Source organism: Primulina tabacum, chromosome 3 (genome assembly GCF_025594145.1).
Source record: "Primulina tabacum isolate GXHZ01 chromosome 3, ASM2559414v2, whole genome shotgun sequence".
Classification (NCBI taxonomy): domain Eukaryota; kingdom Viridiplantae; phylum Streptophyta; class Magnoliopsida; order Lamiales; family Gesneriaceae; genus Primulina; species Primulina tabacum.
The window spans coordinates 1051446-1123534 of NC_134552.1; the positions used below are offsets into that span (position 1 = coordinate 1051446).

Sequence of the window (72089 nt, forward strand, 5' to 3'; positions counted from 1 at the left end):
TTCAGTTGTTTCACCCAGTACTGTGGCAGTGGTCTGATCAGACGTACATTATTAAGTCCGGTCGCCAGTTACCGGCCCGGTCGCTAGTTACCGGTCAGTTCAGTTCAGGGACCACATGTGTAGACCATAATCTCACCAGAAAAATTACTACAGGCTATTTCAGTACAGGGCTCCAAGGAGCAAACATTTTCACTATGATTTTCAGTTCAGTTATGCACGTATTATAATTAATCATGACACGACGTTTTTACGATATGCCTCATGACATGATATTTTTCACTTGCATGCAAGCTTACTATTTATTTACTTGTTATTTACGATATATGCATGTTGAGTCTTTAGACTCACTAGACTTGATTGTTGTAGGTACTGATGATGCCGGGGCCGAGGGCGGGGACCAGTGAGCTAGCTTGGGTCGGCAGTAGTGGAACCCGAGGACCTCATTTTAGCATTTACCATTTTTATGCTCAAACAGTTTATCCGTTGCTGGATTATTCTTAAATTGTTCTTTTGCAAACAAATAATTTCTTCCGCTGCTATTTTTAACATTTAAACTTTATTTAACGGTCTATTTTATGAATGAGGCATTTTACTTTACAAAGAAAATTTTTAATTTTTTCGCAAATTTTCAAACACGAATTTTCGGACCGTTATAATCATAATCATCATATATTAATGTGCTATGTGTACTACTGATGGCAATCCCCCAAGTGTGCACCCTAGAAGAAAATGGAAAAAGCTACCTAGAAGAGTCCCTTGAAGATCGTTCTTCTAGTGTGGGAGCTATCACTTCTAAGTCAAAATAGAGATGGAAAAAGCTACTAGAAGAGTCCTGTGACGACTGTTCTTTTATTGTGGGAGCTACCATGTCTAAACCATTTTTTGGGGGGAGTATTGACTCATAAACAGTGGTGTGACACTGTGGTGTTGCCAACACAGCACAATTTATTTATATTGCCTGACATTCCGATAATTCATCATATTGGAGGCATATTTAGGACATGCATATTAATTTTTGTTTCGTGAAGTAATCATGTACAGTGACATATCAGCATTTGACCTATAACAGTTGATGAAAACACTAATCACTCAAATATTTGAATTTAAGTGATTACTTGTGTCAGTGGGTTATAACCGACGTGTGTTTTATGGATAATCCTCTACAAATGTTGTAACACAAGATTGAATCAATGTGACCGTTCGACTTACGATAAAATCGTGATTGGAGTTTCGGGTGTTTTCCAGAAATGTTACCGTTGGAGCTGGGAGAATTTGTTACGGGACTGCGACGATTACGTTTTTTTTACCGTTATATTTGTATTTAGGTTGAAAACATTTACTCTGAAATTACTTTATCATTCCACATCTTACTCTCAAATCTGTCACGAAAACGAACCCTCTGTGCAAATTCTTCACACTGATTTTTTTTTTTTAATTCAATCATTCTTCGACAGATACAAATGGTTGATAATCAGTTTGATCCCATGGATATCCACAATGAAATGACTGCGAGTCATGGTGTTACTCCCTCTGCAACAACACCACCAGCAACATCACCAACAAAAAACCCTATCAAGAATCCATTACAGTTGGTGGTTGCTGATCCAGAGCCCGTTCCACTAGAAGAAATTGCTACTGGTGAGCCAGGGAATCCATTGGATATCGACAATCCACCGGATTTCGAGGCGTATCGGAGGGCATTTCCCCCACAACCTCAAACTATACGGAGGCGTTCAAAGCGGCAAGCAGGGTATAGCCCTTATTTTTCTCCTGCGAAGAAACCACGAGTCTCTTTCTTCTTCACTAATTTTCTCGATCCCGATTTCTCCTCGGGAGATGACTCCAACGATGAGGACTTTGAGCTGGTTGCACGACCACGATCTGCTGTTGCTACAAAGCCGTCCACTTCCACTTCTAATTCTGCAGCTCCACCTGAGCACACTCCAGATTCACCACAAGAGGTAGGTTTCTCTTCCGAAGATGAACAGTCCCTCGCTGACTTCATTACCTGGCCTGAGAGAATCGAAGGGCAGACATGAATCGCTACATGAGTCTGATGAAAATCAACCTGAGTCATAAGAGAACTCTCCATCTGAATCTGAGTTTAAATCAGAAGGACTTGATGACAACTCTGAGGAGGAAGCTGAAACTGATGCGGATGCAGATGCGGATGCGGAGGGTATTGAGCCAGATGTTGTCAACACGTAAGACAACATCGATTCTGAAGATTTTGATTTGACAACCTCCTTCTCCACGAAGTTTTACTCTGAGTCAGCTGTGGCCCAACGGTCACTCTATGCCCAGAATTCATCGAAGAGCGTAATATTGATATTGAAGCTTACGAGAAGTACAACATGACTGCATTCCTACACACTCGAGGATTAAGTGTGACAGTCAATTCTGTAATGCCCTACGCGAGGAGGCTATTTCTCGAATTTTACTGAAATCTGGTTTCCAGCATTGGTGATGGGAGCTCTGCCAAGTTTGGGCGAGTATTTGTGCGCGACGCCATCTTTGATTTCTCGCCCTACACTATCAATGAATTTACAACACTCCATCGGAAGGCGATGAGGATGATCTCCCTGATATTGACTCCATCAAATCCGTCTTCACAGAGGGTCTAATCACTCAGTTTCCTAGCCGCCCCAAGCGTCTTGCTGCAGCAAACCTCACCTCTTTCTACTCTGTGCTTCACAAGACTGGAATTCGAAATTGGACTCCTTCCACCAACACAACTGTGGTGACAAGACCACAAGCCATCACCTTGTTTGCAATTGGTACTGGTCGGCCATTCGATTTTGAAAAACTGGTGTTCAACACCATTTTGCAATTTGCTGAAGGTGGTTTGAAGTCAACGAAGCTTCCATTTTCGTCCCTAATTTTTGGGATACTGGAGTCACAAGGGTTCATCAAGGATGATGATGAGACCCTATCAGACGTAAGTGAAACTTTAAAGATCGCTCCAGCATATTTTAAAGGAAACAGGAAAGTGGGCCTCCCTTGGTCAGCAACCAGCGTTGCCTCTGGTGTTGGCAACACGATGTCTCCCTCCACTCCTTAAGGTTATGTCATGCTATCTACCTCTGATCTCCAGGCACAAATTGAATTTGGGCTACAACAAATTCAAAGGGCCAAGGACGTCGTTGACTATTACGAAAACCTAATACCTTATTATCGACTACTTCTTGAAGTCGGCGTGCATTTCGGTCAAAAAGGGGAGATGCGTCGCCAAAAATGCCAAAAGACGATGATGTTGACTCTAATGAACCTGGTGCAACATTCGGTGGAGCTTTGCTAAAAATACTTGAAGCACACACTCAAGAGCCTCTCAAAATCTTTTTAGAGATCATCTTGTGTTGTATTATATTCATTGTAATCTCAATATTTATTCTATCATTTGAGGTAGTTTTGTAATTGACATAGTCTTTATGTTCAGAATTATGTATAAAACTTTTGAATCAGTTGATAATAAGAGTAACAATAGGTAGTATTTAAGTCTTACTGAAGTGAGTGTTCTGTAAATATCAAAATCTTTTAGTAAATACGTTCTGGTAACATAAGAAGAAGAGACATATAAAGTTTTCATGAAATAATTATTATGTTTTACCTTACTACATTACAGTTTTTTATTGTTCACAAAGTCTTGGTAGATTCATTCTGTATTGTAAAACAATTATCTGCTGAACTTTGAAAGGTCGATATCAGGCTTCTGTTACTAACAACAATAGAAGGTCACTTAAATCCAGAAGCGAAGAAAATTGTGAGGTGTTTATTCACCCCTCCTCTAAAGAGCCTCCACCGATCCTAACAGATACCGAAAGTTTCAGTACGGTAACAATATGAAATTTGAAAAATTTTGGTATATATCAAAATTTTTCAAAAATGTTGAAACAAGATATATAAATTAAAAAATATATAATATTTTTAAATAATAAAGTTATAATTTTTTTAAAAATATATACAATCTATTTTGGTATATCCAGACTTGTATCATGTTTATACAATCTATTTTTAAAAAAAACATATATACAATCTATTTTTCTAAAATCACATCAATAAAAGTTAGAAATTATATTTATTTATGGCCGCTAGTTCTTTTTTTTTTTTTTTAGGGACTGTAGCTTGGTATTATCAAGTCACGGTTTGTAATTGGTTTGTAGAATAAGAATAATATTATAATTAATTTGTGGAGAAATATTATATAGAAATACATTTGCTGAGATAAATATTTCCAATACAAGAAAAAAATAATATAAATACACGCAAGCAAGCTCGGGATTGCTGGTATCTACAGATATATATGTAGATGAGATAGAGGAAACGTAGAGAGAATATTTTTGCATGCGGACGTCTCGGGGAAACTTCTCGGCGGCTTGGTTTTTGGACGAAACCAAGACGCCACTAGGATTTTGGCTCTTCCAAAATATACACATCTTGGGGCCACAAAGGTTATCCTTCAGTGCATATTATGACAACTGAAGTGGTCCGTATTTTGTATCCAATATTTCTAATTATACATTGTTTGATTTGTGTGATAGCTAGAATAATAGAAAATGTATAATAGAAAGATTCATAACTGGATTTATTGTCTTCAGCCACAAGAACATTCTGATTTGTTTTCTTTGTGAATTACCTCTATCGTCCTTCTTTAGCTTGGGACAGTCTGTGATATCTCTTTTCCAATATGGTAAAAATTAAAGATTTAAAATGAGTTTATGATGGGCTACAATTGACTTTTATAGCAATTTGAGTTAATCATTTTTGTAAAGCGAGGAAGAATACAAAGTATTTGTTATAGGAGCCCACTGTACAGTCACGCGGACCCGGGCTCGGGGCGTGACAGAATGGTATCAGAGTCGGTCACCGGCAATGAACACCGAGAAATAAGTGTTATTCGGGGTAAAGTGCTACGTTCATGGGAGCCACCTCTTGAACATGCGGAGCAAAGTGCTACATGACGAGATCCACCTCTTGAACCTGTATGAACCACCTCTAGATTCTCGGCGCTGGTGGATCGAGGGGTCAGGCCGCGACGAGGACGTCACGTTCTGAAGGAGTGGTTATTGTGATACCTCTTGTCTCATATGGTAAAAATTAAAGATTTAAAATGAGTTTATAATATGTTACAATGAACTTCTATAGCAACTTGAGTTAATCATTTTCGTAAAACGTGTACGAATACGAAGTAGTTGTTATAGAGGCTCATTGTGCAATCATGCAGGCGCGACTCCAGGCTCGGGGCGTGACACAGTCGGCTATGAAATGCCCAAATTTCCCACAGTTGAAACATGAATTATCCTCATTGGTGAAATTTTTATTGTAATGATTGTGTATCCTTGAACTTTGATAGTTACATTATTCCTTAAGAAAGGCCTAAATTTCTTTACAAACAGTGACATTGCATCACTGCTCAACTGGCTTTTCTTTCAAGGCACTTTGTTCAGTAGTTGCAGTAGCTAGAGCCTTTGTCAATTTGGTTGAAGATTCAATATCAGTTCTTATTTCAAATTCGAATTCATACGCTTTGAGATTTGCAAACAGATCCTGGAGTTCAAGCTTGTTAAGGTCCTTTGATTCTCGCATAAACAATCTCATTCTCTAGCGAGTGCCCTCATAACTTTCAAGATTATTTCTCTATTTTCATATTCCTTGTCAATAGCAGTCAGTTCAATATTAATATTGTTCACTCTTTCATCGAAGTCCGATATAGATTCTCCAACATTCATCTTGATATTGTCAAATTTTCGGATTGCCATAGACAGTTTGTTTTCTTTTGTTTGATAAGTTTCTTCGCCAAATTGTATCAGTTTATTCTGAATATCTTTGGCAGTGAGACACATTTTGATCTTGCTAAAGGTTTTTTTTATCAAATGTCTTGTACAATATGTCCCTGACAACATTGTCCAGATTTGCATTCTTCTTGTCATCACCAGTCCATCCATTCTCGGTTTTTCAATCATTTGAGGAGTACCATCAGAAATGTCAATGACATTGTTAGCTTTCAAGATCCTAATTGGTATGTCTGTGATGACATGCCACTTATCATCATCTTGTGTAGCTATATGAGCATTCAGCCTGATCTTTCAATCATCAAAATCTTCTTTATAGAACATTGAGATTTTGTTGAATGATGTCTGATAAGGCCAAATCTTGAAAAGATTTTAGGGATTTGATTTAATAATATTTGCCCTTATCTAATATTTCTTATCCCTAATTATGTGCTTAATTGAATAATAATTGTAGATTTGAATAAAAGAGGAAAATGATTAAATTTGGAATAAAAGATGAATTTACAAGACTTCAAAGAAAAAAATATCAAAAGACAGGAAATAAAATATTTTTACTCTTTGATGATATTGAAATCTTGAAAAATCTATGTGAATCTTGATAAATATCTTATCACTTTCTTTATTTGACATGGGCTTAGAATGAAAGGAAGAAGGAGGCCCATTAAGAGTGAAGGCAGAAGCGTACAAAAGAAGGAGAGCAGAACGTAACAGAGGGAGAAAAAAAAAAGAAGCGTACAGGGAGCAGCCGGAAGAACAGAACGTACAGGAAGAAAGAAGCGCAGAAGACCGCGGAAGAGAGGAGAACAGAAGCTACTGTGAAGTAGTATCACCGCGGAAGAAGAACATAAGGGAGGAAGAGTGAAGGGCAGAAGCAAGAGGAATTCCGCACACACGCTACAAATCATTGAGAATTCTTTTCATTCTTTCTTAACTATGTTATCTTCATTGAATTTAAACACTGCTTTTGAATTTTATTTTAAGTTTATGGAGTAGATTTTTATAGACTAAGGCCATGATAGGGCCGAGACATATTATTTTTTGATGTTTTGAGTTTTATTCAATTAGATTATTTATTTTATTCATTGATTGATGTCGTTTATCACTTGTTCTTTTAATCTGCCCAATTAAATTTAATATTTGTTGGTTAATCTAAAACCGGAAGGCGATAGATTAATATTTGTTTCACACATCAATCAACACATGGTTAAATTGACTAGAAATAGTATTCGATTTCAGTGTGCGACTTTAGGCTGAAAAACTGGAATTTCACAGCGATCTAATGCGGTTGAATCTAATTAAATTCAGTTAGGAATAATTGGACTATTAGATTTAATTAGGTTTATTAATTCGAGGAATCGTTTAATAAATAATTTTGGGAATTTCGTCATGAATTAAATAATTAATTTATTGAATATGAATTTGACACGTAGATTATAAATTGTCTCGGTACCGTTGTGCGCCTTAGTCGTTTTTAAATAATTTGAATTTTCATCTAGTTTAATAATTTGGATTTTTTTTCTTTAGTTAATTTATTTAAATTGTTTAATTTAGTTTTGATTAATCTATATCTTCCATCATTTGAACTTTATTTAGCCTAAATTAGGAAAAATAATTCATATTCTAGTAATTAAACATCGATCTCTGTGGGTACGATACCTGGACTCATCTCCAAATACTATTACTTGACCTAGTCCGCTTGCTAGATTTATTCCCAACCGAAACCGTCGGTCAAGTTTTTGGCGCCGTTGCCGGGGATTGAATTGTTTAATATTAGGATTTATTATTTTCTTGAGATTAGGTTTTTATTTTATTTTGTCGATTCTACGCATATTAGTACGTTTGAAGTTTGTTTCTTATTTTCAGAAATTATCTATTGTGCATGAGCCGTGCTAGAGGAGACATAGAATTAGAGCCATTTGATCTAGAGATTAAGAATACCTTTCGACGGAGACGTAGAGCACAAAGGGAGAAATCCTCAGACTTTGACGTGAAAGAACAATTAAAACAAGAGGAGAAAGTTGAAACAGCAGGGATGGAAGTAATGGACAACGAGGAAGATGATCGCACTGTCTATGATCTTACTAGAAAAACTACTGGAGGTTATGGTTCTAGCATCACTCGCCCTACTGTGGAAGCAAATAATTTTGAGTTGAAGCCATCCATCATTCAAATGATACAATATCAAGTGAGATTTGGAGGATCGCAGACCGAGGATCCTAATGCACATTTGGAGGGATTTCTATCTATCTGTGACACAATCAAATTCAATGGAGTGAGCACGGATGCCATAAGATTGAGACTATTCCCCTTCTCTTTGCATGGTGAAGCAGCTGAATGGCTTAGAGATCTACCAGCTGGTTCTATTACTACATGGAATGGTTTTGTGGAAATGTTCATGAATCAATATTTTCCACCCACCAAGCTAGCACAACTGCGTATGGATATATCATCTTTTCGCCAGAAGGATGGGGAGACATTACATACAGCTTGGGGAAGATTTAGAAAGATGTTGAGGAGGTGTCCTCAACGTGGTTTCTCTTCATCTGAACAAGTTCAGATTTTCTATAACGGAGTAGATCCTTCCGTGCGTTCAATGCTAGATGCGGCAGGCAATGGTAGCTTATACAGGAAGACTCCACGAGTTGCACTTGAAATAATTTCAAATATGGCTGAAAATAGTGCGGGTTGGACAGATATTAAATGAGAAAAGAAGGCTGGAGTTCTTGAAATGGATGTGTTGAATGCACTTACTGCTAAGATTGATGGGTTGGCCCATCAATTCTCTCAGCTGAAATCAAATCAAGCAAATCAGGTCCAAGGAATATTCATCGAGGAACAACCCATCTTTGATGAAGAAGCAGTGAATTTTGTGGGGAATCAATGGAGACAGCAATCCAATCCATACAGTTCCACATACAATCCAGGATGGAAGAATCACCCTAATTTGTCTTGGAAGAATACGGAGAATTCCCTTAATCCAACACATATTCCTCCACTGCCCATTCCTCAACAAGTGAGACAACAAGGATTATTGGTACCTGCAGCACCTCCAGGATTCAAGCAAGAAGATCAAAGACCAATTTATGAGGATTTTATGATGAAACATGTTGTGGGAATGGAGACGAGACTGCAGAATCATGACGCTATCTTGCGAAGGTTGGATGCTCAAATGGGTCAAATAGCCAATCAATTAGCAAATCGACCCCTTGGAACACTACCAAGTGATACGGAGAAAAATCCGAAAGGAGTGAATGCAGTGAGTACAGTGATCAAGGCCGAGGAAGAGGAACCAAAGAGGCAGAATTCTACAGATATAGAGGCAAAGAATGATGGAGGAATGAAACCAAAAATGGAAGATGCTAAGGAACATAACACTCAGACTACATGGAAGACAGGTAAGAAAGGTAAGGAATTTGATTCTAATGATAATATTGATATTAATACACTTCCTTTTCCTCAAAGAGCAAGGCAACTACAATTGGATCAACAACTTTCAAAATTTCTTGAAGTTTTTAAGAAATTGCACATAAATATTCCTTTTGTAGAGGCTTTGGCTCAAATGCCTTCTTATGCTAAATTCTTGAAAGATATTTTGACTAAAAAGAGGAAACTTGTTGATTTTGAAACTGTTAAGCTTTCTGAGGAATGTTCAGCTATTTTGCAAAATAAATTACCTCCAAAGCTTAAGGATCCAGGTAGTTTCTCCATTCCTTGCACTATAGGTAATTCTAATTTTAACAAAGCATTGTGTGATCTTGGTGCTAGCATAAATCTTATGCCTTATTCCTGCTTTGAGAAATTGGGGATTGGAGAAGTTAAACCAACCACTATTTCCCTTCAACTTGCTGATATGATCTATTAAATATCCTAGAGGGGTTATAGAGGATGTTTTGGTTAAAGTTGATAAATTTATATTTCCAGTTGATTTTGTTGTGCTAGACATGGAGGAGGATCATGAGATCCCCCTTATTTTAGGCCGTCCTTTCTTAGCTACTGGAAGAGCTCTCATAGATGTTCAAAAAGGTGAGTTAGTTTTGAGGTTGAATGATGAGAAGGTGACTTTTAATGTTTTTCGTAGTATGAAATATCCTGGATCTTCTAATTGTTATAGAATAGATGCTATTGATGATATTGTTGAGTGTAGTGTGCACGATACTTTTATTGAAGACCCACTGGAAAAGCTTTTGGTTAGCCCAAAGTCCACGGAATCCAGCAAAGAAGAATTGGAGGAATGTATGAACTATTTGGAGGGATCAAAGCCTTTGCCAAGATCGTTGAATTCGAAGATTGGGGAGCTGGGGCATATTCCAAAATCACTTAAACCTTCCATAGAAGAAGGCCCATTCCTCGAACTCAAACCACTTCCTCCTCATTTAAAATATTTATTTTTGAAGGAAGAACATAAACTGCCAGTAATTGTTTCTTCTTCCTTGACAGGTGATGAGGAAGATAAGCTCTTGAGAGTGCTGAAGGATCACATATATGTCATTGGATGGAGCATAGCTGACCATCAAGGGAATAAATACATCCATGTGCATGCACATAATTTTAATGGAGAAGGAGCACTCTCCCACCACTCAACCTCAAAGGAGATTGAATCCAGCTATGCAAGAGGTCGTCAAAAAGGAGGTAATCAAACTCCTTGATGCAGGTATGATATTTCCTATATCCGATAGCAAATGGGTAAGTCCTGTGCATGTTGTTCCTAAGAAAGGGGGAATCACTGTTGTTGAAAATGAAAATAACGAATTAATCCCCACTAGAACTGTGACTGAGTGGCGTGTTTGTATTGATTATCGCAAATTGAATGATGCCACAAGAAAAGATCACCTCCCCTTACTTTTTGTTGATCAAATGTTAGAGCGTTTGGCAGGTCATGCTTTCTATTGTTTTTTAGATGGTTATTCTGGATATATGCAAATCCCCATAGACCCCGAAGATCAAGATAAGACCACTTTTACTTGTCCCTATGGTACATTTGCTTATAAAAGAATGCCATTTGCTTTGTGTAATGCTCCTGCTACTTTTCAACGTTGTATTATGTCGATTTTTCATGATATGGTTGAAAAGTATATTGAGGTCTTCATGGATGACTTTTCTATTTTTGGTTCTTCTTTCGACTCCTGTTTGGTTAATTTGTCAAAAGTGCTAAAGAGATGTGAAGAAACAAATCTTGTACTTAACTGGGAGAAATGTCACTTTATGGTAAGGGAAGGAATTGTCCTTGGTCACAAAATTTCTGAAAAAGGTATTGAAGTGGATAGAGCTAAGGTAGAGATAATAGAAAAGCTTCCTCCTCCTACTAATGTCAAAGGAATTCGTAGCTTTATTGGGCATGCAGGTTTTTATAGGCGATTTATCAATGATTTCTCGAGTATTACTAAGCATTTAACTAATTTGCTAATGAAAGATGTTCCTTTTGTTTTTTCTGAGGATTGTTTACAAGCTTTTCAGGTATTAAAGCAAAAGTTGACCACCACGCCGATCATTGTCGCACCAGATTGGAATCTACCTTTTGAACTCATGTGTGACGCAAGTGATATTGCTTTAGGGGCTGTTTTGGGGCAAAAGAGATACAAATGCTTGCATGTAATCTACTATGCAAGCATGACACTTTCAGGAGCTCAATTAAACTATGCTACTACAGAAAAAGAGTTGCTGGCTGTTGTGTTTGCTTTGGACAAGTTTCAACCATACCTTGTAGGGAGTAAAGTGATTGTCCACACGGATCATTCAGCTTTAAAATATCTCTTAAACAAGAAGGATGCCAAGCCAAGATTGATAAGATGGATCCTTCTACTGCAAGAATTTGACATAGAGATCGTGGATCGAAAGGGGACTGAAAACCAAGTTGCTGATCATCTATCGAGATTGGAGAAGTCCGAGGAAGGTAAGTATGTAATTAGAGATGAATTCCCTGACGAGAAACTTTATGTCATCTCTAATTTACCATGGTATGCTGATTTTGTCAATTATTTATCATGCAAATTTATTCTTCTCATCTAACATATCACCAGAAAAAGAAGTTCTTTTCAGATTTAAAATATTATCTTTGGGAAGATCCTCTTTTGTTTAGAATTTGTGCAGATGACATTATTCGTAGGTGTATTCCAGCGGAAGAAGTAAGTTCTATACTTGCTCATTGTCATAGTGGTCCAACTGGAGGACATTTTGGGGCAAGTAAAACGGCCACAAAAATCCTTCAAGATGGATTCTACTGGCCCACACTGTTCAAGGATGCACACACTTATGTTTTGAATTGCAATGAATGCCAACGTGTTGGTAATATTTCAAGGAGACATGAAATGCCATTGAATAATATTTTAGTCTGTGAATTGTTTGATGTGTGGGAAATTGATTTCATGGGGCCATTTCCAGATTCTTAGGAAATAAATATATTTTGGTGGCTGTGGATTACGTATCCAAGTGGGTGGAAGCAAGTGCTTGTAGAACCAATGACTCTAAGGTTGTGATCCAATTTTTAAAGAAAAATATTTTTGCAAGATTTGGCACACCTAGAGCCATTATTAGCGATGGGGGAAAACACTTTTGTAATCGTTATTTTGAGTCTCTGTTAACTAAGTATGGGGTCACGCACAAGGTGGCAACACCTTATCATCCTCAAACTAGTGGTCAAGTAGAAGTGTCAAATAGTGAGATTAAGAAAATTCTTGAGAAGACCGTTGGATCTTCGAGGAAAGAATGGGCTAGTAAATTGGATGATGCATTATAGGCATATAGAACAGCATTCAAAACCCCTATAGGAACTTTCCCTTTTCGTTTGGTCTATGGAAAAGCTTGTCACCTTCCTGTTGAACTAGAGCATGGGGCATTATGGGCTACCAAATTTTTGAACTTTGATGTGCAAGCTACAGGTTATCATCGTCTTCTACAACTCAATGAGCTGGAGGAATTTCGTCTTGATGCATATGAGAATGCAAAAATCTACAAGGAAAAGACAAAGAAGTGGCAAGATGCAAGGATTGTGCACAGGGAATTTGAGTCTGGACAAAAAGTTCTTCTTTATAACTCTCTTTTGAAACTCATGCCAGGTAAACTTCGCTCCAAATAGTCCGGGCCTTTTACTGTCACTGAAGTTTTTCCCTTTGGTGTTGTAGAAATCCGTGGAGATTCTGGAAATCCCTTTAAGGTGAATGGACATCGACTGAAAATTTTTCATGAATGAATTGTGGAGCAAGAGGAGCCGAGTACTCCTTTGCACGATCCAACCTAATCTATAAAGGGAGTTGTCTAGCTATAGACAAGAAATTTAGCGTTTGTTGGGAGGCAACCCAGTGATTTATTTTATTTCGTTCATTTTATTTTTTTTTATTTTATTTTTTTTTACTTTTTCATTCTATTAGGTTAATTCTCTGTGATTTTGGTGTGTGTAGGGAATATTGGAATGAAGGAATATGATTTAGATTCTGGAAAAGCTAAACTGTTAAAATAAAAGATTTCCAGCACTGAGGAATTCTACCATCCCCATGAAACAGTCCATTGAATTTAAAGCAACACTGTCAGGGAAGTGTTCTCTTGCTATTCTGCATCCAACTTTTATATTCTTTTTGAATGGCATGACACTAAGGACAATGTAAATCTAAAGTGTGTGTGTGTGTGTGTGTGTGTGTGTGTGGGGGGGGGGGGGGGGGGGGGGGGATTTGATTTGTGTTTGTTTCACGTCACCACACTTAGCATGTGCTTCAATGTTAAATCCTCGAGCATGAAATTTTTTCTGGTTATTCTTTGAGAAACTGCACTTGTGATTACATGACACACTAATTGACTTTCTAGATTTTTTATCACTCGAGAGATTGAATCACACCTAGAATTGATTGAGATGAGCTGTAGTTGTAGCCGAAGGATTTGAGCACAAACTAGTTTTGTATCATGTTTTGAGACATCATCTATGCACTTTAGGTCATACTTATATGAATTAATCGTGAATTGGTAAAAGGTGAGCTCATGAAAAAAAAAATCGAAAAAAAAGAGAAAGAAAAGAAACAATCTAGAACTTGTCTGATTATCTTTCGAGGCGAAAATACGGAGGAGAATGACTTAGGGATGATTTAGGCGATCTTTGGACCGTTTGAGCCTTTCGAGCCTACCCAATGCATCATTCATATCCCTAGTATTACCTTTTGAGCCTAATAAATCGAATGGAGTGTGTCAAAGACATACAATTAGCCACCATTCGTATTCCTTCAAAATCCCACATCAACTACCCAATTTTAGCTCATACACTATTCCTCTACCTTAATTTTGAGAGAAATAAACTCTTTAGCGCTTTAAAATTTTCAATAACTCTCATGTGCTGATTAATAAGAAAAATTGTAGGAGTTTGAAAAAATCATGAAGAATGAGAAAGGGATTGATGAAAAGATATATATAATTATAAAAAAAGGAGGATTGAACGTTGTGTGATGTGGTGATTGAAAAAACCTTAAAGGGAATGTTGTTGAAGATCGAAAAAAATATGGGGGAATATGAATGAAAGTACAAGGAAGTTGAAAAAGTTAGGTGGATGAATGATGAAATTCCATAAGGGAAGGAAGATAAGAGATGAAGGAGGGCGCTGTATGATTAAATTTTTTGTTTTCTCTTATTTTTGAATCTCCCTACCTTTATTGTAGCCGTGAGCCGTGGCCTAACGTTATAAGCTTAAAAAGACCTATTGATCGGGTCATATTCTTCCAACATTTAGGGGAGAAAGATATGAAATATAAGCTTATGGAGAGTTTCTTTATATGAAAAAAAATCAGAAAATATGAGCACTCCTTGAACTAAAACACCTTTGAGGAACATGAGTTTTGACTTCCACACTACACACGTCTCATTATCTTGATCTTTTCTAGTGAATGCTTGAGTTTTAAAGTTGCAACGAAAGTGAATTTTACGATTTTCGAAGTGTGATCTTTTGATTGAGTGTGACGAAATTTGGTAGGTTGAAAAGTGTTGATTGTGTCATTTTGTGTGGTGAATCATTGAATATTCCTTCATAATATTTTTATTCTTTTGATTTGCTCGAGGACGAACAAAGGCTAAGTGTGTGGAGATTGATAAGGCCAAATCTTGAAAAGATTTTAGGGATTTGATTTAATAATATTTGCCCTTATCTAATATTTTTTATCCCTAATTATATGCTTAATTGAATAATAATTGTAGATTTGAATAAAAGAGGAAAATGATTAAATTTGGAATAAAAGATGAATTTACAAGACTTCAAAGAAAAAAATATCAAAAGAAAGGAAATAAAATATTTTTATTCCTTCATGATATTGAAATCTTGAAAAATCTATGTGAATCTTGATAAATATCTTATCACTTTCTTTATTTGACATGAGCTTAGAATGAAAGGAAGAAGGAGGCCCATTAAGAGTGAAGGCAGAAGCGTACAAAAGAAGGAGAGCAGAACGTAACAGAGGGAGGAAAAAAAAAAGAAACGTACAGGGAGCAGCCGGAAGAACAGAACGTACAGGAAGAAAGAAGCGCAGAAGACCGCGGAAGAGAGGAGAACAGAAGCTACTGTGAAGTAGTATCACCGCGGAAGAAGAACATAAGGGAGAAAGAGTGAAGGGCAGAAGCAAGAGGAATTCCGCACACACGCTACAAATCATTGAGAATTCTTTTCATTCTTTCTTAACTATGTTATTTTCATTGAATTTAAACACTGCTTTTGAATTTTATTTTAAGTTTATGGTGTAGATTTTTATAGACTGAGGCCATGATAGGGCCGAGACATATTATAATTTTTTGATGTTTTGAGTTTTATTCAATTAGATTATTTATTTTATTCATTGATTGATGTCGTTTATACACGTGTTCTTTTAATATGGCCAATTAAATTGAATATTTGTTGGTTAATCTAAAACTGGAAGGCGATAGATTAATATTTGCTTCACATATCAATCAACACATGGTTAAATTGACTAGAAATAGTACTCGATTTCAGTGTGCGACTTTAGGTTGAAAAAATGGAATTTCACAGCGATCTAATGCAGGTTTAATCTAATTAAATTCAGTTAGGAATAATTGGACTGTTAGATTTAATTAGGTTTATTAATTCGAGGAATCGTTTAATAAATAATTTTGGAAATTTCGTCATGAATTAATAATTAATTTATTGAATATGAATTTGACACGTAGATTATAAATTGTCTCGGTACCGTTGTGCGCCTTAGTCGTTTTTAAATAATTTGAATTTTCGTCTAGTTTAATAATTTGGATTTTTTTTGCTTTAGTTAACTTATTTAAATTGTTTAATTTAGTTTTGATTAATCTATCTCTCCCATCATTTGAACTTTATTTAGCCTAAATTAGGAAAAATAATTCATATTCTAGTAATTAAACATCGATCTCTGTGGGTACGATACCTGTACTCATCTCCAAATACTATTACTTGACCTAGTCCGCTTGCTAGATTTATTCCCAACCGAAATCGTCGGTCAATGTCATTTTAAATATTGTGTTCAGAAACAAGAATAAACTCGCTCTGCTACTAATTGTTAGGGTCGTAAATAAATTTAGACGTTGGTTAAAAAATTTATCTCAACAAATATTTCGGTTAAGTTAGCAATATTGAAATTTTATTCTTGTCAGTTAGGTTCTCAGTTAGTCAATCAGACTGAACTGTGTAGAAGTAGACTGACTGAAACTGTTCGAACAAAGGCTTATCAAGAAAATCAGTTGGGTTTTACTGAATAGTATTTACGATAGAAAAACTGAGAAGTAAATATGCACGAAGTTATTTCTGGATGTTCAGAGACTTCAATACTCCTATGTCACTCATTCTTTCTCATAGAATGATCGCACTAAAAGAATTTCGTAATTACAAGCAATTTTAAATCACCTACTTCAGTAGGACTTAACACTGCCTAACTAAAAATCTTACTAAACTTCATTCTAAAATTATTTGAGTGGTAAGACTTAATACTCTCAGTTACACATATTTAACTGGTAAATTCTAAACACAAATTTAATCATAAAAATGATCGTATAATAACTTATCAACATGTGCTGAATTTTCAGTTTGCCTGATAGAAAGCTTGTTCAGAGAAGATTAGTTTGTTTTAAAAAATTCAGATATAGATACTGTAATTGTGTAACCTTCTGATCTTGTCCAATCGATATATTGGTAGCTTAATCTGCAACGATAATCTTTTCAAAATGATATATTCATTTCCAAATACAGATGTTGTTGTCTCGTCATTTCTGACATATTCTGGTAGTTTGACATTCTGTTAAGATTCAACGATTGTTGGTACGGAAAACTTTATCCGCTATTTCAGCTCGGTTCTGATCCTTTATCATTGATTATATTGATTCTTCGGGGAATATTTGGATTTGTATTGACTGATCGTCTTAGATAGACTGTTAGTTGGGCTACGTAAGTATTATTTTTATGCTTTATCTATCTTGACTCTATAATCAGTTAATCTCCTTAGAAAACTTAATATTATGAATATTTGGTTTTCCTTCTTGAATTCAGTTAGGTTATGCTCAATAATTATTCATTGGATCAGCGGTTTTGTTAAATCAATGAAACTTAAATGTTCTGACTGATACTCACAAACAAAATTCTCAAATGTCATGAACAAGAAATTATGCCACTAAAAATTAACGAGATTTTTTTTTGCTCCGAGGATTATGAAATACAGCTGAATGATTGAAATTAAATCTAGGAAATATAAATGAAATTACAATAATAAAAATTAAGTCAATTGAAAGGAATGCTAAAATAAGAAAACATAAATTTGAGAATGCAGATTCTGTTTGAAATTTTGTTGGATGATTGATGAATGATTTCCATCATTTCTTTCTACATTTCACATTTGGATCATATTTTTGGCATGAACACATTTATATTATAATAATCATATTTAATGAAATGTAAAATTGATTTGGCCGTTCGGCGAAACCCTTCAACTTTTAAAGAGTTTTGTACATAAATAGTGTGTTTTCATTTATTAATATTTTAATTTATTTATTTATTGTTCTTTTTCCTCTATTAATTCCGCAAGTTGATATATACACTATATTTTTTTGTTATTTACATTATATTTATGAATAAATTTTAACACATATTATATTCATGAATGAAATGTAAATAACACAAAATAAAATGTAAATATTAACTCTCATTAATTCTCATAAAATTTATGCATTGAGAGCTTTCCTAGCAGGAAATTCACATGTCACGATGGTGGAGAATGTCTAATGTTATTTTTTTAAAAAAAATTGAACTCAAATCAAGTTTCTAAATTGACAAAATTTCAATTGTGACAAGTTAATGGAACAAAACAAAAAACGTGACAACTTAAAAACATAAATTAACTATTTTTCCTAAAAGGTTTTGGGTCGACTCGTAATTAATGACAGATTTTGAACGAGGGTAGAAGCTCAAGTTTGTTGGTAGTCAAACATCGGCTCGGCCTAGGGGTGTTCATCGGTCGGTTCGGTTCGGTTTTCGTTTTTTATTTCGGTTTTCAGTATTACAAATATATAATGCGCTATCCGAACCATTTTTCTTCGGTTCGGTTTGGTTTCTACCAAAATGGTTTGGTTATTTCGGTCAGTTATTTCGATTTTGATACAATTATTTAAATTAATAAGATAAATATATCGTAAAATATAATATGTTATCTTTCTTACATAATTTCTTAGTAAAAAATTTAAATATAAAGTCTAAATGGATTATATAAACAACAATCGACTAAATATTATTCAAAATAATTCATCATTCACTAATATCATCTCAAAAAATATAATAAAAATAAAATTATTAATTTAATGAAATTTCGATTTTTTCGGTCAGTTCGATTTTGACATGTATAATCCGAAATCGAACCAAATAAATTTCGATTTTATCATCTATATCTGAATTATAAAATTCAGTTTTCGGTTCTATTCACTGTTTGGTTTTTTTGGTTTTTTCGATTTTTTCCGAAGTTTGAACACATCTAACTGGGCCGAAGATCAATTACTATTTTGATATTTTTATAACTATTATTTTTATTATTATCAAAATAATAATAAATAAATAAATAATCAACTCTAAGCCCGATATTCAATTGGTCCATCAACTTCTAAAATTTCATATTTTTCTCAATATGCAAAATTTAATTATAACATCCCAAATAGGATTGTAAACGAATCGAGCAGGTTCATATGCTTTTCGAGTCAGATCGATAAAATTTGATTTGTATTCGAACATATCGAACTCAAGACTAACTCGAACATGTTCGTGCTTTTTTAGAGTCGAACTTGAATCAAAATTATTTTGTTCGGTAGTTCGTGAGCAACTCATGAATCTTAATATTTTATTAATATAATATAATTAGATATTAAATATATATATATAAATTACGAGCCTTTCGAACTTTTCGAGCTTTCGAACGTTCATTCTCGAATCTTAAAGTCTGGAAAATAGTTCAAATAGCTCGCGAATATGTTCGAACATTTTGAATCAAACTCGAGCAAAAAAAATTTAAAATTTTTGAAGTTCGAATCGAGCATATTAGTTGGATTATGGGTGTAAACGAACCGAATCGAGCTGAATATGAAGAAATTTTGAAGGTTCGAATTCGGCTCAAATTAGTTTTTGAGCTCGATTAGAAGTTCAAAAATTTTAAAACTTTTGGCTCGAATTCAGTTTGAATTAAAACTCGAGTTCAAATTCGGCTCGAAAGATTCGAACATATTCACGAACTATATGAATTATTACTCAAAAATAAGTATTTCAAAGACTCGTATTTATTTAATATATAATTATATTATACTAATAAAATATTGAAGCTCGAGAGCAACTCGCGAACTATCGAATAATATAATTTGGGCTCGAGTTCAGCTAAAAAAAGTTGAACTTATTCGACTTCGACTCAAATACGGATCAAATATTTTCGAGTCAACTCAAAAAACTCACGAATCTTCTCGGTTCGTTTATATACCTCTAGTCCCAAATGTGATCATATAGATTTTCACCAAACTGGGACAAAATCTTTTGATTCAAATATACGTGAATGTGTGTGTGTGTGTAACATGCAGACTCATATATCGCACATGTAATCATGTGATATCCGAATAAAATAAAATGAGGTTAATTATTTTAAAATTTAATTGGAATTCAATGAACGAATTAAGGATATCTAATAAGGTAAAAACTTGTGTGATACGGTCTCACGGATCGTATTTTGTGAGACGGATCTCTTATTAGGGTCATCCATGAAAAAATATTACTTTTTATGCTAAGAGTATTACTTTTTGTTGTGAATATCGGTAGGCTGACCCGTCTTACAGATAAAGATTCGTGAGACCGTCTCACAAGAGACCTACTCATATAATAATGCATTTTGATTTAAAAAAATACTTCTGTTTAGCATAATATTGCATAATATTGTAATCAATAAATATATTTGCTTAAATTACGCATATTTCTATTTTCTAATCGATCGATACTCTCTTTCGATATAAAATGTAGGTTCTCGTGGGGTTATGATTTTTAATCATGTTATAGGTCAATTCATGGTTTTGATCTACTAACATTGATTTTTTATTCTATTTTATTCTTTTTTACATGAACATTGATGTGGTACCGGACACGTCAATAATATCGATCACTCTGTCAGCATTTTTCAAGACCACGTCAACAATCCAATAAAAAAAGTTTAAATAGAAAAAAGTTACAATTTAATGGCTGAAACTATAAATTAACCATGCCATAACTAAAAATTCAGTACAAAAAATGTAATTTTCTCATTTTATTACATTATTTCATATTGACCTTTTCACCAATCCCAAGTGGCAAGTTTAACTTAACCGAGTCAACGTACTTACGCACATAATCTCAACAAACTAGTACTCTCAAAACCAACAACAATTTCTTATGCTGATTATCCGTTAAAAATTATTTTTCAATCCCAAAAATTGGTTAATAATTATTTTTTGAGGATAAGAGAGACTACATTTTTCAAATCCTTTATTTGAAACAATATTAAGTGACTTATTCAGAAATTTTTTTAACACGTTTTTAAATAATTGATTTATATTTAGATAATTGAAATAAAAGAACCTAAAGCCTAATATTTAGTTTATCTAAAAAAAGATCATAATGTATACTCTTTTTAAGCACTTAAAATACTTTTACATACCAATATAAAATTGTGTCATTAAGATATCGATAAATTAATTGAAACTAATTAATATATTTTGTTTTAAGTTTTAGGGGAAAAAATTCATATATTCTCTATAAATGCTACTTCAAAACAGCATGCACACTGGCAGAAGTGTTACTTCACATCAACGATGATTTCAATTAGAGTGCTTCTGCTCCGATTCTCCCTTCTACTTCTTCCATGTTTCTCGAAATTTGTCTCACCATTTTCCCACAAAACCCCAAGGCTCACCCCATTTTATAAACAAGCATTCATAACAAGAAACCCTGATAAAATCTCGTCTGCAACGACAATTTCGAAGGATTTCAAGACGTATTTTTATACTCAAATCCTTGATCATTTCAACTTCGGATCCAAAAGTTACGAGACTTTTAAACAAAAATATGTGGTGAATTCCAAGTATTGGGGTGGTCCGGATTCAGGCTATCCCATCTTTGCATATCTTGGTGCCGAAGCCCCCCTTGATGATGATTTGGGAAGCATTGGTTTTCTCACAGATAACGCGCCTTCTTTCAAGGCTCTTCTAGTTTATATAGAGGTATTGTACATTTCCGACCAAGTATCGAAAGGGTTTGCATATATTAAAAATGGGGTTCAAAAATTGTTAGGGAAATTTGGTCATCATAGTGGCATATGAATGAATAATATATATATATATATATATCTTTGTGTGCGTTTGTGTGTGTAAAGGACTCTTAGTTTTCGTTGTTTGGCGAGTAAATCTTTACACAACGAAACATATGTAGCACAGAATGAAGCAAAGCATTTCATGCCAACGTAGTCAGTCTGGCAGATGTCTTATTACGTTTTCTGTTGTTTTTGTTCTTGCGATTCGTTCCAGCATCGATATTATGGAAATTCAAGCCCGTTTGGATCATTAAAAGAAGTCATACGAAACGAGACAAGGCGAGGATATTTCAACTCGGCACAAGCTATAGCTGATTATGCACAAGTTCTGCTACATGTCAAGGAACAATTTTCTGCGCATATTTCTCCCATTATCGTTGTCGGAGGATCATATGGAGGAAGTACGAATATAAATAGTCAAATATTATATTTCAGTCAAATAGTATTTATAGTTTTAATTATAATTCAATATTCTTTCTTTTTTAGTTGATTTGTTACTGTCCGATGTTGTAATGAATACCGAATTCCATATCTCTGATCGATATTCACCTTATATATTTAAACGATCAAATGATTACTTTTTTTCCTCTCAGTGTTGGCGTCGTGGTTTCGGCTCAAGTATCCACACATTGCCTTGGGAGCTCTAGCTTCGTCAGCCCCTATTCTTTATTTCGATAACATTACTCCCCAAAATGCATATTATTCAGTTGTCACCAAGGATTTCAAGGTATTACTTTTTGTCTATTAAATTAACTTATACAATTTGATTTGGTGTGTGTTATTTTTAGTTACATGCGTACTTATGTATGTATATGTTTTACTTTTATGTCAGGAAGCCAGCGAAACATGTTACCGAGCTATTCGAAAATCATGGTCGGAAATCGACAGAGTCGCCTCAAAACCAGACGGTCTCTCTATTCTCAGTCGAAAATTTAACACTTGCTCGTTAGTTGTTTTTTGACCTAATTTCATTATTATTATTATTATTCGTTTTAGGTGGCCTAGATCATTTACAAGGACAATCAGAAATAAAAACTTATATTTTGATTTAGGAAACTGAAAAATTCTCACGAGTTAAAGGATTATTTGGACACAATATATACAGCAGCTGCTCAGTATAATCATCCGCCAAATTATCCGGTGACGATGGTGTGTGACGGGATTGATGGAGCTCCCAAAGGTACCGATAATCTTGGCAGGATTTATGCCGGGATTGTCTCTTATAGAGGCAAAATGAAATGCTTTGACACAAATGAATTCAATATTCCTGATGAAATTAGTGAGGGATGGCAGTGGCAGGTAAGTCATTATTCCTCAATCCTCATATGTTAAATAGGATAAATAGTCAAAATTGCATATTTGTGTTTTTATATTTGTCTATTTGCTATTTATATCATTTAGTATGTTGTCAAATTTTCGTCAAATTCCGGTATGTTTAATTTTTTTTAAATTTTAATTCATTTTCTGACTTGACTTGATGTGACATTGAGGTATGCAGTGTCATGTCAACACTCTAAATGAAAATAACAAAAATTACCAAAAATCTGAAAATAAATGATTAAAACTGAAATTAAAAAAATATAATGAGTCGGGCAACTCAAAACCCATACTTTAAAGGGGCACAAAATTTTCCCTCTATATTGTAATGATACCAACACTTTAAAGATAAAAGACTTGTGTCAAAAAGAAAAATTAAAGACAAAAAGACCTCACTTTTCATATATTCACGTTTAGATTGTGATAGAATCTTTTGTTCATCATCCTATTCAATAGGATCTCACACTAGTAAGTGGATTATGTAATTGAATTTCATCATTTAAATATTATTTTAATTACTAAAATTTGATATTGAAAATTCCTAAAGGAATTTTTTCTTTTGAAAACTTTCATTATGTTTTTATGTTTTATTTTGGGTTTTGACTAACAAATGATAATTTTTAATATATTTTTTTTTTGCAACTTTTGTTTATATTTAATAATACAATCAATAGCCACTTAAATGAAATGTAAAGTCTTCTGTATTTTTAAGACACGGTTTATGAATTGGTTGCTTCTGTTGTCAATTTGGATACTTGCTTAATGAAATTAATATAAAATTATACAAAGTGAAACTTAAATGGTTGTATACATTTTAAATTATAAATGCATTTCAAATTTCTAAGTTATATAATTTGTAGTAATGATAGATATAATTTATTTATTTTGTTCGATATAGTCAATAATCAGTGACACCAAAACATTTTATTGATAGGAAATAAAGAGAAGTACGTAGGATTAACTCAGAACCATACCAGAGATATCGATAAATATTTATGACAAGAATAAAAACAAAAATAATCAATTGTATTATAAATATTTTATGACAATATTGATCTATATATATATATATATATATATTTGGTTTGTGTTTGTAGACTTGTAGTGAAATGGTGATGCCAATCGGAAGGGGAGAAAAGGACACAATGTTTCAAGCAGCACCATTCGATTTACACCAATTTATCAAAGAATGCACCACTTATTATGGCGTACCACCCCGACCTCATTGGATTACCACTTATTATGGAGGCCATGTAATTTCTTTTTACCCTAAATATCACATTATTATTCTTATTATGTTACGTTCTTGCATGCACGCATGCCTTGTATTTTTTTTAATTTTTTTTAACTCCGAAAATCGATTTCGCAGGACATAAAATTGAGTCTCAATCGTTTCGGAAGCAACATAATTTTCTCTAATGGTCTAAGAGATCCATATAGTAGTGCAGGGTAACGTTCGAATACCCCCATATATATATTCCATTCAATATCGATGTATACACTAATTTAATGTGACAATTTTTTTTTCCATACTTTTATTAATCTACCATAGTGTGCTACAAGACTTGTCGGAAAGTGTTCTTGCCATAACTACATCTAATGGTATGCTCCTATATATATATATATATACAAAGATAGTGAAATTTAGATTTTTATCTTATGTAACTTGCATAATTTGTATGTATTTTTGTTTAAATTTTTGTCATGTTGTCGGTCGATTTACAGTTTTAGTCTACTAATTTGTACTTTTTTCGATTTTAGTCATTTTTCTCTCTAATGACTAAAATTGAAAAGCGATCTAATTCAATGGGCTAAGACTTTAAATTGGTATGTAGCATGACAAAAAAAATGTAATCTCTGGAAAATATATATGTATAGGTTATTGTGTTTCTATACCCCACATTCTAAGCCAATTAAGCCTAAACTTTACGTACATTGCATGTGTATGTCTCTTGTAGGGTCCCATTGTTTGGACATACACCCGTCTGCAAATACCGATCCAGATTGGTTGATCATGCAAAGAAACATAGAGGTTAATGTTATTCAAGGATGGATCCAAAAGTATCATAAAGATATATCGTCGCGATTTGAATAAGTACTAGAACAAGTTGAAGGCTTCATATTATGTGAATGTTAAACTAATTATATGTTCATGATCTTTTTGGAATCGAATACCTGAATCCTCCGTCATCTTTGGATGTTCCCTTGTGATCAAATTCGTCGTTCTACTGTTCCTGAACTTTGTAAATTTGACAGCTACGGAATTTTAGTCTGTTAGAAAATTTCTGGAGACGCCGAGATTGGTTTTTGCTGGATAAGTAGATTTAATATTTCGCAATTCTAGCAAATTATTTTGGTAATTTCTGCCAAGTTCTTCCTGCGTCTTAGGCGAATTTTGTTTTTTATATTCAACGCGCACAATCATGATTGGAATTGGATGCATATCCAAGTATTTACAAAAGCGACGAACAGAAGACCCCGATTTAGGAACTTTTCATGTTGTTGGACTTTGTGAAAACCTGATAAAAAGAACTTTAGGTCGCCTCGTCTGCTTCTACTAAGTTGATTGAACTTATTTATATTTTGATCCATTTTCTTGATGGAAAATTTGTATTTTATATTTGTTTGATTATATTATGCCGGCCTAGTTTTGTATTATATATGATTTACTCACCTAATTGCCTTCTTCACAATTCTTGATTTTTCAAGCCATGCCAACAGAAGTACTAAATGAAGAGATCTCATCACTAGCTGCACGCTATTTTTCTAATATGTTTTCTACATTGGCTTCTTCTGTTATATACGTGGATTCGATATTCTAGATGAAGCAAACTTCCAAGTTAATCCACCTCTCCTTCTTCGTCTTCTTAAATCTTTGTTAGGGATAACTCTGTTCTATTCGTGGTACTACGCTTTAACCATTCGTTTACAGGGAGACAAGATCCCAGTATTTTTCACCTCGGATGTACCAAAACTTATAGCTGATATCGAGATTCTGTTAACTTCTATTGAAGGAATGTTGTTTGTAGGTTGCTATTTCTTGACTTTGTGGCCTTTCTTTGTTTTCAGACCTATAGTTGAGGGGATTATTTCGCTTTTCTTGTTATTAGCCACGCTGTTTCTGTGCAAAACTTCCTCGAAAGACCTATTTGTCTCTCTCTGTTTTCCCATGGAGGAGAAGAAAAATCATACAATTTGGGTTAGGAATGTTGTGTAGTATTTTGTTTCAAAACTTTGTGAAGTTAACCACAATGGAGCACCTATGGGCTTTCTTTTGCTTTTCAGTGGTATGGCTTTGTTCCCTTACCATGTTACTGTTAAAATAGATGCTCTGTAAGCCAACTTTTGACTAGAGAAATTATTGATTCAGTTGTAATAAACAATCTTTATTTTAATATAATTCATTATTTTATGGTTTGTTATTTCTTTATCTGTATACACATGTGATCAAAATAGATAAAGACATTGATTATACTTTAATACAAATGAATCATAATTCGATGTTGAAACTAATTTGTAAGCACTTTATAACCTAAATTTGTTCCTAGTTGATTCAGCCGCCTAAAACATGGATAAAGGTCGCTTGAGCTCGAGACTAGCATCTGTGATGTTGTGTACCTGCGTTTCTTGTAAGGGCATAGAGATGTCCAAACATGCAGATGAGTAGCCATATGATGATTATACCAAACTACCCTCCCTTGGACTTTCCAAGTGGTTATCATTCATCGAGAGGATAAGTCCGTGGTTATGATTGTACACCATTAGTCCTTACGACCCGGAACAACACAAAGACTCTATATGTTAGGGCTGTGCTTTGACTCGTTTACCGACTCCAGGAGGGTCATTAGGTGGCGAGATTGGGTACAATTGCGACACATGTAGGAGCCAGTGCATTGTAGTCGGGAATTCACCGCTCACCTACGGGTGTGGATATCCTATGTGATCTGATGAAATAATAGTGCATGGAATCTCTGGCCAGAGTATGAGATGTATGTTAGAGACAGAAGTCTCCAATTGTACATGCGATACCACTATTTATTCTCAAAGATGTGTCACATAATTATCGAATTATTATGCAACCCTCGATGAACCAATGGTTGTAGATTCGATCGGGATATATGAGATGAAGGGACCGTACTGTACGTTAATCATAATCGACTGGTTCTTGCAGACAATATCAGTGATATCTAGGGAATCATGGGGCGATGCTACTAGACGCTCTTACCATGATTCGATGGGTTTAATAAAAAATATGATATCTGACATTCTCATCACTACAACAAAAATGGATTTTCGCAGCGCGCAAATTCTCTTTCTGCAGCGCACATTGCACGCAGCAAAGTTGCAAGCTGTTGAAAGTTCAAGATTATCCGCGACGTACATGTGCACGCTGTTAATACTATTGTCAACGGCGTGCATATGCACGCCGTTAATACAACTATTCGCAGCGTGCAATGTACGCCAGTTAAAATTCATAGAACATCTAAAATTAGCGACGGTTTTTGACAAAACCGTCATTAACCGGCGACGGTTCGTAACCGAAGACGTTTATTATATGTCGCTAAATTAGCGACGGTCTTTAAATTTAGCGACGGTTCCAACACGTCGTACATTTCACGACAGTTAAAAATCGTCGCTAAATTTTTCGTAAAAAAATAAAAAATTTACTTTTAGAATTTTATAAATTTTTAAAAAAACTACAATATAACTATGATAACAATACTCATGATCTTAACTAACACTTAAAAAATTAACCAAACAATTAAAAAAAAACGTATCTAAATCGAAACTAAAATCGTACAAAAGAGAAAAATTTTAAGTGTTGTGAAGTGGTGTGGAGGAAAAATGAAACAGAAATCGGATATTTATACGCAATTTTAAATTAGCGACAGTTTCATCAAAACCGTCGCTAATTTAAAAATTCGCACCCATTTTCCGCAGCGTGCTAATAATATGCATGCTGTGAATAATACTATTGACGGCGTGCGATTAATTTACGTCTTTAATGTCTAAACACAAATTTTTTTTAAAATGATTTAATTTTAAAAGCGCACATAAACATGCATGCTGTTAATAATACTATTAACGGTATGCCTTTATTGTGCGCTGCGAAAATTGCATAGATTATTAACAGCTCACATATAACTGCACGCTGTCGTTTATATAATTTATTAACAGCACACATAAATGCATGCTGCGGATATTACTATCCGCAGCGTGCTTTCCGTTATTTCTGTCAAGTGCAACGATATTAACAGCGCACATATGGGTGCACGCCGTTAAGAGTAGTATTCGCAGCGTGCTTTTAATGCACGCTGTTGATGACGTGCTGCGGAAAATCATTTTTCTTGTAGTGCATGATCAATGGTTGATATATAGAATGGGAAAATTAGGGTAAGCCCGAATAAAGGATTATGTCTTGAATCACAAAGAGTTGTGAACCCACGGCTAGTTGTATCCCTGAACTATTGAAGGTCACACAAGCACTGGATCACTTCTTCCCGTGGAGAAAATAAATTCAAGAAGTTAAATTTATATTATGATATAGTAAATTCAAGGAGTTGAATTTATAATAATTAAATTTTGAGAAAAATAAATTCAATGAGTTGAATTTGTGAGATAGTAAATTCTAAGAAGTTGAATTTATAAAAAATTTGGAGAATAAATTCAAGGAGTTGATTTATAAATTTTGAGAATTTAATTTATTAAACTCAAAAGTTGAGTTTATTAAACATTAAATTAAACATAGTTGGAAGTATGTTTAATGGACTTGTAGGAGTTCAAGTTCAACATACTAAATAATTAAAGTTCTTAGTTGACTTTGATTAATTAATTGAACTAGTTGGACTAGTCCAATTAATTAATCAAGCCCATTAATTTTAATTAAGAGACCCAAATGTTATGTTATGGTAATTAGGTAATGAAGGTTTTATTTTAACCATAGCCTCCACTAATTTGATTGTGTGATCTTCGAAAATCACAACCATAAATCCTCCAAATATTTTCGGTGATTCAAAAGAAAATTTTGGTTGCGATCCATAGTCCACACTCTCTTCTTGGCTTTCACTAAGATCATGGTTCGAATATATGTTATGCTAGTGTGATTTGTAGTTTTGGCTGATGTTACTATTTTCTGGTACTGATTTGTGAATTTAGAAAGGCTCCTTGAATTGTTAAATGTCAATGGGAACATGCAAACCCAAAAGTCGAAATCATTATGCAATATTTGGTTCTAACGATGGGATGATAAATATTAATAATATTCAGAGGATAAATAATTATATAAGAACATCACAGTCATTTATAACTCTAATATTTTGTAAAACTTGAACCAGCGTTGATGAAAAATGAATGTGCAATCAGTCTATGCATTATCATTCGTACTAAATGGTATCTAAATTCAGTAAGATGAAACCAGTGTTTATTCCTATGATTGAGTTAGCTTGTTAATAAATTAAAAAATATTTACTTTTTACGTATGTTCCTTGAAATGAAATTCTCCTTAGTTGGGTATCAATAAACTATGAATTGAAACTGTACGGAAAGAAACTCAGTGACACAGTTTGAACACATAAATGGTTAAAGTAAATAACGGTTTGGTTATCAAATAGAAGCTAAAACAGGGTAGCTGAAATGTAAATGCAAAAGTTTGTTTATGAATGTTCGGAGACTTGAATAGTTCCTATGCCATCCCTTCTTTCTCGCGAAAATATTTTCATTAAAAGACTTTGACAATTACAATAGTTTACAAATGCTCACTTCAACAAGACTTACTATTGCATAACTAAAACTCTTAGTGTATTTACAAATTTAAACAAAGTGATCAGTAAGAATTCCTATTATCAATTACAATGATTTCTCAAAGAAATACTAACTACAAAATGATATTTAAATTATTAGATAGATTAAGATATGAGTGTGTTGAATATTTTCTTCGATCAGTTACGCTCTCAAGAACATGATAATACTTGATGATTCAAAAAAATTAGAGGCTTGAAATTTCATCCAACTGGTCTATTTGTAGGCTTCAATTCTAACGGTCAGCATGTTTAAATCTTATAATCGTTCCCATATTGGTAGGTCGTTGTACCATGTCATCATCATTTCTGATAAATAGTACACTACAGGTAGTGTGCATAGATTCTGACATTCTAACGAACTGATAAAGCTATTATACGATCTTATCCAATATATCCACTAGTAGAAAAATCGGATTTTACTTCGACATGCGTTACTTCGGCAATAATAAATTACGAAGTAATACGTTACCAATAACTTCAGTAATAGCACAAGCGAAGTAAAATAATATATTTTACTTCGGATGTTTAAAAACATGGGCTTCACTGTATTTTTTTATTATATTTTACTTCGGCATATCAATGTTGATGAAGTAAAAAATAAAGAAAATAAGTTCATACTGAAGTAAAAAGATGAACCGAAAAGTTTAATTAATTTAATATCGATTATATCATATATCCTTCAGACAAACTCATTCCGATCGATCCACATTTTCTTTCAAAATTAACCCTAATTTCAGTCTTCTCTTCGAACCGCGCCGCGCCGCCGCCATTCCACGCACCGTCGCCGCCGTTCCACTACCGAGAGAGAAGAAGGCGGGACGAACAACACCACCACTACCACCACCGTTCCAAGCACCGAGAGGGAAGCTGCGACTGGAGTTTTTTTTCTCTCTGTTTGTCACCATTTTCAGTTGGTTTCATATTGATTGATTTGTTCTTCAATCATGAAATGATTATTCATTTTCTGAATACAGAATGCTTTGCGGGAATGGAAAATACTTGGTCATTTTTTATGTTAAGCGTTATGTCCTAGTGTTTTAAATGGTTCTTGTCTTTTAACTTCCATTTCTGCCACAGTCCACGAGTCTCTGATTTGCAATTTCATAACAGTGTTGGGAATTCTACTTAGGCTCTAAACCTTTACTTTCTGTCTTTTGTGTATGCCCCACTGCCTATGAATCTATTGAACCCTTTTGAGAAAAGAGGAATTGAGCTGGTTTTCATTGTTCTCTAATGCAGTTGAGTGTTTATGTGCCAAATGAAATCAATTCTTTTCCTTCAATGTTCATTATGAATTTTGATTGATTAAAATTTAAATTTCTGTTCTAGCAGGATTGGTGTCTTGACTGCTGCTCGTGAAGCCTAGACTTGTTTACTGGTGTCTTCTCATAAAAACATACGAGAGGCTTCTATTTGTTATGGACCCGTAGACTCTAGCCTAGCTTTTTGCTAAGACAGATTAAAGTTTCTTTGCTTTTGTATTTTTAACTCTTGCAACCTTGTATAAACTTTTCATGCATGTTCTTAGTATGGCATTATAATGATCTTGAAATTGCAATGGTATATCACCAATCCATCGGGAATGTCATATTTCCGTCTACTTGAATGGCACCTGATTATTCTTGAACATTCTCGTTTCGTTCCTAACCAAGAGTATCTCTGCATTCTGCTAGGATTCCTCAACTCTTTTCAAATTATAAGAACCTCGTGCGGATAAATCTTTATGCTGCTGCTTGAAGAATTACATTGTTTTCATTTTGAAAACCCATGTCTAGGGCGTTTTAAAAATGTATTGAAGTTAGTTGTCCAGGTGTTATTGGAATGTGTTGTCTAGGGATTCAGTTTCAAGATGATTATGTTACTGGGACGTGGTTTCCAGAGTCTATGCTGCCCCAGGAAATATTCGAAGTCATATAGATCTATGACATTTTAGTTTTAGTGTCTTTCTGTGCGCACTGATTTGAAAATGATTTTTGAGTTGTGAGATCTCATAGATGATAAGCTGAAGCAATAGTGGAAACCTTTTTATGGTTTATCGTGAATGTCTTCATCTCTTAGCCCAACGACTTAGGTTGTAAGTTATATCTTATTTCTATCCGATGCTTTTTGTCTTGCTCATATGACCATTTCCATCATGCTTCTGATTAATCATTCTTTATCAATTCAGGTTAAGAAGAGAGGTTTAGGTTTTCGTTGGCTCAATTTTCCTGCTAATATAATCTCTTGTGACTACCCTCTTGATTTTGTTTCCTGCGATTCTTCCATTGATTAATGTCATCCTAAGCGTGCACCTGTGTAAATATTTGGGTAGTCTTCCTGAATGCGTTGCTTCTCTACACTTGTTTTTCTGAATCGTGCAAACATTGCATTGTTCAGATCTTACTTTTGATTAGTGTTAACGCTAGTCGTGTTGGTGCTTAAAACTTCGTTAATGATGACCATTGTTTCCTTAGACCATATTTAATATACTTCATATAATTATGCAATAGGTACCCCTCTTTGGCGTAACGGTCCTCCTGAGAAGCCCATACTCTGCAATGCATGTGGTTCTCGGTGGAGAACAAAGGGAACATTGGCAAACTACACACCTCTCCATGCTAGAACTGAACATGAAGAGTTTGAGGATTATTGGGTTTCAAAAGTAAAGACAATTTCTATCATGAACAAAGAGCCGAAAGTTATCAAGAGGAAGTATAACAGTAATAATAATGATATTGCTGAATTTCGAGGGGTTCCAAATATATGATTAGATTTTTTTCCATATACAAGTATTCTTAGAGGCACTCACATTCTACGCACGGAATTTATAGATATTTTCCTACTGTTTGTGCATCACAAACTCATTTTATATTTTCTTCAATTTCAGAGGCAAAGATCAACTTGAAACAATTCAGATTCTTGCGCACCATAATTCTCCACTATGTTACATAGACCTCCAAGTAAGTTGAAATACAACTACACTGTCAAACATTTGATTCTGTCCGAGGTGCTATGTTATATGGACAAATCATCATGTCGTATTTTTATTGCTCAATTTTTATTTGTTCTACATTTGTAACCGTAGAAGCAGAAATATCTATACTATATTATGATACATGATAGCCATTGCTTGAATCCCTTCTCTTCTTGCCTTTCTTAATCTTCTTGCGGTTCTTTCGATCTCAGGATCAAAGATAAACAAGTCAAGATTTTGCGATCTTCGCATGCACTGTCAAACAAAGAAAAGAAACAAATCAATGTTTAATGTAATCCAATAGAAACAGCTCTAAATTAAAATCAAGACTAATTGGTAACAATACTAATATAAATTTATAATAAACACTCCCCGGCAACGACGCCAAAAACTTGTTGCGTATTTTCTTTATTCGCTTGCAAGTGCACAACGTCAAGTTGTAATAAAATGTATTTTCGAGTACAAGTGTCGATCCCTCGAGGAGTATGTATATAAATGTATATTAATGCTTGTAATTAAATACTCTCGATTTTATTTAGAAAAATCGATTAAAAGATTTTGTTAATGGTCATCTGTTCAAGCAAATCATATGCTTGATCAGGTGATTTTGCAAATATCGTGCCACCAGCTGTTGCATCCACAGTGCCTCTTGTTTGTCAATTCAAACCATTGTGAAACAATTCAATCTGTACCCAATCTTCAAAACCATGGTTTGGACACCTCCTTAACAACTCCTTATACCGTTCCTATGTCTCATATAATTGCTCAAAGTCAGTCTGCCTAAAAGTACTTATCTCAATTTTCAACTGTGCAGACTTCGCAGGTGGAAAATATTTAGCAAGAAATTTGGTTGCTAATTCCTGCCATGTAGTGATACTCCCCAAAGGAAGCGATTGGAGCCATCCTCTTGCTTGGTCCCTAAGAGAAAAAGGAAACAAGCGCAATTGAATTATATCATCAGAAACACCATTTATCTTTACTGTGTCAGTGATTTCAAGGAATGTTCGGAGATGTAGATGAGGATCTGCTGTAGCGGCTCCCCCAAACTGATTCTGTTGAACCATGTTTATCAATGCGGGTTTGAGCTCAAAGTTGTTTGCATTAATAGTCCCTCGTGCTATGCCCGAGTAATGAGCATTTAGTATCGGCCTAAAATGATCTCTGATAGGTATTGCATGGGGTGGATTTTCATTATCTCTGTTGTCAGCCATTGCTTGAATCTCTTCTATTCTTGCCTTTCTTAATCTTCTTGCGGTTCTTTCGATCTCAGGATCAAAGATAAACAAGTCAAGATTTTGCGATCTTCGCATGCACTGTCAAACAAAGAAAAGAAACAAATCAATGTTTAATGTAATCCAATAGAAACAGCTCTAAATTAAAATCATGACTAATTGGTAACAATACTAATATAAATTTATAATAAACACTCCCCGGCAACGGCGCCAAAAATTTGTTGCGTATTTTCTTTATTTGCTTGCAAGTGCACAACGTCAAGTTGTAATAAAATGTATTTTCGAGTACAAGTGTCGATCCCTCGAGAAATATGTATATAAATGTATATTAATCCTTGTAATTAAATAGTCTCGATTTTATCTAGAAAAATCGATTAAAAATTTGTTTGCAATAATAACTAAATTGAAAATGGATTTAAATAAATATAATATCAAACTATAACAATAACAACGGAATAAAAGATCTAGAGGTCCGATTTCACTCAACTATCCACCATGTGTAACTTCTTGTAGCTATGTTATAAAAATCCTTCTTATTCATTAGCCAAGAATTCTATAATTATCTACTCCCTCTCCCGAGTGCTAAGTCGATATTAGTTATCTAAAATTTGATTGCAATGTTCCCATCAACAATCTACAAATAAATAACACATCAAGCACTAAATTCTCTATAAGCTTCAATAGCATTATAGGCTTTCCCAAACTCTATAAATACCATTGATGTATTTTTTCTTTTCTTGTTTATAATTTCCTCTTCCAAGTGATAAATTATAAACATATAAATCATTCAACTTATGGCCAATAAATTGAAATCATTAAGATTGGAATAATACAAATGAACAAGATAAAGAACTTAAATAACTTAGTTCATAGGTTCCAACACATGGTTTCTAGTTTTGTTCCATCATTCCTCTAGAAATAAAAATTAGTTCATAATAACACAAGCAAAACAATAAAACATAGTTCTAAAACAAGACATATCAAATGAAAAATAAAAGAAAGAAGATCTTAGAACAAGATTTTGAAGTGCTGTTTCCGTCCTCGGATTTGTGCAAAAGATTTTTCAAGAACTAGAAGAACTTGAGTCTTCAATAATTTCCAGCAGCCTCCACTCCTTATTTTGATCCCCCAATACCCTAGATGGTAAGTAAATGATGCCTTTTTATAGTCCAGACAAGTCTCAAATCGTAGCACACCATTTTCATAGACTTTCATGCGCAGCCCACAAAGTTACAGATTTTTCGGACTCTGTTTTTCGAAGACCGCGGGTGCGGTACTATATAGACCGCGGGTGCGCTGCTGTTTCAGGGAAATCTTTCATTTTCAAACTTCATTGATCGCGGGTGTGGTAGAACAAGGACCGCAGGTGCGGTACAGCTTCGGCAGATTTTCTGAAATTCGATCTTCATTGACCGCGAGTGCGGTCTCATTGTTAGCGCGGGTGCGCTGGAGCTTCGGCAATTTTTATCTTTTGCACTTTCCAATTCAACACTTTACTACTCCAAACTCTCATTCTAAGCTTCTAAACTAAAACAACAAAACAACAACAATCACATAAAACCTGCTCAAGAATCACAAAATTCTAAGTTAAAAACAAGTAATAAAAGTACAATAAATTAATATTTTGCTAGTCCCGAGCAAAACAAAACAACACAAACAAACAAGTCATGAAATATTTTAAAGAACTTGGCCTAAGATAAATTAACAACTCTTCATGCATTCACAAGTCAAATCAATCCAACCACTTTTTCATCCGGATAAAATCATGCAATCGGTTAATTTTCTTAACTTCTAATTTCTTCAACTCATGTTTCAAATTATTCTCAATCGATTTCAATTTTTACAAACACAAATCAAGAGGTCCTTTATGGTAAAGATTGGGTTCAAAGTCATATTCATTCAAGAAAGGAATACCCAATAAATATTTGATGCAATGAGGTGTGTGTAAAATTGTTCAGATTCATACTCAATGGAAGTGTTTATCGATTGTCCATAGGCTAAATCCTCCCAAACACTCTCCACTAGTATATTGGACAACTATGACTTGGTCAATAGGATTTACAATGCTTGTAATGTTAGGCCTTGGCTCATGGCTACAAATGAAGATTAGGAATTCAAATAAGGGAGTAAGTTAAATTTTATCTCTTTTTCAAACTTCATTTTTTTTTATTCATTTCATCTCTTTTTTCTCCCATTTTTCTCCAACTTCTTCAATGTAACATAATTCATTTTTCTTTTCTTTTGTAGGAGAATTTTCATTTCTTTGATCCTTTGAATTCTTACTCCCTTGAGAAGGTAAGAAATTAATGTTTAAGATATTCAACGGGGTAGTAAATGTGGGACATTTGAAAGGATATCGAATGGGGGTCTTTTACACATATTAACGTGTGCCATTCGAATTCATATAAGCTCAAAGAGGTGACAAACGATAAATTATTTTTATTTGGTAGCTTGAAAGGCTCAATCGATCAAAAAAATCACCTAAATCATTCCTAAATCATAGTTTGTCCGTATTTCGCCTCGAGTGTTGTTTGGATAGTTCTAGACAAAATCTCAATTCACTAACACAAAGTAGAATCTAATCATCGTGTAAAGTGATGTCTCAATGCATCACCCAAATACATATATATTCACAAGAAAAGTGCTTGGCTTCCAAGAAATTTCAAGAACACAATTCTTTTCTCATATAGGCTCAAGAGAGCATCAATTGAATATTTATGAACAATATAAATAGGCCAAAATAAAATCAAAGATCGCCTCAATCATATATGTGTTTGCAAAAATATATTTCAATACCAAATGAAAATCGCAGAGTTGTTTAGAATTTATAAGTCTCAAATTTACCAAATCTCATGATTGTTCTCTAAATTTTTCAAATTGATTGATGAACATTAATGAAATGCATGACCTTTCTTCTCAATACAAAATTTTTTTTCATCATTGGCCATTTCAAATAAAAAATTTCATGACTATGACACTACAAACACACAAGCAACAAACTCACAAGAAAAAATAAAACACTCAAATAAAACTAAATAAAATGAACAACACACAAAATAAAACACACAAAATAAAATAATATCTCTCCCCCAAACTTAAATATGTGCATCGTCCTCGATGTAAATGATCATGAAAGTTAGACGAATACACATACCTCGGGCAACGACCGTCAGTGGTCATCGCCATCCTCATCATCTGCGTCATCTTGTGGTGGTTGGAACTCCGGCGGGTGGTATATGGGTGGCCACTGTGGAGGAGGTGGAAATGGATTACCATAGGTTGAAGCTAATGGAAATTGCTGAGCCAAGACAGACGTAAAATCCATCATATATCCCATAAATGTATCGGTCCTAAACCGAAACTCATCCATGTCTTGGCATTGATTTCGCATTTCTTCTTCCAAATGGGTCGCCTAGCTCTCATATTTCCTTGTTGCGGTTGTGGTTGTGGTTCTTGAGCTTGAGCCTGGGCACGTCTTTCTGCAGCTCTTCTATTGAATTCCCTTTCAGCTCGACGTGCCGCAGCTTGTTCACCTCTCACTGCCCTATGTGGTTGAACTACCACAATGACATTTTTCGGCTTTAACAATTCTTCATTCACTGCCCAAGTCACTCCCGCATTCTGGCATAATGCAGTGATAAGAGAAGAGTGGAGGATTCCACTAGGAGAGTTACCTTTTGCATAATCAAGCATCGAAGTCTGAAGCAATTGACCTAAATCAATTGTCTTACCCATCATGATGCAAAAAGTCAGGATTTCCCTCTCCTTGATGACGGTGGTGGTATGCTCGGTAAGCTTAATCCTAGCAGAAATAAAGGAATACCAATCTTTGGCAACTCTTTTCAGATCAGATTTGGCTAGGCTGACATGCACATCTTCTCTCATTCTCCACTCCGCTCCCTCTATGCATATTGTTTGAAGAATATTATTATAATCAACTTGCTCAGTCCGGTATTCTTCATATTCATCATGCATACATGGAGGTATACCATACACCGTATTGATAGTCTGTGCATCAAAAGCTACCATTTTATCTCGCACCAAAACCTTCAATTGTTCATGCTTAACCTTAAGGTTAGCATAAAATTCTCTTACCAACGAAATGACAGCATCTTGTGGCTGCTTGCCAAACTCTTCCCAATGCCGAGCAGTAAGCATTAATCCAATTTCAGTTCGGCGGAAACTCAGATCAAATCCCCTTTCTTTTATAATGCTTTTGTTCAAAATTTTTCCATAGTTTTCCTCCGCTTTCTCGTCCCAAAACCTGTTTGCATCATAATTTGCAGATGATGATGCACCCTTGGATTGTTTCTTTCTTGGAGGCATTTTATCAAACACCTTCAAATCATCAACTTCCCCTTCAATCCAATTCACAAAACTAGATGATTCTTCACACCCCCAAACTTGTTAACCACAATAACAACACCTCAACAATATACACACCAATACAATCAACAATATCAACAATGTATTCCACTAAAATTCAATTTTTTTTCTCCATAGCCAATAACACCACTAATTTCGAATTTCAACAAATGTACTATGGATTTGCTCACCTTGAGTGTAGAAATGTTTCTTGAAGAACAAAATCAAAGCTCCATTCAATCTTTGGTTGAAAATTTTCGAGCCCCCTTTTCACACCCTAGGTTTTGTGTTGAATTTGTGGAATAAGATGGGTATTGGATGGAATAATTGAAGTTATGTAGGTTTGGAGTGGTAAATTTATGCTTGAAAGAACAAACTTTGAGTGTTGATTGTGTTTTCAGTGGAGGAATTTCGAAGTGGAGGATAAATTTTTGAAGAAGTGTTCTTCGTTTATGCGTAAATGTTGCCCCATTCTGATTTTAAAATCAACCACCGCGGGTGCGGTAAAACAAAGACCGCGGGTGCGGTATGCTTTCGGGAATTTCTTGAAAATTTTTCTTCATTGACCGCGGGTGCGGTCTCATTGTTAGCTCGGGTGCGCTTAGCTCTCGGGAAATTTTCAATATTTGTTTTCTCAGACGCCGCGGGTGCGATCCAATAGATACCGCAGGTGCGATGTGCTTTCGTGAATTTCTTGAAAATTTTTCTTCATTGACCGCGGGTGCGGTCTCATTGTTAGCGCGGGTGCGCTTAGCTCTCGGGAAATTTTCAATATTTGTTTGTCTTAAACGCTGCAGGTGCGTTCCAAATTATACCGCAGGTGCGGTATTCCTTCGGGAAATTTTTTTCTTCTCCAATTTTTATTCCTGAAAAGAAAACAATTGGGATTCATTAGATTTGGGAAGATATAAGCACACACTATACTAAAAGTACACAACCAAAAATAATCATAATAAAAAAAAATAAAAGCAAAACCGAAAACAAAATGCAAAAGAGAAACAAAAATTTGGGTTGCCTCCCAATAAGCGCTTGGTTTAACGTCTTCAGCCCGACTGTCACTAGTCTGATCAGTTTGGTTCGCTCAGCTTGACACTGTCGATATTCCTTACTTCAGTCCCATAGTACGGCTTAACCCGCTGTCCATTGACCTTGAAGGTTCTCCCATCACTGCACTTTAACTCGATAGCCCCATAAGGAGACACTGTTTCCACAACAAACGGCCCTGACCAACGCGACTTTAGCTTACCAGGGAACAACTTCAGACGAGAGTTGAACAGTAGTACTTGTTGTCCTGGTTTTAGCTCCCTTCGGACAATGATTTTGTCATGCCACTTCTTAGTTTGCTCTTTGTAGATCTTGGCATTCTCATATGCGTCGTTTCGGAATTCATCCATCTCGCTCAATTGTAGTTTTCTAACGTCGCCAGAAGCTTTCAAATCAAAATTTAATTTCTTCACAGCCCAAAATGCTCTATGCTCCAACTCCAACGGCAGATGACATGCTTTCCCAAACACTAGCCTTTAGGGAGACATCCCAATAGGCGTCTTGAATGCAGTCCGATAAGCCAATAACGCATCATCCAACTTCATAGCCCAATCTCTCCGGTTGGTGTTGACAGTTTTTTCCAGTATTTGCTTAATTTCCCGGTCGGATACTTCAGCTTGTCCATTCGACTGAGGATGATATGCTAGTGCCACTTTGTGCTTCACATTGTATTTAGCCAAAAGTGAGTTGAAAATTCTATTGCAAAAATGCGTACCTTCGTCACTTATGATGGCTCTCGGTGTTCCAAACCTAGTGAAGATATTCTTATGCACAAATTTCGCTACAACATGAGAGTCATTAGTATTGGTGGCGATTGCTTCCACCCATTTCGACACATAATCAGCAGCTAATAAAATATAAGAATTACCAAAAGAAGGGGGAAAGGGTCCCATGAAATCTATGCCCCAAACATCAAAAAGTTCCACTTCCAAAACATTTGTCAGTGGTAATTCATGACGCCTAGATATGTTTCCTAACCTCTGGCATCTATCACATGACTTTACTAAGGTATAACTATCCTTAAACAAACTAGGCCAATAAAAACCAGATTGCAATACCTTAGCTGTTGTTCGTGATGCTCCAAAATGTCCACCATATGGTGAAGAATGACACTTCTCCAAAATTTTTTGAGCTTCGATACCCTCCACGCATCTCCTAGTCACTTGGTCAGCACACCTCTTATATACAAATGGATCATCCCAATAATAGAACTTGATGTTATGGACAAACTTCTTCTTCTGATGATAGCTCAAATCTGGAGGAAGGGTGCCACAAGACAAAAAATTAGCGATATCAGCAAACCAAGGAAGTATAAAATTTACCTTGAAGAGTTGCTAATCAGGGAATGTTTCTTGTATAGCTCCCTCTTCTTTCTTCTCCTCCAGCTCAAGCCTTGACAAATGATCAGTTACCTGATTTTCACTACCTTTTTTATCCTTGACCTCAAAGTCAAATTCTTGTAATAGCAAAATCCACCTTATCAAGCGTGGTTTTGCATCCTTCTTGGCGAATAGGTAGCGAATAGCTGCATGGTCAGTGAAAACGATTACCTTTGTGCCAATCAAATAAGGTCTGAATTTGTCGAAACCAAATACTACTGCAAGCATCTCCTTCTCGGTTGTAGTGTAATTTTGCTGTGCAGCATCCATCGTGCGGCTTGCGTAGTAAATCGCCCTAAACATCTTCTCCCTTCTTTGGCCTAATACAACACCCACTGCATAATCACTTGCATCACACATTAGCTCAAAGGGTTCCTTCCAGTCCGGCACTATCATAATCGGTGCAGTTACCAATGCCATTTTGATCTTCTCGAATGCCTGCAAACAATAATCATCAAATATCAAATTCGACTCTTTTTCAAGCAAGTTACACAGAGGTTTAGAAATCTTAGAAAATTTTTTGATAAATCTACGATAAAACCCGGCGTGTCCTAAGAAACTCCTTATCCCTTTGATGTTCTTCGGTGGTGGAAGCTTTTCAATTGCAACCACTTTGGCTCTGTCTACCTCTAATCCCTTTGAAGACACTTTATGTCCAAGAACAATACCCTCTTGGACCATAAAATGACACTTTTCCCAATTAAGAATTAAGTTCTTTTCTTGACATCTCTGCAAAACAAGGGAAAGGTTATGTAAACAGTGATCAAACGACGAACCAAATACCGAAAAGTCGTCCATGAAGACTTCCATTATTTCCTCCACCATATCTGCAAAAATGGCCATCATGCACCTCTGGAAAGTGGCAGGTGCATTGCATAACCCAAACGGCATTCTCTTAAAAGCAAACGTGCCATAGGGACACGTGAAAGTTGTCTTCTCTTGATCCTCCGGTGCTATAGCAATCTGGTTATAACCTGAATAACCATCTAAAAAACAGTAGTGACAATAACCAGCAAGTCTATCAAGCATTTGATCAATAAAAGGTAATGGAAAATAATCTTTACGTGTGGCATTGTTCAACTTCCTATAATCAATACATACTCGCCATCCAGTCACAGTACGAGTAGATATTAGTTCATCATTTTCATTCTTTATCACAGTCATTCCACCCTTTTTAGGCACTACTTGTACAGGAGATACCCAACTGCTGTCAGAAATAGCATATATAACTCCAGCATTTAACAATTTCAACACTTCATTTTTCACTACCTCTTTCATGGCTGGATTTAGCCTCCTCTGGTGATCCACATAAGGAGTATACGACTCCTCCATCAAAGTTTTATGCATGCATATAGTGGGACTAATCCCCTTGATATCAGAAATAGACCAACCAAATGCAATTTTAAATTTCCTCAATACTCTCAACAATTTCTCTTTTTCAGTACAAGTAAGAAAGGAAGAGATGATTACCGGATATGTCGAATTTTCACCTAAAAATGCATAACAAAGGTGGCTTGCAGTTCCTTTAATTCAGGAGAAGGTGCTTTTACCTCAATTTTCTCATTTACATTAAACTCTTCAGGCGGTGCATCTTTTCTCCTTTCTTTCTGCAGTGCTTCAAGAGCCACCCGTTGCTCTTTCACTTCCCAATTTTCTTCATCAACAGTTCCAACAACACCTATCAAACAGCTCTTCAAGGGATCCCTAGTTCCTGCACAATCAAAGGACATACATGAGTCTAAAACATCAATGCTTTTACAAGTGCTTACTTCATCTGACTCCTTCATGGCGTGATATATATTAAAAATGACAGCTTCTCCACCAACTCTCAAGGTGAGTTCTCCTTTGTGTACATCTATTAATGCTTTTCCAGTGGCTAAGAAGGGTCGCCCAAAAATCAATGGAGCATTTTGATCTTCTTCCATATCAAGTATTACAAAATCAGCAGGGAAGATAAACTTGACAACTTTTACCAAAACATCTTCAACAATTCCACGAGGATAGGTGAGTGACCTATCTGCAAGTTGCAAAGTTATAATGGTTGGTTTTACCTCCCCTAGCTTCAAGTCCCTATAAGTAGAAAATGACATAAGATAAATACTTGCTCCAAGATCACATAAAGCTTTATTAACTTGAGTACCACCAATAATGCAAGGTATAGTAAAACTCCCTGGATCTTTTAGTTTTTGTGGTAGCTTCTTTTGGAGAATGGCGCTACACTCTTCGGTCAACTTCACTGTCTCGAAATCTTGCAACTTCCTCTTCTTTGACATCACATCTTTGATGAACTTTGCATAGTTTGGCATTTGCTCTAAAGCATCAGCAAATGGAATGTTGATGTGAATCTTCTTGAAAATCTCCTAAAATTTTGCAAATTGATCATCCAATTTCTTCTTTTTGAACCTCTGCGGATATGGAAGAGTTGGCGTAAATACCGGAGGTTGTTCAACTTCAACTTCAGCTTTAGATCCCTCAGTTTTCTCTTTTTCAACTGTCTTCTCCTTGTCCATTCTCTCCTTGGAACTTTGCACCTGTAGTTCTCTTCCACTTCTCAAAGTTACAGCTTTGCATTGCTCCTTTGGATTCACTTCAGTATTACTTGGGAATTGACCTCTATTTTGATCTCTCAATGCATTAGCCAATTGTCCAATCTGTGTCTCCAATGATTTCATTGTGGCACCCATATTTCCCATGTGAGTTTCCATGACATCAAGACGAGATTCAGTCCTAGCCATCCTTTTACTAGATTCAGCAACAAATGTCCCAACTAGATCCTCAAGTGAAGGTTTTCCTTCCCCCTTTGATGTATTGAACCCAGGTGGAGGATTCAACACATTCTTATTATTAGCGTATAAAAAATTCTCATGATTTCTCAATCCAGGATGATAAGTGTTAGGGGGAGGGTTACCTCGATATCCTCCGTAGCCACCAAAATTCCTATTGTTGATATAATGAGCCTCATCAGGAATGTGTGGTTCTTCAGTGACAACCGATGCATTTTCAACCTCTGTTGTACTAGCTTTATTCATAGCTGCAATTTGAGTTGTTAAAGCTGAAACTTGTGCGGTGAGTGATGTAATAGGATCTATGGCATACATCCCAGCTGGCTTCTTTACTCCTGACCTCTCATACGGCCACTGATAACTGTTAATGGTCATCTGTTCAAGCAAATCATATGCTTGATCAGGTGATTTTGCAAATATCGTGCCACCAGCTTTGGCATCCACAGTGCCTCTTGTTTGTCAATTCAAACCATTGTAAAACAATTCAATCTGTACCCAATCTTCAAAACCATGGTTTGGACACCTTCTTATCAACTCCTTATACCGTTCCCATGCCTCATATAATTGCTCAAAGTCAGTCTGCCTAAAAGTACTTATCTCAATTTTCAACTGTGCAGACTTCGCAGGTGGAAAATATTTAGCAAGAAACTTGGTTGCTAATTCCTGCCATGTAGTGATACTCCCCAAAGGAAGCGATTGGAGCCATCCTATTGCTTGGTCCCTAAGAGAAAAAGGAAACAAACGCAATTGAATTATATCATCAGAAACACCATTTATCTTTACTGTGTCAGTGATTTCAAGGAATGTTCTGATATGTTGATGAGGATCTGCTGTAGCGGCTCCCCCAAACTGATTCTGTTGAACCATGTTTATCAATGCGGGTTTGAGCTCAAAGTTGTTTGCATTAATAGTCCCTCGTGCTATGCCCGAGTAATGAGCATTTAGTACCGGCCTAAAATGATCTCTGATAGGTATTGCAGGGGGTGGATTTTCGTTATCTCTGTTGTCAGCCATTGCTTGAATCTCTTCTCTTCTTGCCTTTCTTAATCTTCTTGCGGTTCTTTCGATCTCAGGATCAAAGATAAACAAGTCAAGATTTTGCGATCTTCGCATGCACTGTCAAACAAAGAAAAGAAACAAATCAATGTTTAATGTAATCCAATAGAAACTGCTCTAAATTAAAATCAAGACTAATTGATAACAATACTAATATAAATTTATAATAAACACTCCCCGGCAACGGCGCCAAAAACTTGTTGCGTATTTTCTTTATTTGCTTGCAAGTGCACAACGCCAAGTTGTAATAAAATGTATTTTCGAGTACAAGTGTCGATCCCTCGAGGAGTATGTATATAAATGTATATTAATGCTTGAAATTAAATAGTCTCGATTTTATTTAGAAAAATCGATTAAAAGATTTGTTTGCAATAATAAGTAAATTGAAAATAGATTTAAATAAATATAATACCAAACTATAACAATAATAATGGAATAAAAGATCTAGAGGTCCGATTTCACTCAACCATCCACCATGTGTAACTTCTTGTAGCTATGTTATAAAAATCCTTCTTATTCATTAGCCAAGAATTCTATAATTATCTACTCCCTCTCCCGAGTGCTAAGTCGATATTAGTTATCTAAAATTTGATTGCAATGTTCCCATCAACAATCTACAAATAAATAACACATCAAGCACTAAATTCTCTATAAGCTTCAATAGCATTATAGGCTTTCCCAAACTCTATAAATACCATTGATGTATTTTTTCCTTTTCTTGTTTATAATTTCCTCTTCCAAGTGATAAATTATAAACATATAAATCATTCAACTTATGGCCAATAAATTGAAATCATTAAGATTGGAATAATACAAATGAACAAGATAAAGAACTTAAATAACTTAGTTCATAGGTTCCAACACATGGTTTCTAGTTTTGTTCCATCATTCCTCTAGAAATAAAAATTAGTTCATAATAACACAAGCAAAACAATAAAACATAGTTCTAAAACAAGACATATCAAATGAAAAATAAAAGAAAGAAGATCTTAGAACAAGATTTTGAAGTGCTGTTTCCGTCCCCAGATTTGTGCAAAAGATTTTTCAAGAACTAGAAGAACTTGAGTCTTCAATAATTTCCAGCAGCCTCCACTCCTTATTTTGATCCCCCAATACCCTAGATGGTAAGTAAATGATGCCTTTTTATAGTCCAGACAAGTCTCAAATCGTAGCACACCATTTTCATAGACTTTCATGCGCAGCCCACAAAGTTACAGATTTTAGGACTCTGTTTTTCGAAGACCGCGGGTGCGGTACTATATAGACCGCGGGTGCGCTGCTGTTTCGGGGAAATATTTCATTTTCGAACTTCATTGATCGCGGGTGCGGTAGAACAAGGACCGCAGGTGCGGTACAGCTTCGGCAGATTTTCTGAAATTCGATCTTCATTGACCGCGGGTGCGGTCTCATTGTTAGCGCGGGTGCGCTGGAGCTTCGGCAATTTTTATCTTTTGCACTTTCCAATTCAACACTTTACTACTCCAAACTCTCATTCTAAGCTTCCAAACAAAAACAACAAAAACAACAACAAATCACATAAAACCTGCTCAAGAATCACAAAATTCTAAGTTAAAAACAAGTAATAAAAGTACAATAAATTGCACTTATCAAAGAGCCATAAAGTAACTAATTTGGGGGTCATGATGTAACTTTTTGTAAACAAAAAATATCCCTATAAAATTACAGAAAGACTTCATCTTCATTTAATAAAAAAATATCATAAAAATCTATTTAGTAAAATATCATGTTGGATTCTGCAGTGTGAATAACCACTGATATCAGTGAATAACCACTGAAGTTAGCCGAGTCAAAAACCATAGGCTCTTCAATTAAAAGTTTCATGAATTGGTAGCCGATTCAGAAAGCCATATCATCTTGAATAACCACTGATATTAGTGAATTGGGTCTAGAAATTGAAAAGTTTCATGAATTGGTAACTCTTGAAAACTATACAGATCCCCATGATTCTTCAAATCCGTACCATTGCATAATATTGCTTTTACGTATCTTCTTCGTTCATTTTCCTTTTTTGTATCTACAGAGAGTTCTTAAATGCTTTAATTAAGTTCCCTGTTCTTTTAGTTTGTAGTTCCAGTAATACAAATTGAGATACAAAACTATTATGGAATTGTTAACTTGGTGAACTTAGCAATGAAAAGTCCACTCGTAAACGAAGTTGATGGATCGAAACGTAGTGTCTTTGGTATTCTTGCAAGGCTAACCCTTTGCATCTTCTATCTCTACCAATTCTGTAAAAACTTTTTTCCTTCTTGCATAGCTTTATATCCAAGTTGTCATCTTCATGTCTTCACTGCCTTCGTTAACTTGTAGCCGAGAACTGGAAATGCATATTTTGTGATTTTTGGACTTTTCTGCCGAGAAATGGTACATTCATATTAACCAAAAACAACTCAAAACAGAAATTCTAGACATTTTTTGGTTATGTGATTTTTGGACTTTTCTGTCCAAGCATCTGTGTTTTCAGTCGAGAACTGGTACAGTCATATTGTATGCTGATGCACAATCAGATTTTTCTTTGAGTCGATTCTTGGTTGCATGCTTCATTAATTGGTTTCTCAGTTTTGTGAAGTTCTCACACACGGCTGTTAGCATATTTGTAATTTTTTGTCATTATATCTCTATTGTTTTTTATTTGAGTGCCAACATATATGTAATATGTTCAGATTCCATCAATTTAAATACTTTTTAAATATATATCTGTCAATTTTTATTTAAAATAGAAAAATCTAATGTATTTTCTTTTTTAAATTTCAGTTTGCAGGATGCATCAAGAACCAATTTTACAACCAATCTCAATATGATGAGGTCAGAAGTGAATGGAGTGAATTTTTCTACTCATATGTAGGTGCTTAAATGGATGGTGTATGTTGGGATAAATATTTTGTTTGTCATTGTGGATTTTTGGATATACTTTTGGTTTTGTGGATATATTTTTGGGTTATTTGTGGATTGATGAATATGTAATTGTGGATTCGTGTATATTCATCATTTTTAGATGGATAATTTATGAATTTAATTATATTAGTGTATTAAGTTGTACATTGCGAATTCTTTTTTTAACAATTACTTCATCAAAATAAAAAATAATGAAGTGAAACAGATAAATTACTTCGTTGTTATTTGCAAATTGTGAAGTAACATAATATTAAATACTTCGTCAATAAGAAATCAGACGAAGTGATAGAATTAATTTACTTCACCATTGTTCTGTAAAAACGAAGTTGTTTTGCGTAATTACTTCACTAAAATACAAATTATTCAAGTCTTTCGAACCACTTAGTCACTAAATATAAATTGTGAAGTAACATAATATAAAATACTTCAACAAATAGGATAAATGCTGAAGTTATGGATTATATTTACTTCAACAAATAGGATAAATTGTGAAGTTGTTTGCGTCTATTACTTCACCAAAATACATAACTACGAAGTCTTTCAGAAGAATTACTTCGTCACACAATGTAAATTGTGAAGTAAAATATTATAAACTACTTCGCTAAATAATAATTAAGACGAATTTATATATAATCTATTACTTCACTATTTACAAAAATCGATGAAGCAAAACACATTTCTTAATTCGGCACTGGTCCAATTCTGGACCGGTTTTCCTTCGAAAACCGGCCAAAGACTTCAGTAATTTCAATCATACAACTTCGGTTATTATGCGAAGTAAAAGGTACATCTATTACTTCACGTCCATATATTTCGGCATTTAACTACCTTATTACTTCATTGAATATGCGAAGTAAAAAGCGATTTTTCTACTAGTGATCAGTTGGGCTCTGATTCTTAAAGAATGATCTAGCAAGCTTCAGAGAATGTCTGGTACAAAACTTGGCTGATTCAGTTAGATAGGTGAAACGTCTGCCCTTTTTATTGCTTTAAAAGTACTAAAAAAAAATTTTTTTTATAAACACTCGATTTTCGGCCATGACATATAACACATGAAAATATTTTTATAAAATATTTTTCCCTTTTTAAAATAAAACATCGCCCAACTAGTATTTAAAAATCAAGTGAAATAGTCATAAACTGAAATCGTCTACTGTTTACCAACCTAAAAAGCAATAATTTGAAAATAATAGCTCATACTAAACCTCTCAAAAACCTCTCAAAAGCATAAATAAATAATCTTAAAAATCTCTAACATAAATCATGAGTCATAAATCATAATGCGGAAAAAATAGAAGCGCTGGTCCTCGGGTTGTGTACGCCCTCAGTCGAGTCAAATCACCCGTCAAGTCCTCCCTCAAAATCACCTGCATCCATCACACCTAGTGAGTCTAAAGACTCAACACACCATCATCTTTATAGCAAGTAATACGTAATACGGTCAACATATAACGGTGAAAAATATTTGTATTTAAAATATCGTTTTCATGAAGATGCATGAACTTCAAACATGACCATTTTCATAAATATTTTCATGATGCATAAATTTAAGCATAAACATTTTCATGACATGCATTTCACAAACCTCAACCTTTTTTCCTTTTTCCTCAACATGACATGACATAAAACATTTTTCATGATCATAAACATTTTTCCTTTTCTTTTTTCCTTTGTTGAATTCAGATCGTTAATTGTGACCTTCCTGATCATGACATGAAGGTCGATGGATCCATCTACATATAACCACAGTACTGGGCGGCGGGGGACACCAGCAACACTCTCACCGGTCAACTGGGCCCTGGCCTATCATTATTCGAATAGAAATACGATCGTCGGGACTTCCTTCTGGGGCCTTTTCCCATAAATGGGCTCCCTCTGGGGCGTTTTTCCCTCACGATATTCCCATTCTTCCGTTACCACAAAACCGTTACCACATATTCGTAATGATGGAAACACGATCGTCGGGCTCCCACTGGGACCATAACCCTCACGACGTCACCAACATTAACGAATTAGTCACAATCACTTCACTTCCTTCAACATTTACATTCTCATCACTTTATAAAAATCATGCATAACATAACATTTTGTTTTTGAAACCAAGCATGCAACATGTCTTTTAAATGTCTTCCTTAAATCATAAAAATCCCTTAGACATTTAAAAATCATAATTTAATCATGAAAATTTCAAAAACAATTAAAAATAATCATAATATCATAAAATAGCATTTAGGGCACTGCCATGACGTTTACTAATTTCTAGGTGTAAAAAAGACCGTTTTACCCCTAGACGTAAAATTCCTTGAATTTGAATTTTTCTTGAATTCATTGACTCTAAAATGTCCCAAATAATTATTTAAGCCAACATGAATTTTTCCATAATTTTATTTAGCTAAATAGAGGACTTGTAAATTAATATTTAGATGTGACATATTAATACGTTTTAATCCCGAATTAAACCAACCTTAATATAAAATTCTCAAATTGAAAACTTAAACTTTTAATAGTTATTTAAGCTTAAATATAATTTTTCATAATTTTATAGAGCCTAAAACTAGGCTTTTCAATTAACTTGTTAATTAGCGTTTTGTGCGGCGATTCAATCATGAATAAATCCAAAGCTCATGATTTTGATCCCAAATTTTAAACATAACCTTTTTATGATTTATTCTACCCTTTCAAGTCATGAGCCACCCCCGTGGACCCTTGGATTCGTTTTTAGTTCTTTAATTTCGAAATATGACACCTAAGAGAACCACCAGAGCCATCTCCCAAAATACTAGAGCCGCGCCCGAGCCACCTTGAACCAAAACCTAGCCAACCCATCTAGGGACCCTAATGTGAAAGCCCAGCCCAAAATCATGACCCTAACCCGTTCAAAAAAGCCTACTGAACTCTGCCCCAAATCTGCACGTGTATGTGTGTGTAACTCCTAAGCACATAAGGACTCCTAGCCAACCTAGGACACTTCCAGCCGAGCCACCACCTAGCCAACACCACCCTAACCTTTCCTGGACCGCGCCCAGTCCCTACCCAGACCAGCCCAACCACTTGAACTAGCGCACAAACCACCTGAAGAGAACAGCAGCCTGTGTGCTCTTTTTGTTCACTCACGGTTCCACCTTCTCCTTCGAGCCAGCTACGACCCAACCGCACCAGCCCATAGCCCAACCATAGACCACCTCCCTTAGACCCCGTACGACCCACTTGGCTCGCCCCCAGGCCAGCCGTGAGCCACTTTCATCAGCAAATTCAGAAACCTGCTCTCGCGCGAAAGAGCCCCTTCTACATGGGACTCCTCCCCAGCTGCGCTCCAGGGGTCCTAGCCATGCTAGGACCCTTCCTGACCCTGACCCACGTCCAGCACGAGCCCCCTCTCGAGACCTAGTCGAACCCTTAAGCCCCATGCACAACCAACTGGATTCATGAAGATCACAAGCACCTCGGCCCTACCCAATTAACCACCCATGTTTCCTAGCTTGTTCTTTTAAATTTGCAATGTTTTGGTGGGTTTAGGACTCTTGAAATCATGCAAAAACATCCCTCAAACATATCATAATCATGGCAGCCCCTTTAGATAATATTAAACATGATTTTGGATGAAATTACAAGCTTTAAAATTAACATATGCCACAAAAACGAATTTGTATTATGATGCACTTGTTTTTCATGCAAAAACACAATTAAATAAAATACTATGGTGTGAAAGATGAGCAAGAAAGAAATATGGCGTGCCTTTGCGTTTAAACGCACGATTATTCGTTGACGACGTCGAAGAACGGGGCAAGACCTTTGGCTTGAATCTTCCTTGGAAAATTCTCGATTTTTCCTCTTGAATTGTTGTGTGTGCCGTGTCAATGAGTTGGGGAGAATTTCAGAATTTGTGAAGTGTGTGGCCGTGTGGTTGGATGCAAAGTGTAGGGTTTAGGTGCTTTAATATATTAAATACACTAATTAAATAGTTAATTTGGCTTTAGGCCTATTAAGGGGTTTAATTAGGCCCATTAGTCTTAATTAAAATATTAAAAATAATTTTGGTAAAATAAGTTTGTGAATTTAATAGCCAGGTTGCCTAGAAGTTCGTATTTTTGTTGAAAAACCAACACTGATAAAATTTACGTCCCGGCGTATAAAATTACCTCAAAACCCCTTATTTTCAAAAATACTAAAAAGCAACAACCATATTTTAAATAATTAAAACTAATTATTTAATAAAAACATTTTCTATTTTCAGCCATCGGTCTCCGTTCCTCGATCGCAACTTGAATAACCTTTAAAAATACATTTTAATGCAAAAATGTAGAAAATATATTTTTAACATACAATCATGCACAACATAATTAATTCATGCAAATAAAACATTTAATTAAAATACAAGAGAATTTAATAATTTATATGCATGTGGTTCGCGTGGACCTTTAAATTTTCGGGGCGTTACAATCTTCCCCCCTTAAATTGAATTTCGTCCTCGAAATTCTCTTATCCTAGATAACCCAAAGTTTAGGCTTAGTTCTAATATCCCAAAAATTCACGCTTCCGCTGCGCCACTCTGATCAAACTTAAGTTCTAGAATGTCCTTACGTCTCCTTGAACCCAATTAAATTTTTCTTCTAAATCCTTATTTTCAAATCGCAACTTAAAGAGACCCATAATAACTTAGTACTATTACTATTATAACCTCGAATTTCAATTTTTCTTACAATTCCCAAATGCATCTACTAACGGTTAAATTTTCAAGCTTAATATTTATTCAATCTTAAAAATCCTTGAATAACATTCCTTATAACACTATAACCATGATATCACAAGGTTTCATATATTCTTAAAAAGTCTAAATCCTCAAAATTCATACTATTTAACACATTCAATTTGTTCTTATTGCTAACTAGTCCCCCAATTTCCTTATCAATTGCGAAATAAATTCTTAATTTTCTCAAAAATTATTCTAATTGATCCTTAATTTCGAAAATTCCTACAATTAACCCATAAATTTTTTGGCGTTCTTAATTTTCTTCTACAGGTTTCCCATAGCATAATTTCGATAAATTTAAACTTATTTACCCAAAAATCAATTCCTATAATCAATCTTACCTTTCGCCAAAACTCAAAATCTCATTTCTATACTCCCAACGTCGTTGTAAATCCTCGAATCATCATTACTTATGAGTAATTCCCAAAAATTAATTCAACTAGTAACCATGAATCATAAATATTTTCTTAGAAAATCTACGTGTCCCATAAAGCATTCATAATATTCAAGATTAACCTATGCCCAAAAAGTAGAACGTCAATACTAAAACCCAAAAATCAACATCGTCCAATTCCACTACCAAACCAACATGCATGCGTTGAAATCAAATAATTTCTTAACTCATATCGTAACACGTACAAAAAATTCTAAAGCATAAAAATCATATATTATCATAAAGCTATTAAACATGTGGCGTAAACATAATATTCATGTACTTATGCAGGTAGCATCATAAAATCATATAAAGCGTGTAAACTTACAGACTGAGGCTTGACGACTGATCTTTCCGGCGCTGATAGGTGGCACAACCCTTTACAGGACCTTTGCTCTGATACCAACTGAAACATCTGCCCTTTTTATTGCTTTAAAAGTACTAAAAAAAAATTTTTTTTTTTTATAAACACTCGATTTTCAGCCATGACATAAAACACATGAAAATATTTTTATAAAATATTTTTCCCTTTTTAAAATAAAACATCACCCAACTAGTATTTAAAAATCAAGTGAAATAGTCATAAACTGAAATCGTCTACTGTTTACCAACCTAAAAAGCAATAATTTGAAAAGAATAGCCCATACTAAACCTCTCAAAAACCTCTCAAAAGCATAAATAAATAATCTTAAAAATCTCTAACATAAATCATGAGTCATAAATCATAATGCGGAAAAAGTAGAAGCGCTGGTCCTCGGGTTGTGTACGCCCTCAGTCGAGTCAAATCACCCGTCAAGTCCTCCCTCAAAATCACCTGCATCCATCACACCTAGTGAGTCTAAAGACTCAACACACCATCATCTTTATAGCAAGTAATACGTAATACGGTCAACATATAACGGTGAAAAATATTTGTACTTAAAATTTCGTTTTCATGAAGATGCATGAACTTCAAACATGACCATTTTCATAAATATTTTCATGATGCATAAACTTAAGCATAAACATTTTCATGACATGCATTTCACAAACCTCAACCTTTTTCCTTTTTCCTCAACATGACATGACATAAAACATTTTTCATGATCATAAACATTTTTTCTTTTTCCTTTTCTTTTTCCTTTGTTGAATTCAGATCGTTAATTGTGACTTTTCTGATCATGACATTAAGGTCGATGGATCCATCTACATATAACCACAGTACTGGGCGGCGGGGGACATCAGCAACACTCTCACCGGTCAACTGGGCCCTGGCCTATCATTATTCGAATAGAAATACGATCGTCGGGACTCCTTCTGGGGCCTTTTCCCATAAATGGGCTCCCTCTGGGGCGTTTTTCCCTCACGATATTCCCATTCTTCCGTTACCACAAAACCGTTACCACATATTCGTAATGATGGAAACACGATCGTCGGGCTCCCACTGGGACCATAACCCTCACGACGTCACCAACATTAACGAATTAGTCACAATCACTTCACTTCCTTCAACATTTACATTCTCATCACTTTATAAAAATCATGCATAACATAACATTTTGTTTTTGAAACCAAGCATGCAACATGTCTTTTAAATGTCTTCCTTAAATCATAAAAATCCCTTAGACATTTAAAAATCATAATTTAATCATGAAAATTTCAAAAACATTTAAAAATAATCATAATATCATAAAATAGCATTTAGGGCACTGCCATGACGTTTACTAATTTCTAGGTGTAAAAAAGACCGTTTTACCCCTAGACGTAAAATTCCTCAAATTTGAATTTTTCTTGAATTCATTGACTCTAAAATGTCCCAAATAATTATTTAAGCCTACATGAATTTTTTCATAATTTTATTTAGCTTAAATCGAGGACTTGTAAATTAATATTTAGATGTGACATATTAATGCGTTTTAATCTTGAATTAAACCAAATCTTAATATAAAATTCCCAAATTGAAAACTTAAACTTTTAATAGTTATTTAAGCTTAAATATAATTTTTCATAATTTTATAGAGCCTAAAACTAGGCTTTTCAATTAACTTGTTAATTAGCGTTTCGTGCGGCGATTCAATCCCGAATAAATCCCAAGCTCATGATTTTGATCCCAAATTTTAAACATAATCTTTTTATGATTTATTCTACCTTTCCAAGTCATGAGCCACCCCCGTGGACCCTTGGATTCGTTTTTAGTTCTTTAATTTCGAAATATGACACCTAAGCGAACCACCAGAGCCATCTCCCTAAATACTCGAGCCGCGCCCGAGCCACCTTGAACCAAAACCTAGCCAACCCATCTAGGGACCCTACTGTGAAAGCCCAGCCCAAAATCATGACCCTAACCCGTTCAAAAAAGCCTACAACTCTGCCCCAAATCTGCCCGTGTATGTGTGTGTAACTCCTAAGCACATAAGGACTCCTAGCCAACCTAGGACACTTCCAGCCGAGCCACCACCTAGCCCACACCACCCTAACCTTTCCTGGACCGCGCCCAGTCCCTACCCAGACCAGCCCAACCACTTGAACTAGCGCACAAACCACCTGAAGAGAACAGCAGCCTGTGTGCTTCTTTTGTTCACTCACGGTTCCACGTTCTCCTTCGAGCCAGCTGCGACCCAACCGCACCAGCCCTTAGCCCAACCATATACCACCTCCCTTAGACCCCGTATGACCCACTTGGCTCGCCCCCAGGCCAGCCGTGAGCCACTTTCATCAGCAAATTCAGAAACCTGCTCTCGCGCGAAGGAGTCCCTTCTACATGGGACTCCTCCCCAGCTGCGCTCCAGGGGTCCTAGCCATGCTAGGACCCTTCCTGACCCTGACCCACGTCCAGCACGAGCCCCCCCTCGAGACCTAGTCGAACCCTTAAGCCCCATGCACAACCAACTGGATTCATGAAGATCACAAGCACCTCGGCCCTACCCAATTAACCACCCACGTTTCCTAGCTTGTTCTTTTAAATTTGCAATGTTTTGGTGGGTTTAGGACTCTTGAAATCATGCAAAAAGATCCCTCAAACATATCATAATCATGGCAGCCCCTTTAGATAATATTAAACATGATTTTGGATGAAATTACAAGCTTTAAAATTAACATATGCCACAAAAACGAATTTGTATTATGATGCACTTGTTTTTCATGCAAAAACACAATTAAATAAAATACTATGGTGTGAAAGATGAGCAAGAAAGAAATATGGCGTGCCTTTGCGTTTTAAACGCATGATTATTCGTTGACGACGTCGAAGAACGGGGCAAGACCTTTGGCTTGAATCTTCCTTGGCAAATTCTCGATTTTTCCTCTTGAATTGTTGTGTGTGCCGTGTCAATGAGTTGGGGAGAATTTCAGAATTTGTGAAGTGTGTGGCCGTGTGGTTGGATGCAAAGTGTAGGGTTTAGGTGCTTTAATATATTAAATACACTAATTAAATAGTTAATTTGGCTTTAGGCCTATTAAGGGGTTTAATTAGGCCCATTAGTCTTAATTAAAATATTAAAAATAATTTTGGTAAAATAAGTTTGTGAATTTAATAGCCGGGTTGCCTAGAAGTTCGTATTTTTGTTGAAAAACCAATACTGATAAAATTTACGTCCCGGCGTATAAAACTACCTCAAAACCCCTTATTTTCAAAAATACTAAAAAGCAACAACCATATTTTAAATAATTTAGAACAATTATTTAATAAAAACATTTTCTATTTTTCAGCCCTCGGTCTCCGTTCCTCGATCGCAACTTGAATAACCTTTAAAAATACATTTTAATGCAACAATGTAGAAAATATATTTTTAACATACAATCATGCACAACATAATTAATTCATGCAACCAAAACATTTAATTAAAATACAGGAGAATTTAATAATTTATATGCATGTGGTTCGCGTGGACCTTTAAATTTTTGGGACGTTACAATAGGATCACCCGTTTTCCTTCAATCAGTGACCCTTAAATCAGTTATATTCCAAAAGTAACGTTTGGCATCAACTAGTCTTAACAAGATTAGTTTTGCTTTCACGATCAGTTCAGCTCGGAAAATATTAACTCATGAATAATTAAATTTTGCGTTTGAATTCAGTTTGATTTGGCTTTTAATAAATTTTCTTTAATTAGTATCCTTATTTTAAACCACTGAAACTTAAATTATCTAACAATTCATAGCTCAACATTTATGTTTTAATTAAAAAAATTCTGATAGTTTCTGATAATTTTGATAGTTTCTGACAAATGCCATCGAATGTTGTTGGGTTTCATCTGATTACTAGGTATCTTTGTATCTATGTATTGTATAATAAAAACAATACATTGATTCTCGATTATTTATAACTCATATAACATCAAAGTCATAAATTTGAAAAAAATCTTCAAATTCGAAGCTCAATTATAATAAACTAATCTACAGCTAAAAAATACAAGTCACACATCAATTGTTTTTTCAATTACTAATGAGCGGTTCAATGTATGTGGACATTAATAAATAACTCCTCAATGGAAGACGCGTACACATTTGTTCAGGGGTCCCACAACATGGTGAGCTTCTACCAAAGTCAAATATATAATATATGGAAATTCGATTATTACAGGAAAAACCACACAAATAGATGAATCAAAATATATGATCCAAAGCTATTTTAAATATTTGAATAACACCTAAAAAAACAAAAAACAAAAAAACTTTTGTGAGACTGTCTTATTGGTCAATTTTGTGAGAGATACTCTATTTGGATCACCTATGAAAAAATATTATTTTTTATGTCAAAAATATTACTTTTTATTGTAAATATAGAACAAAGTTGATTCGTTTCACGAATAAAGATATGTGAGATCGTCTCAAAAAATATAACATCAATTAGAGCTAGCATTAATTAACATTATCAATTATGATTTCAACAAGAATTGGCAAACTAAAGTTACTTACTATGGTTCATTGTTTGGACTTTAATAAGATGATTTATAATTTATATTTATGTGTCCAGAAGGCTAAAAAACATTCAATTTATGTAAATTAGTTTATAAAAAAATATAAGCAAATAATAGTCCAATTTGATAATGGAAAAAAGTAAAATTAGTTCTGATAGTAAGCTCACACTTGCTTGTTTTATCATTTACATGATCAAAATTTGATTTATAATGCAATAAGATGATTTTTTTTCTATACATCTAATCCGATTTTTGTCGAAGTTCTCAATTTCCATCGGATATGTAAGAAATATAAGTAGATACATTATATGAATGAAAAAGGCAAAAACTTGTGTGAGACGTTGTCACGGGTCGTATCTTGTGAGACAGATCTCTTATTTGGTTTATCCATGAAAAAATATTACTTTTTATGCTAAGAGTATTATTTTTTATTGTAAATATCAGTAGGATTGACCCGTCTCACAAATAAAGATTCGTGAAATCGTCTCACAAGAGACCTACTCATATGAAAAACTACTATTGAACGGAAAATTTCATCTTTAATTGGGTTTAATGATAAAATTATTTGGAGATGGGATGTTCATGAAATTGTGGATCATTGAAGGATTTGATGACAACAAAATTTGTTTCCCATCATTATGACGTCTTACGTTACGTTAGCAGATTTTGGTGTTACGTTAACATTTTAACGAAAATCGAAATAAGGAACTTATTACATAATATGCACACAAAAAAATCTAAATTGTACGTCACTGTCTTAAAACAAATTCGGGCTGTTGGATTTTTTATACATTTATTGCATTTTGACCCCTTATTTTTCAATATATTGGCCACACACCAAGTTTGTGGGATCCAAAAAACTTTTTTGGTTTCGAAAATTGCAAAAAGTTTTTTCTTTCTTCCTTTTTTGGGAAATAGAAAATATCGGTGAAGGGCGGTTCCCTCAAACCAGTCCATCCCAAAAAAAAACCTCTTGAAATTAAATAAAAAACAATGCGTTAATCAATTTTCAAATTAATCATGGTAGTGTTTGCAAGAGCTTATTTTCAGTGATTCAAAATTCCACTAGTAGAATTTCCTTGATTTACTTCGCATATTAAATGAAGTAATAGGTATATTAATTGTCGAAGTAGATGCACGTGAAGTAATAGGGTACCATTTTACTTCGCATTATCACCGAAGTCGTATCCAAGAAATTAGCGAAGTCTTTGGTCGGAATTAGACCGATGATGAAGTAAAACAACGTCTTCTACATCGTCGATTTCGTAAAGTGCAGAAATAATAGCTTATATATAACTGCATAGTTTATATAGAATGACGAAGTAAATGTGTTGTATAACTTCATAGGTTTTGTATTTTTGTGAAGTAATTGATGCGAATGACTTCGGTGTTACGGAACTAAATTAGCGACGTTTGGAAAGACAGACCGTCGCTAATTAGCGACGGCCGTTTAAAAACTGTCGCTAATTAGCGACAGTCTAACAAATACCGTCGCTAATTAACGACCCTTTATACCAAAACTGTCGCTAATTAGCGACGGTCTAATTAATAGAGAACGACTTCACAATTATTGAGTTGTGGTGAAGTAAATTCTTTCTTTAACTTCGACATAATTTTAATATGACGAGTTAATTTGTATTTTATTACCTCATCATTTAAGGAAAATTAATTAAAATAATGGTTCATTTTTTTACTTCACTAAATATAAATTTAAAATTTTTTTGAACTTTTCACTTCGTCAAAACTATTGTGTCGAAGTAAAATATTACAAAAAATTAAAAGTGAAGCCCGTGTTTTTTAAATTGTAAAGTAAAAAATAATTTTTACTTCGCTGATGTTATTACCGAAGTTGATTGATATATACTACTTCATAATTAATAATCGCCGAAGTAACGTGTGGCGAAGTAAAAGCCAACAATTCTATTAGTGTTCCTAGCCAACTGAAAGGCTTAGAAATTATTTATAGAAGCTGTGAAACGATTAAAATAAGCTCTTGCAAATACTATCTATATATCGATCATACTGTAACACCTTTTTCTACATTAATATGTACCTCTTCTTTTTTTTTTTACACATTTCACCAAATAAAAGAATACTTTGGAGAATAAAAATAAATTTTAGAATACTGTAAAAAGGGTGAAGTATCCGGATTTGTAGCTCATGACTGAATTGTTTCTTGATCTTACATGACAAGAAGACAGACAGAGTTTGGTATGTGTCCTTATCATTTTCAGAAAATAAAATTGACTTTATCAAAACTGTTTATGCTCATTCTTCAAGCAAACAAATTAAATGGACAAAATAATAATATCCTTATAAATTTATTTAATTAGAATAAAAGGGTGAAAATAAGATTAATTAGATTAATTCAAGCACCCCGATCATCTTACACCTCTAATTAATTCATATCTGAGTTAGATATTGTTGAATAATTAATAATTGTGTTTCGGAAATCATTTTAATCTTACAATATAAGGAAGTGACAAAACTAACTTAATATAGGGTTTAATGCTTAATTTTTCACGAAACATTATATTATCTTACTTGCATATACTAACTAATTAAGTTTAAACTAATGATGAAGTTTAATATTAACATATATTTATAGTGTGAGAAAAAATGCCAGATTTGTTCAGTAATTCGTCGTGTTTCCTATTTTTATAATCTATTTTGTCAAAATTGAGTATTATTACCGCAACTTTGTTTTTAATCATATTTTGCTGAAGCGATGATGTGATGACGAAAAATACTGACATGACATCATAAAATACTAATGAAACATCGGACCAACATATTGCATGTATGGCACCATGCACATGATTGATGAAATTAGACTAAAATCCAATAAAAAAAAATAAAACAAAACAAAATTACAAGTTAAATGATGAAAATAAAAATGATTTCCAGGATTAAATTAATTATGTTCCCTTGTAGCATTTAGCAATACATATGAAATAGCCAAAAACTTGTGTGAGATGGTCTCACGGGTCGTATTTTGTGAGACGAATATCTTATTTGAGTTATCCATAAAAAATATTATTTTTTATTGTGAATATCGGTAGGGTTGACTCGTCTCACAGATAAAGATTCGTGAGACCGTCTCACAAGAGACCTACTCTATGAAAATTTTTTGTGTATATTGACGTGTATAATATTGTTGAACCAAAGTTATAATTGTCTTGGTATGTATAATATTGTTGAACCAAAGTTCAATTTGTCTTGGTATGTATGGGGGAGGGGTCGTCGTGTTCATCCAACCAAATGTTGGTTGGCAAGTCAAAGCTCAATTTCAAACGTGCATTTTCTTGACTTCTCATCTTCTTTCACCAAACCAATCGCTACGTGCCATTTTGAGATGAAATATTTCGGATCACATTGTTTTCACGGAAAATTTAATTAATATTTGCTTTAGGTTTTCAACTCTCTCCATATACTTATACATGTATATATATATACACACATGTATATATATATAACTTTCGGACGAGTCTGTTGTACAAAGTTTGTCCAATTCAAATTATTTGATTATTGTAATTTGCATACTATTAAGTAAGTTGATATGAAATTTTATGATGTTACAATGAATTCTTATGTCATAAATAATTATAATAATAATTAATTATCGGAGGTGACATTACATGATACTTTGTCAGCTAATTAACTAACGAAAGATGAATATGAGCGAGCTAGGCCCACTGTACAATGACTAATGATTAGTGACATATGATATTGAATCCGCTACATCATCGAGCGGAGCGGATGGTAGACCCGAGTCTGGGTCCGGGTTGGACCCGGTGGTCCTGACCCTTAACCATGACCGTCGTAGACGGTTATTATGGGTTCGAGTCCAATTCAGTCCCATTTTTGTTTTTTAAAGAAAAAATATATATATATACAAAATACAAGTGAAAACAGTCAGAATTATTATGTAAGGTACTATTCATCCATTTTATTTTTAGAAAAACAATTTTAAAAAATGTTAGGTCGATGGTTCAGTTGACCCGGTTAACCGGTCCGTTGATCATGGCCCGAGTAGGGTTCAGGTCGAGGTCAAACCCAAACCACGGCCAGGTCTAGCAGATGGCAAGATGGAGACAGTATAGAATTTTAAACCCATCTAATAATCTTCACTCACCTCTTTTTATTATTAATTGATTATTTATGTTGTTAAATTTCAGTAGTAATTTTCGCTTTTTATTTTTGGCGTTTTTTGTGTTTGCGAAATCATATGACGTTAATACGGTGGCAACATAGTGCCAACATGCGGAGCTTGTGTGTGCAATGTTATATAAGCATTTTCATCAAAAAAGAGATGATTTCAGTATTAATGTTTTCTTAAATGTATGGAAAGGTATTGGGTTACAAGAATAAATATTATTATATGCTAACGAATTTCATGATACGTAATGCATTTGAGGATATTCTTTTTTATTTTTAATTTTATTTTTTTAATTCATGAAAGTCAGAAACATAAAAATAAAATAAAAAATGATGAATTCTAACCACCCTTTTAAAAGGACAAGGAAAACGAACGACTTTTCGATCAATGGCGTAATTAAGAATGTTTTTTGAAATTTAATTACAAAATTTTATTCAGATAACATGTGATCTTTAATGAATCAATTAGCAGTAAATGTAGCAATTAATATAACATACATATACATAGAAGATTCATACCAATTTTCATCAAATTACAAATTGATAATAATATAAATTTCCATTTATGAGAAATTGATTTTAAGTAAATATTCCCCGAGGCAAAATATGGCATGTGCACAACTCTAATTTTCAATAGCCGACAAACCAAATCTGCCAACCACGGTCTGAATTGGTATGATCATTTCATTAATAAATGAATAAATAAAAAAATCACAGTGCATTTGTTTCTAGTATATAAACACGTGAAATCCTCCCCAAAATTCAAACCAAATCTCATTTTATTTTCGAATTAGATTTACGCAAAATCATGAAAGTGAAAATATTGAGCTCGAGGCTCACCAAGCCTTTGTATGAGGAAAACCCTCCCCCAACGACAAAATGCATCCCCCTCTCAGTTTTTGATCTGGTCACCTACGACCAACACGTCGCCGTAATTTATGTTTATCGTCCACAGATCGTTTTGAATGCGACGATAGAGTTGGGCCTCCGGAAGGCATTGTCTGTCTATCGAGAATGGGCAGGGAGACTCGGCTGTGGACAGTGAGGGAAACCGTGTCATTCTTCTCAATGATGAGGGTGTTAGGTTTGTCGAGGCAACGGTTGATCGTGCGCTCGATCAAGTCACGCCCTTCATGCCTTCGACTTCTCTACTATGTCTTCACCCGAGTTTAGAATCCACGGTTGAATTGGTTCAAGTTCAAGTGACGAGGTTCTCATGCGGTTCGATGGCGGTAGGGTTCACTGCGCACCATTTCGTGGCTGATGGACACGCTACAAGCAACTTTTTGGTTGCATGGGGGAAGGCATGTCGGGGACTCGAGATCGACCAGTTGCCTTTTCATGATCGAAAGATATTCTCTCCTCGAAACCCTCCTCTATTCGAGTTCGAGCATAGAGGAGTTGAATACCTAGCCCAAAACTTCAAACAAATCTATCCCCTAATCGATCATAGCATCGAGGACGTCGTGTCATACAAGGTTCGTTTCACTTCGGACTTCCTATCCGCCCTCAAGGCGAAGGCGTCTTCCATGAGAGGGAATGCCAAGCCCTTTAGCACATTTGAGAGCATTGTGGCACATCTATGGAGGGCCATAACCAAAGCTCGTGGCATGAATGCGTCCGAGACAACTCAAGTCAGGATATCCGTCGATGGTCGTGCACGACTAAACCCTTGCGTTCCGAAAGGTTATTTCGGTAATTTGGTCCTTTGGGCATTCGCCAAAGCGAAAGTCTCCAACCTGTTTAGCGAGCCCCTCCCCTACGCAGCCAACCTTTTACACGAGGCGGTGGTTAGTGTGGACGACAACTATTTCAAATCGTTCATCGATTTTTCTAACCATAAGGTAAAGGAGGAAGATCTGATTCCTAATGCAGACACAAATGACTTGATATTGTGGCCAAATTTGGAGGTTCATAGTTGGTTGAGGTTTCCCTTTTATGACCTAGATTTCGGGTGCGGCGGCCCGCACGCTTTCACCCCCTCGTTCGCTCCCACGGAGGGTATGATCATTCTTCTCCCATCTTTCGTCGGAGATGGAAGCATAGAAGTTTGTGTCCCTCTATTTAGACAAAACTTGGAGAGTTTCAAACAAATCTGCCATTCTTTAGACTGAAAAAACTTGAACTCAAATCAAACAAGATAAGTACTCTCCCATGGTCATGAATATATCAAATTCAAGAAAAGATAATCTTCCAACTTTATCTATGGGATATTGTAATATAATATATAGCTTATTTTACCATGATTTGGACCAAGTACAAAATCTCGTTATAACCAATTTCTTGTAATGATTGTGGAAGATTAATGTATTGAAAATTATTAATTTATATGAATTTAATCCAGCTATGTGCCATATTCTTTATCTTAATTGCATGTTACTTGTAGTTGGGATTCAGATTTGCAGGCACGTTCTATATCTGGGGAAGTAAGATACGTGCATGAAAAATTAAGGCGTGTTTGGTTGGTCACTTGTTTTTATAATAATATAATTATATTAGCTTAAATAATTTAATTATAATTCAACTAATAAATTGAATTAAGGAATTTTTATTTTTATTTTTGTTTTGAATGTATACATAGGTTCCTTATTAGACACACTAGATATATCGATCTGGATTAATAGTATATTTCGAAGACATGATTAGAAATCGAATTTGTTTTTTGACATGATAATTATAAGGTTAACTTAATGTGTGGGGTGCAATAATTGTCCCTACTTGGTAGAGCGATCGAACCGTGGTGTTCGAGCTGTTGTGCGTTACTTAAAAGATTTGAGTTGCACCATCACTAGCTATAAATTTTGGTAAAGCGATAAGCACTCGGTCCTACATAATGAGTCTTTATAAGAAAACAAAACTTAAATATAATAAAATCTACGCAAAAAGAGACATGGGCGACTAGTTATCTGTTGATAGATACAATGCAAGAGAAATTTAAAGTAATTACTACTTAAGTATCAGTTATTTATACTTCTTTTTTAATTGATTGTCCAAAATATATAGTTCAGTTTTTAATTGTTCTTATTCATATACCATTATTAACTAAAACTTGAAAAACATAAAAATATTTTTTAAATTAATTAAATTAGAGTAAAAAAGGAAGTCTGTTTATAAATTTTACTTAGAATAATGTATTAAAAATCCATCTAAGCAAAACTAAAGATAATATAAAGCAAAATAACCCTTATTTATAATTTAAAATGAGTGTAGAAAAATTTTGTTTCTCTTTATTTTTAATTTGTTTAGGTAAATTTTATTATGTTATATGTTAAAGTAGGTATCCAGCGAGCCAACTTATGGTTTCAGCTTTAATGACTCTCGTGTAAAAACAATTTTTATTTTAATAATATTATAGAATTTTATCCAATTATGATTATTTATTTTACCGGCATACCTCATGCAAGCTGCATAGATAAAGTTGTTAAATGTACTAGAGGTACAATAAGGACTATCTCTCAACGTTAAATCATGAAACTCATTAGGAAGCATACCGTATATTCTAAACAGATTCCTAGTCAATTCATCCACATATAATAAAGATAATGGTCGCTTTAGTTTAAGACTAACATCTGTCATATACTCGTCGTGTTTCATTGGTAAGAGCATGAAGATATTCATTCATACATATGGGTGATCATTTGATGATGCACTGAACAACTCTTCCTCGAACTTGATCGTCAAATGGTGAGGTTGGGTGTAGTTTCGAAATACGTAGGAGCCAATGCATTGTAGTCGGGGATTCACCGCTCGTTTACAGGTGAAGATATCATATATGATCTTATGATCATGCAAGTAGTATCTGGCCAGAGTAAGACATGTGCTTTAGTGATATTTTTCTAATTTTACATACGATGTCATGTGCTCTTATTACTCAAAGATATATCACATCACTATCGAAATCATTTGCAACTCTCGATATACCAATAGTTGTAGATTTGATCGAGATATATTTGTTGAAATGACCGTATTGTACGCTAACCATAACTTAAGGGTCTTGTAGACACTATCAGTGATACCTAGATAATCACGAGGCGATGCTACTAGACATTTTTACCTTGATCCGATGAGTAATCAGATTTGAGTTCTGACGTTCTTGATCAAGGGGGAATGAACAGAATGAGGCTAATTAGGGTAAGCCCGAATAAGAACAAATATTGTTATGAATCATATGAAGTTGTGAACCCACTGGTAGTTTATCTCTGAACCATTGAGGGTCACATAAGTATCAGATTATGTGTTTTTGTTGAGATAATCAATTAAGTTCAAGAAATTGAATTTGACGACTGTAGTTTGATGTAGATCAAACAAATTGCTTATAAAGGTGTTTATAAATAAATTCCTTGTAATAGAATTTGTGGAAGTCAATTTAATTGTAAATTAAGTGAGAATAGTGGAACTGTCTAATTTAGTGAAGGAGTTCACAAAAATGGCATATGGCAAAAATGATTCGGTGGAAATTTTGTCCTTCGAAATTTTCAATTTTCATTATATGAACAAGGTTTGTACCCTCGATATATTGCGCAGTCTGATCATCGATCGAAGTCATAATGAGTTCACAATTATTTATTTAGTAAAATTAAAATCTACTAATTAAATAATAATGTTAATAGTGGTGAGTACTATATGTACATGGTTTTCATGGAATATTCTGGGTGGTCTAGAATTAATTAATTAATTAATAATTAACGATTTAATTAAAAATTAAATAATGATTATTAATTTTGCATGTGTGTGTGTATATATATCATGCATTATCAAGAGTTGATTTTGCATGATATATACTACACGAGAATTGAAGTAATGAAAAAAATGAATCTTAATGGTTTTGTGTATCGAACAACGAATCAAGCTACAAAAAGGTGCGGATGGAGACTTGTGGCCACCTGGGCTATAGCCCGGGTGGCCCAATTTTTTTTAGTATGTAATAATTTTTGTCCAGCCCAAATATAGCCTGGGTGGCCCAATTGTTTTTTTAGTATGTAATAGTTTTTGTCCAGCCCAGGTCCAAATTATATAAGCTCATGTTCCAAAGCCCAATTGTGTTTGACATTGTGAAAAAAAAATTGTGTTCCAAAGCCCAATTGTGTTCCAAACCCTCCTCCCAAGTCCCAACACATCGTGTCACTCATCTCCTCTCCCAACCCAAGGTTTGTTTGGGCTTCAGTTGTGCATTTGATTTTTGGTGTTTATTTTTTCTTCTGGCTGTTGAATGAAACTAGGCAACTATGTTTCATGCTTCTGAATCTTTGTTGCTCTTTATTCTTTTTCACAATATTGGTTTTGATTTGTGTGTGTGTGTGTATGAACCCACCATAGTTTAAAAAAAAATATTGCAATGTAAAATAAGTAAAACTTTTGGTGGAAAGGGGGCACGATTTATCTCGAGCGGCGAGAGGCAAGTAAATTTGGTTAAGAAATGTTTTTTTTAAAAAAAAAATAATTTGTGAGACAATGGCGTAGCAGAGACAATGGCGGAGGAAAAAGATATTCGAGATCGGAGAGCTCGCCCTATTGCATTTCTGTAATGGTTTTGATCGGTAAATGCTTTGAAAATGAGAGTTGAGAGATTTAAAGGGGGAGAAAAGTTGTTTATCGAGTATTGTCATATTATTAACATTAAATTTATCTATGTACTCTATATTATTTGGTACTAATCTAAATTTAATAATTTTGTTTATATTAGGTTATTTTAATGTCAAATCAAGAGAGAAAGAGGAAAAAAATATTTTATCATTCTTTCAGCCAACAATTGATAATCCTTCATCATCTGAAGAGGATCGAGACTCATGCATCCATTCATATTGAGGAGCCCGGACCTCCTTCTAAATCTAAAAGAGTTGTGTTTGATGAAACTTCCCTTGAACGGGATCCTGGATTGCGTATTTCTATGTTGCAACATCCTGTTAATCATCGTAATGAAATTAGACGAGCTTATATCAAAATGGGGTCATATCAACCTAAATTGTCGGAATACCCACGGTCTGAATCAGGAAAGCAGCATCGTCGATTTCAATATACATGGTTTAAAAAGTTTCCATGGTTAGAGTACTCTCCTTCGAAGGATGCGGTATTTTGTTTTCCGTGCTATTTTTTTGAATTAAGTGAAGCACAACAATCTACAGTTACAATTGAAGGGTTTAAAAGTTGAAAACGCGTTAGTGATGGAGCAAAGTGTGCTTTTTTGTCTCACATGGGAAGTCTAACTCGACACACAATAAATCTTCAAAATCTGTTGTTGATTTGATGAATGTCACTAGGCATATAGATGTAGTTATGAATCGAGAAACTTCTGAACATATTCAAAAAAATCGGTTAAGGCTTGCAGCAACAATTGAGTGTGTCCATTGGCTTAGTTTGCAAGGATGTGGATTGAGAGGTCATGATGAATCTTCATATTCCCAAAATCGTGGTAATTTCATTGAGATTTTAAAACTATTTGGGAAATGGAATGCTAGTATTGAAGATGTTATCTTAGACAAGGCGCCGGGAAATGCAAGATATACCTCACCAGAAGTTCAAAAACAAATCTTGCATATTATTGGTAATAGAGTCAGAAATAAAATTCGTGATGAAATTGAAGATTCTAAGTTTTGTATTTTGGTGGATGAAGCGAAAGATGTATCTAACAAAGAACAGATGGCTATAATTTAATATTTGTTGATGCCCATGGTTTTCTGCGGGAGCGTTTTTTTCAAATTGTGCATGTTCATGACACCACAGCTGCAACATTCAAGAAAAAAATATGTGATGTCCTCACTAGATATAATCTAGAAATTCATAATATGCGAGGTCAAGGGTATGATGGTGCTAGTAACATGAGTGGTGCTTTTAATGGATTGCAAGCTTTATTTCTTAAAGATTGGCCCTATGCATATTATGTACATTGTTTTGCCCATCGACTCCAACTAGCATTAGTTGAAGCAGCTGAAAAACAGATCTCTATATGGCTTTTCTTTTCAGATCTGACGATTATTGTCAATCTTGTTACATCTTCTTCCAAGCGCAATGCTGAGTTACAATCTTATCAAGTTAATGAAATTGCACGTTCTGTTGTTGCCGATGAACGCGAGACTGGTCGAAGAGCTAATCAGATTGGTACTTTGCATCGAGCAGGTACTACTCGTTGGAGCTCCCATTTTTATTCTATTTGCAGCTTGATAGATATGTATGATGCAACTAATAATGTGCTCGAAAATATTATCATTGATGGCACCTCTACTTCAATGCGCGAGGAAGCTGGTGGTTCATTAATAGTGATGAAGTCTTTTGATTTCATTTTTATTTTGCATTTGATGCATAAAATTATGGGGATTACAAATTTGCTTTGCTGTGCCTTGCAACAAAAATCTCTTGATATCATAAGTGCAATGGATTTGGTCTCTACGACTAAAGAACTTTTCCTGAGATTGAGAAATGATGGTTTTGATATTCTTCTTTCGTATATAAAATCATTTTGCACAAGATTGGATGTCGATATACCGGAGATGAGTTCTCATTATAAGCATTCTACTCGTTCATGCAAGAAAAAGGATACCATCACAGTTGAACATCACTTTCATTATGATATATTTAATGTTGCAATAGATTTTCAGTTGGAAGAGTTAAACTCTAGATTCAGTGAGGAGACAGTTGAACTTCTAATTCTCAGCTCTGCTTTGGATCCAAAAGATAATTTTATATGGTTCAACATTGACAAGATTTGTACTCTCGCTGAGAAGTATTATCCCGAGGACTTCACTGAACATGAATGCATCATTTGAGGTGTCAGCTACAACATTTTGAGCTCGATGTAGTTTGTCATGAAAATTTTCAGAAAATGTCCACTATCTCAGAATTGTGCCGAGGGTTATTTGAAACAAAAAAATTGCAACATTATGATTTGATTGACAAGTTAATTCGTCTAGTTTTAACTTTGCATGTTTCCACGACAACTACGGAGCGTGCATTTTCGGCTATGAAGCATGTTAAAACAGTTATTTGTAGTAAAATGGGCGATTGTTTTCTGACAGATTCTATGATTATCTACATTGAGATAGAGTTGGCTTCAAATATAGACTCAGATTCTATAATTGATTAATATTATACTTCGAAGAATCATAGATCACAGCTTCAATAGTAAGATTATGTCTATACGGATTATCTTTGTATATTTTAGTTTAAAAATATTTAATTTAATCATCTAATATTGAATGAATGATTTTAGAGATATTCATTTTATTTGATCTTCATTAATTTTTCTTTGCATGATGATGGAGATATAATATTACATTTTCAATGGTTTGTCGGTTTCTGAATCTTACGAGTTCAATAACCAAAATATTGAAGATCTTGTTAATGAGAAACTGTTTGAGACTACGATGAACATGTATCATAGTTATAATTTTAATTGTTATGGATTGTTTTGTTTTTTTTTAAAAAAATTTAGCCCGGCTAGATTTCAAATCTTGGCTCCACCACTGGCTGCAAATAATTTTGTTAATGAAGCTTTCTAGGTTTAGTCGGGTTAATATGGTTACACCCTCCGCTGATTTAATTTTCTTTATAATTTTTTTCGTATTGGGTTTACATATTATCTAGCTTGTTTTAAAAACAAAAACAAAAAACTTTTGGCTTGCATTTTATCGTCTTTAAAACAATTTTAGTTTTTTTTATTAATATCCAATTCATTATATAAAATTGATTGGAAAATTTAAATATTGGGGCTTGCTAGCAAGAAAAATGCAAAAATTATACTCGACAAGTGTTCGACAAAATATAAATGTACGTAGGACCCAACGTTTGTCATTTTATCAAAAATTAGAGTTGGTGGTAACAATGTAACTCAAATCTTAACTCAAATATAAGTTTTGATTGCTATATCTAACAGAGATTATTATTGCACTTTTTTTATTTTACATTTCCTATCATTTTACTAATTATTTTTCATATTATTTATAATATATTTTCACTCTAATTTAATTTCTATTTTATGATATAAAACTTACATACTTATAATGAATGAAACCTCTAACCAAAATAATTTTCGTCATGTCTTGCATTTTCCCATTTTCCACCTAACCTATATTTGACTTGAAATTTGCCAACTAAACACTAGCAATAAAATAAAACATTTTCATAATACCATTAATTTAATTGACCCATATATAACACTAATCCTTTCGCACACAATTCCACTTTATAAATTAATTAATTTGAGGCAATGTACACTAGAAATATATTGCTTTATTTCATAATGAAATCCAAGAAAAACTTTGTCGGGATCCGAACGCTAATCATACTCTTAATCATCATTAAGACAATTTAATCAATTATAATAAACAGGGTCTAAATTTTTTTTTTAAATGCGGAATGTAATGGGATTCAATCTAATATACATATCAGTATTAAAGTACAAGTCTTGTACTATATATACAATCATTCAACTAAGGTTTAACAACTAAATGTTAAGTGTACAAACCCTATCTCTAATCCAAGTCCGTAGTCTCCACTCTAATCACGATCTTTCTTTATCTCCTCGACCCTGAACCTGTCCCACCTGTTGCCATGCACACATACAAACACGACAACAGCCGGATAACTCCGGTGAGAATAAAATTCCAGTATAAATCAATGAAACATGCAATCATATAAACAATGTAAAAGCATGTAACAAATATCAGTGACATGTATCAAATCTGAAACATAATCAATATGAAATCTTAAATCATACTCGTGACTCCACGGCTCAGACTAGACTCAATCCTAGTCTAGGGATCCCGGTTTCCAGATGTTGGTATTCCTATATCCAACATCAGTAATAGAAAAAAAAATCCAATTCTATCCACTTCGATATAACCAAACATCCGGTGTCTTGACCTATCAATCACAGACTGTGGCATTATCGCCAATTCAACTATCTTGTGACAACGTGCAATGTGCCAGTGACGATTCCATCACTATCGACACTTATGTCACAAGATCACTCGTCTAATACTCGTCTAATACCTGCTTTCTATACATTCATAGAACAAGCATATCAAATCCAATCAATGAACATAATAATAATAAGTATGTGATTTAGGAAAACTCAAGTATATCCTACTTGAGTCGATCTCCCAATACCACTGTGGGGCCCTTAGCTCGTAATCGTTATTACAAGGCACTTTGATTAGGGTTAACTAATTACAGCGGAAAACGAGTTTAAAATTTCTTTACAATGAGCCCAAAAATATCTCTTTTATAATTTGAATACTGAAAATAGTATTTAATCTCAAATCATAAAACACGCCCACACGTAATCAAAGCCAATCACATACAAACAACTCATATCCTCGGGACATGCCCCGGTATATAGATACATTTATATATACATATATACTGGGAACAAAATATAAACCTCAACTCAAACTGTGACTCCCTCCAGAAGCACCCTCTCCGGTC

General features: G+C 34.6%; 4 protein-coding genes, 1 long non-coding RNA gene and 1 pseudogene across 6 annotated transcripts; 5 read left to right on the forward strand and 1 right to left on the reverse strand.

The window, feature by feature from the left end:
- The first annotated feature begins 21074 nt into the window (after positions 1–21074).
- Positions 21075–25201, forward strand: LOC142538794 (uncharacterized). Of its 2 annotated transcripts, XM_075644090.1 has the most exons (9): positions 21075–21497; positions 21801–21987; positions 22180–22313; positions 22419–22531; positions 22639–22885; positions 24001–24156; positions 24273–24352; positions 24456–24505; positions 24862–25201. In XM_075644090.1, the coding sequence occupies exons 1-9, from the start codon at positions 21090–21092 to the stop codon at positions 24996–24998; spliced, it is 1512 nt and encodes a 503-aa protein (XP_075500205.1). In that variant the 5' UTR covers positions 21075–21089; the 3' UTR covers positions 24999–25201. The 2 variants fall into 2 exon arrangements, with proteins under 2 accessions (XP_075500205.1, XP_075500206.1); XM_075644091.1 differs by lacking the exon at positions 24456–24505.
- A 5244-nt stretch (positions 25202–30445) lies between these two features.
- On the forward strand, positions 30446–47507 carry LOC142538796 (uncharacterized). The gene is made up of 3 exons (XR_012818739.1): positions 30446–32402; positions 32570–32642; positions 47291–47507. It is a non-coding gene; the product is annotated as an uncharacterized LOC142538796 (long non-coding RNA).
- On the reverse strand, positions 42167–43186 carry LOC142538230 (uncharacterized; annotated as a pseudogene).
- A 14948-nt stretch (positions 47508–62455) lies between the features above and the next one.
- On the forward strand, positions 62456–64018 carry LOC142538797 (agmatine hydroxycinnamoyltransferase 1-like). The gene is given in 2 exon segments (XM_075644092.1): positions 62456–62700; positions 62702–64018. Coding segments are annotated over 2 exon segments (1305 nt in total). The 5' UTR covers positions 62456–62478; the 3' UTR covers positions 63785–64018.
- Positions 64019–66096: 2078 nt separating this feature from the next.
- On the forward strand, positions 66097–68321 carry LOC142538263 (uncharacterized). Its single transcript, XM_075643621.1, has 3 exons — positions 66097–66168; positions 67354–67737; positions 67869–68321. Exons 1-3 carry the CDS (start codon positions 66097–66099, stop codon positions 68319–68321), a joined length of 909 nt encoding a protein of 302 aa, XP_075499736.1.
- Positions 68322–68452: 131 nt separating this feature from the next.
- On the forward strand, positions 68453–69430 carry LOC142538264 (uncharacterized). The gene has a single exon (XM_075643622.1). It carries the CDS (start codon positions 68453–68455, stop codon positions 69428–69430), a length of 978 nt encoding a protein of 325 aa, XP_075499737.1.
- Positions 69431–72089: the final 2659 nt, after the last annotated feature.

Coding starts and splice junctions, on each gene's coding strand:
- LOC142538794 (XM_075644090.1), top strand. CDS start 21,090: ATGATTTCAATTAGAGTGCTTCTGCTCCGATTCTCCCTTCTACTTCTT. Junction 21,988..22,179: donor CGGAGGATCATATGGAGGAA/GTACGAATATAA, acceptor TTTTCCTCTCAG/TGTTGGCGTCGTGGTTTCGG. Junction 22,886..24,000: donor GTGAGGGATGGCAGTGGCAG/GTAAGTCATTAT, acceptor TTGTGTTTGTAG/ACTTGTAGTGAAATGGTGAT.
- LOC142538263 (XM_075643621.1), top strand. CDS start 66,097: ATGGCATATGGCAAAAATGATTCGGTGGAAATTTTGTCCTTCGAAATT. Junction 66,169..67,353: donor ATTTTCATTATATGAACAAG/GTTTGTACCCTC, acceptor TGTTTATATTAG/GTTATTTTAATGTCAAATCA. Junction 67,738..67,868: donor ACTCTCCTTCGAAGGATGCG/GTATTTTGTTTT, acceptor TCACATGGGAAG/TCTAACTCGACACACAATAA.
- LOC142538264 (XM_075643622.1), top strand. CDS start 68,453: ATGCGAGGTCAAGGGTATGATGGTGCTAGTAACATGAGTGGTGCTTTT.